Source organism: Camellia sinensis, chromosome 6 (assembly GCF_055761805.1).
Source record: "Camellia sinensis isolate YWXY chromosome 6, ASM5576180v1, whole genome shotgun sequence".
In the NCBI taxonomy this organism is placed as follows: Eukaryota; Viridiplantae; Streptophyta; class Magnoliopsida; order Ericales; family Theaceae; genus Camellia; species Camellia sinensis.
In genome coordinates, this window is record NC_138966.1 from 76,620,157 (window position 1) to 76,692,245 (window position 72,089).

Consider the following 72,089-nt stretch of genomic DNA (forward strand, 5'->3'; position numbering starts at 1 on the left):
TGGCCAAAGGAATATGTGTGACTGGATTTAAGGATGTGAGCGATATGCTTTGACCTTTAGAAGTCCAGTTCGGACTCAGGTGTGATAAGAGGATGCACTTTCCTTATAGGCACACGAATGGTGGTTTGTTTGGGACCATGAGTGGTAGGGTTTGATTTGGGAAATCTGGTATGAGTTCGAGGAATGTGTGGAATGGTGTGGAAAACTCCTTATCGAAGTAAACAGTGATAGGTAGAACGTCTGTGCTTACTGTCGCATGTAGGAATTTGTTGAGTTGGTTAATCAGTGGGTTGATAGGGGAGTTTGGTTGTCAAGTGGTCACCTTAGGAATGGCAGGGCTTGAGTAGGAGGACTGTAAAGTTGTAGGTGCATTAGGGTGGTTTTGTGAGTGTGAAGTCTCGTGTATGTGGTTGTGTAGCTAGAGTGAAACTTGTCTTGAGTTGATGAGATTCCCTTGGGTTGAAGTAACGTGTGGTAGACTCATTGTTTTGACTTCTGCATTCTGCAATCGCATTACCAATGCTATGTTATGGAGGAATAGCATTACAGAATTATGAATTTTCTTGTGTTTTACTTGTATTGGTAATACGATTGTTGTTCCTATTAATTATTATTACAAAAATGTTGTGTATACGTTGTTGCATCACTGTAAGAGTGATGAGCGTTGTTGGGTGACGGTAGAGGTTCACTAGGTATTATGTGAAAAAGGAAGCGGAAATAAAATTTTTCTTGTGTTATGATCGCGAATGGCGTTGATAAACGTATATGTCATGGATTTGTCCTAAATTCCAGTGAGGGATTTCACCAAATAATTGTTGCAGCATAATTGTAGAGGATTATGTGTCCAAATTGGCACTTCCGTGGAAAAAAAAAAAAAAAAATTGAAAGAGAAAAAAATGTATTTCTAACTTTGGATGGTATGAGCTTGAACTCTTTTTGAGAAATGTTCTAAATACAAAAGATTGATTTTCAAATAATTAAGAAAAGAGAAATTTTCTTTTAACAAGAAGTTATGTTGTTAATTGTTTGAAATGAATGGGTTGGATAGCAACCTTATTTGAATTGTTAGTCACAGGTTTGTGTGGTTGATTGGATGAGTGTTTTGGGGTTGTTGGGGCTTGTTATGCCGGAGTGTTGTTTTAATCATGTTCTATTGTAAGTTTTTCTCTTTGGTGAGAGTCAACCAAATGTTCGATTGCGAGGACTTTCTTTCATATTCGAGCATTGAATACTCGATGGGGTTGTGCATGTTATTGGTAGTGGGGCATGGTGAACAATCTTTGGGTGAAAGTTGTTGTTATTGTCCCTTGTCTTATCAGCTCTAATGAGTTATGTGAGTCGATGAGATGTTTTTCTTTTTCTTTTTCTTAAGTTGTTGTTCAGAAGTCCTTGGGGCCCCGAAATGTTGGACCGGATTCGGCAATTTCTTTCAAGTCTGGACCTAATTTTAGTTTGTGGTCATCCTTATGTTGGTGGTTGAGCCGTCTTGTTAGCTTTTTCTTTAATTTTGGGGATGAAATTTTTCAAGGAGGGTAGACTATGACAATTCATTTTTTCGGACCACTCGAGCGATCATTTGGTCGCTTGAGTGGTGATCTTCAACTCCCGATAGTTGGCTATTTTGCAGGCAAGATCACTCGAGCGGTGGAGTTGTCGGTCAAGCGTAGAATTCATGCTCCCAGTATTTTCACTGTATCTTCGCAAAACTTCTAGGACTTCTCTTTCTTCATTCGAGCGGTGGAATGATCGCTCGAGCGGCCACTTCGAATTTGTGCCGTTCGGGATCAGCCAGTATAAAAGTCACTTTTTGCTCATTTTCTCTCATTCTTCTCTCTTTTCTCTTCCTCCCCTCTTCATGTCTGAAAACCCTAGCCACAAAACCTTTGATTTCACCTTATTATATCAAGGATCCATCTTAGATCATGCAAGATTAGTGAAGAAGGAGTGAGGATCTTCCTCTTGACCGATTGGATTGCAATTTTGTCGGAGTTCGTGCTTGGGTCTTCGTTGTTTGCTTACCTTCTTGAGGCAAGGAGTTCTCTTAACTCTAATCTTTTAAGATTTAGTTCGATTATGTTGTATTGTGGGAAGTTTGCGTTGATTTGAGTTTGAAATCTTTGATTTAAAAGATGTTTATATTCAAAAAAGTGGGGTTTTCACTCAACCTTTGAAATATTTAGAATGCTTTGGTACTTTGATGGTTAATGCTTGACGATTTGAGAATTTAACAAAGAAATGAGGAAAACCCCCGATTTTATTGAAAACCCTAGAATTGAGATTTTTAAATTAAAAGAGGATTTGAGTTAACCAGTACCTTGTGATGATATTATTAGTGATTTAAATAAGTTGAATTGTGTGAATACTAGGAATGTTGAAAGGATGTAGGGTAATGTTTTGCATGGGTTGATGGTTGGTAAAGAGTAGGACCCGGAGTCTTGAAAATGAGAATAGTTCATTAGATTTCATGTGTTGAACTCTAGTGCAATTAAAAAGGAATTTCGGGACAAAGAGGAAGGCTGAAAACTCATGCATTGCATTGCATTTCTATGGGGTTGGATTAAATATTGGATCATTCTAAGGTGTGTGTATGGTTTCGGAGTGTGTTGTGTGTGCGTGTGTTGCGGTGCCCAATTGCCCTTTCATGCTTAGTGGCCGGTAAATGTGGGGGAAATGTGAAATGATTGATGGGTGTCCAAGTGCTCCGTGTCCAATTGTCCAATTGCCCAATTGCCCTTTCATGCTTCGTGGCCTGAAAATGTAGAGATGTTTTTAAAATGAAACAGATGTCCAATTGCCCCTCTATGCTTGATGGCCTGTAAATGTGGAGGTTATCAAAAAAAAAAAAAAAAAAAAAGTAAGAGGTGCTCACTTGCCCTACTGTGCTTGGTGGCTAGTAAATGTTAGGAGGAGGGGGGGGGGGGGAATTTGAGGTGTCTTGCTTGGAGTTGATTTCAAAATGAAAGTTCTTGGTTATGATGGTGGGTAATGAGTTGAGTCACTTGGGTTATAAATTATATATTTCAGAATTTGGTTTCTAAACAAAGTTAAGTCATAAACATGGCATGGCATTGCATGAGCATAATTATATTGCATATTCATTCATGTTGTTAAGTTTGCTTCCTACTAGGCATAAAAGCTCACTCCCATTTTATGGGCCGGATGTCCTCAAACTCCAGGTAATGAAGGTGACCCAGGACATCGTTGATAAGTGAATGGAATTCAACGCGGCGCACTGAAGCTTCTTTGATGTTGTTTGCCTACAACTATCGAGCTTACTTTTCAAGTTAGGATTTTGTTTGTTGAAATCAAGACCCTTAGTCTTGAAAGGTGTAAGGTCTTATGGAAATTTGGATGTATTTAATTCTTCTTATATGTATTTATGTGCCTTGTAAATCATTATAAAGAACCTGAAGAGGAACCTATGAGAATGTGACAGACTCCAGTTTATAAAGTTATTTACTTTTATTTATTGTTCACATGTATAACCCAAAAATTGGGGAATTAATATTGCATTATTTGATTAGTAAGGAATGATGTGGTATAAATCGGGGTATTACACTGCCATCTGTTCTATATGCCTGGTTGATGGAATTGGTAGTATGTATTACTCTCGGTTATTTATTTTTTAATATATGTGTTATCGATTTCGTGTCGTGCTTGTCTATTTGCCCTTGGGCCTATGGCCAGAGAAGATAGTAGATGTATTGTTGCGTAGATGCATTTAGTGTATTGAGATGTGAGGTTGGGTTATGACTTGCATATGGGGTTGTGTTTTCAAAACAGATGTTTGAGTGAGATTATTTTATGTTAACATGAAAGGTTTTATCAAAAGAAGAATGGGGTTGGAAATGCTTTTGGCAGCAAAACAAGAATTTAAAAGAGAAGAAATGATTTTTATACTATGTTGTATCAAGAGGAACTTTTTGGGAAAACCATATTTATATGAGTATTCTTTTAGATATTAACTATCACATTACTCGTATGGTCTATTGTGGTGCATGCATGATCATTTCTAACTATATGTTGTGATTGGTTAGGATCTTTGGAATCTCTACTAGGCTTAGTGCTCATCCCACATATTCACAAATTTTTCAAGTACATGGCTGGAAGATTGTTCGGGACTTAAAATCTTTTGTTATGTTTGGCCACGGAGCCTTTCTATTTGTTCGCCGAGTGCCATGTGATGTATAAGGGTAAATCCCTTTATTTCTATCTATTGTTATTCAATGTAAGCCTAAGGGCATTATACCATATTTTATTTATACATCATCATTATCGTGAGAGAATCTTATTATTCATTCTGAGTTCATATTCTTGAATGGAATGAATGATTTAAAAATGATAATAATATAAAGAATTTGGTAATGGATTCCAGCAATAAAAGTCGGCGCGTTACATATTTTACACGTATTTTTAGTCTTTCATTGTAGACTCTCTCACCAACTTAATCTCATTCATTTATATATTATATGGATTCACCATGACCATTTAATTTAAAATAATGATTTTCTAAACTCAATGCAACAACACATGCAATTCTAACGGATTTGCATCTCATGAATTCAACAATTCAATATACATCACATGAGTTTCAATTCATCCTATACTGATGATTTCTACAATGATATCATTTTCCACCTATTGCCAATAATAAATCTTTACAATATTATGCAAAAAATTCACAATTTAAAGGTATTCAATTGAAACAAATTAGGTATGGTGATCGATCGCCCCAACTTTGCGACAGGATATCATTTTCCACCTATTGCCAATAATAAATCTTTACAATATTATGCAAAAAATTCACAATTTAAAGGTATTCAATTGAAACAAATTAGGTATGGTGATCGATCGCCCCAACTTTGCGACCCATCATTCTGCGTAGAAAGTTTGGTTTTAACTCCCGGACATTATTTATTGTTTTAGCAACATTATGCACATGTGATAATGATACATATAAGCAAATGTATGTACAAGACTAAAAAGGGTGATGCCTAACATCAAACAAATAAGAGTAATTAGGTCGAATAAAGACCCGAAGTGTTACAAAAATGGGCAATAACACATGGATAGATAGGTGGACAAATAAATGACACCTGGACCGATAGGTAATGTGAATAGATAGACAAATAGATAGGATGATATGGTCTTCTCAAATTATTGCATACTTTTGAACTTACAAAAATACTAGACCTTGGGGCTATGGTCCCAAAAAATATTAAAATTAGACTTTAGGAAAAAAAAATCAACTTTTATTATAAAAAATAAAAAAACCACCAAAATGTTTGTCATCAGCTAAAAATTCAACTATCACATCAAATATATATTTTTTTCATTAATCAAAAGTAGTTTTATAGTAATTTAACAAACTCATTTTAGGGTTTTTAATCTTTAAAAAAGCCAAAAATCAATTAAAAAAGACAAACTTAAACAAAGAGAAAAGTGGGTTTGGTAAATTTGGAGAAAATGAAAGCAGTCGAGTGTCATGTTATGGTTGCAAGTTATGATATTTGTGGTGTTAATTATCACAAATTAATTTCATAACTAAATCTTTTTAAGTTAAAAAATAAAAAATAAAAAATTATGACCAAACCCCATATAAGGTATGGCAAAAGACTTTTTTAAATCATAACAAAAATATTATCATAATTATCATCTCCATAAGTCAGAATCAAATTATAACTCATATCACAATAACTAATAATCAATAATTCTGAACGTAATAATTGGAGCATAGAACACATATCTTTTTATATATCATAGAATTTCTATAGTTTTAAATTTATTTATTTATTTATTTATTTATGATAGCATTAGCAGCAACATGCGGGTCACGTGGAAATTATAAAATCACCTACACAGTAAGAGACAGAGAATCAAAATCTGTAATAATTGAGTAGCCGGCCATTAATCAAGATCTGTGTCATTATATTTTATTTTTATTTTAAAAAATGTTATATTTATTTTTTGAGCTTAAACAAATGTTATAAAAATCTAAAATAAAATAATGTATAGGCCGTGTTTGGGTAACATTTTTAAAAATTTTAGGGCTCTTTTGGGAACACTAGTAAAAAACCAGCTTTTTAGTTTTTCAGCTTTTTTAGCCAAAAAAATAAGTTTTTTTTATCCAAAACAATCCAACTTTTTGCCAAAAAAGTCACTAAAAAAGTCGAAAAGTCAACTTTTTACCAATTTTTCAAAACACCACTTAATCCAAAACTCCTTTAATTTTTGTTTTTATTTCCAAAAAGTTGTAATTAGTTTAGTAAAAAAAAAAAAAAAAAAAGAAAGAAAGAAAGAAAAAAAGAAATGGAATAAATAAATAAAAGGAAATGGAATAATTAGTTTATTTATTCCATTTCTTCTTTTTTTTTTTTTTTTTTTTGAACCACCCCCATTGCACATCACTACTATTGACCACTATTGCAAATGGCCTCTTTTGCCAACCACCTCCCTCGACCATAAGCCACACCTTCTACCGCTGCCAACTACCTTCTTGTGATAATCACCTTTGCCAACTGATCACAATCTCTAACCGTAGACAACCACTTTTGATCACTTCTAGCCACCACCAATTACCTCTCACCGATGACAACTACCTTTAGTAACCAACTCTCCCATCTGTTAACCATCTCTGACCATCGACAATTACATCTTTCACTTGTTTTCAAAATACAATTTTAAAATACTTGTATACTGAGGATGAGTTATATGACACCAATTATATTATTGAAGTGAATTATATATATATATATATATTTTCCTGAAGTTTCATCATTGTATGGCACATATGTTACTAAAATAAATAAATAAATAATTGCATGTGAAAAGTCCATACTTATGAGGTCATACATGTTATTTGGTCTAAGATTTAATCTTTTCCAGTTATAAGGGCACCTATTGTCATTGCAGTAAAATTGGCCAAAAAACGTCATTGGGTGACGAAGGAGGTGGTTGGTGGCAATGAGGTGGAGAAATATGTGACATTTGGACAGATAGATATCATCTTTTGGACAAATAAGTTATATTTGAATAGATAGACAGATAGGTAAGCTTTTGGACAAATAGATGTGTTTTTGAATAGGTAATGTCTTGTTGGACAAATAGATGTGTTTTTGAAAATTTACGCTTGGGGCTATTGGCCTAATAATTTAAGAAGTAAACATCTGACCTAAATACCATATTTTATTTCTAGATCCACTGGGATCATTTTTTGAACAAGCAAGTGAGCATAGACAGTTGAAATATACGAGCCTACCCATTTATTGATCACTTTCTCATAGAAAAATAACAAACATTGCACCCTTAAAAAATGGTGTTTATATAAAAATAGTTGTATCAATAGATAAGACCATGTCTCGTATTGGAATTTTGGCAACTTGAAGGTGATCACACTTTCAGGCGTTGGCACATCCATTTGGGTTAGGTAAAAGATTGATCATAGAGGTTGATTAGAAATCCATCTTTCGAACATAGCACAACATTCAGCAGGTTTTTCCTCTGGAGCTATATGTCCTCCTCCCTGTTAACACACATAGAGTTCAGACACATACAAAAACAAAAAGGTGGGGGAGAGGGGGAGGGGGTTAATTTCACTTTCTTTTATCCTTTTAACTATTGCCATTTTTCTTTTTTAATTATATCTTAAATTATTAATTTTATTTATATGGTTATTGAAGTATTGACCACAAATTCATCCAAAACCTGAAGTTGCTTGATAAAATGACAACTTTATTATTTATATTATATTTTCAACATGCCCTCTTACATGTGTCCGAACTTTAATTCTTTATAATATGCCAAATATGTGCAAACATTTTTTAATTATTAGGTAAGTGGTGAGGTTCAAAGACATAAAATATTGTCTGCTCATATACCATATTGAAGTGTTAACTACAAACTCATCTAAAAGCTCAAGTTGTTAGAGAGAGGGGTAATTTTATTATTTATATTATATTTTCGACATTAGTCTATTGAGTGTTTTATTTATTTATATTTCAGTTCATATGATCCAATTCAAGATAAAATGTACAAAGTGGTGGAATTCTAACCTATTACGTCCATACAAAAGGTAGTTTTATAGTCCGCACAATCTAAATCATACAATCAACCATTTGTCTTCTCACTCACAATTATACTAGACAACTTACAACTTATAACCAAATAACCCATATTCTTCTCCATTCCTTATTTCAAAATAATGAGCAAGAAAAATTAGTGTCACAGTTGTGTGGTTTAAATTGTTTAAATTTTAAAATGACATTTTTGCCCTTCAAATTAGTCTTGGTGGTTATATTTATTCTTCATTTGGCTAGCTTAAAAGCTAACTTATTGGTTAAATGGGATTTTTTTTTTTTTTTTTCTCTAAAAACTCTTATCTCATCTGACTAATTCATGTTTTGCAAAAAAGGTGACCTTTAACTACTCAAAAGCTTGTAACAAAACCGTAAACGTTAAGAATATGTCAAATAAATTAGTTTTTTTAATATTAAATTTTTTTGTTGATTTATTTTTACCCAATAAATTAGTTTTTAAACTAATTTTCAATAGATAATCATCTCCAAATAGACTAAGTCTACCCTCAAATTAGAGACTCTCCGAACGAATTAGACAAAATTGATACAAATAGAATAAAGGACAATAATTTAAGAGATAAAAGTGAAAATGACCTAAAAAAAATACGAAGAATGTAAACAGAAAATAAAGAAATAAAAAACAAAAGAATAAAAGAATGTACTTCACCTTTTGTACTATGATCATTTTTTTCTTCAAAAAATAAAAAAGAAAAAGAAAAATGATGCAAAAAACTTGTTTGGCTACTTGTTTTTCTAAAATATTTTTCCAACATCTCTGTTTTTTGGAAATACTTTTCTCAATTTTAATAATAACTCTTTTCGCACAAAAGTAAAAAGGAAAGTGTTTTCATTTTTTTATTTTCATTTAAAAAAACGTGAAAACCAAAAATAAAAAATTCGAAACGATACCAAACACATTTGAAAAACAACAATGCTAGAGGGCCACAATTTTTGTGGCCACAATGGCTCAAAACTGTCAAAACGACGTCGTTTTGGGTGCAAAACATGCCAAAACGACGTCATTTTAGCAGTTTTGAGCCATTGTGGCCACAAAAATTGTGGCCCTCAAACATTTTCCTTTGACAAATATGCAAAACAAGTGAAGTGGAGAAATATCATACCTTAACCGTAGCAAATGTCATCCGATTGGAGTAAGTCCTTGTATAACTACACATTGTCAATGAAAAATAAATAAATAAATAAAACAACATTTGCAGTAAGCTTTCATCTAAGAAAAATGAATATGAAAAACTAAGGTGAACCTACCCGGCAACTTGACCTTGGACCCACCATGAATGCCAGTCATCAACAATGGAATAGTTGAGAGCTCTAATCCATTCTTGGGTTCCCAAGAATGGAACTATCATGTCGTGGTCACCACTGTTTCAGCCATCATTACACCAACAACTTCTTTATTATTATTATTATTATTATTATTATTATTATTGTTATTTCTATTAGGTTATATTACAAATATACCCCTTAAAATTTGTTGAAAGTACAGATTACAAATCTACCCCTTCAGGTTATGTCTGGTTAAGTCTCACTTTAATATCTAAACAGTTTATTATGTAAATTTTTTGCATATCGACTCATCATAAAATAAAATAAAAATTAAAAAATTAAATAAAATCGATCTAATAGTGATTATTATATATAATTTTATCAGATTTAACTTCAAAATATAAAAGTATGTTCTTTTCACCATGAATCTTAGTTGTTTAATCGTGTTTCAAGAAAATATAATGAAATCATGTAACAATAATTTATTAATTTCTTTTTCCTTTTTTTTCTTTTTTAGTTTTGTTTATTTATTTATTTATTTATTTATTTTTGGGTGTGTGTAGATGATCAATACTTATGAGACCTATAAAAATGAAGAGTTAGACTTCTCTCCATGGAGAAGCCAACTCATTTTTTCTTCTTTATGCTTTTTATTTTTGAGAGCCTTTTTTTGTCCCCACAAATCAGTCTCTTTACCCTTACCATTTCCTAAATTTTATTTATTACCATTTTATCTATAATTAAATTACCATTTAAAAATTGAAACCTTAAAATGATACAAATATTGCATCATTGCTAAACCCTCTCCCTTTGTTATCCCATTTTCAATGACCTCTTCTCTACCCTACTCGCCACCTGCTCTTTCCCACCTTACCACCATTTGCATCGCTAGGAACGCCTGCCTCTTCTTCTCTTTCCTTCCTTACCATTCCTCCTTTTTTCCTCCTTATCTTCCTACTTGAAATATCTTTCATCTCCACTGCCCTACCTCTTCATTCCCTTACAATCTACGTGAGACCCCCCATCCCTTTCTTGCTCTCCTCACAACCCCCACCACCTCCTCTCACCACCTAAAATCCTAGTTCTCGTCATTGTTGTACCCTTCGAAACCCTAAATTGAGAGATCAAGGCTCATCTTCTCATACATATGAGAGTGAGAAGTATGAGAGATAATAGAGAGTAAAGAGAAAGTAAAGAAGAGAATGGATGTAGAGAGATGAAGTGAGGTTAACATTGGACCTACACTTATCCCTAATTTTTTATTACAATATTATTTCCATTCCTAGTCTTTCAAACCCTAACCCTAACTCTACACCACCCACTACCACCATCTTAGGCTGCCACACCTAGACCCTACTGACCCTCTCTCATTGCTCCCTACCGCCTTTAACACCAACCTCACCCTCTTCAGTCCTTCTTTACTATTTATCACCCTTTTCTAGCCTAGCCCTACCCTTCTCCTCTCACTTCCCTATGCAACCCTTTTGATAGAGAAAGAATAACTGTGCGAGAGTGCATTCAAGAGAGAGAAAGTGAGTAGGAGAATAAGAAGAAAAGAAAGAAAATAGGGGGTATCGAGGGAGGATAAATAGGGGTTGATGTACTAATAGAGAAAGAAGAAGTGCTAAGGAAGGGCATAAGATGGTGCAAATGGGGTTGGGAGCTAGTGATGGTGGGTAGAGATGGGCTAAAGGGTAACGACAAGGTGAGGGATGGGCTACTTGAGGCAGAGGTAGAGGTAGAGGTGGGGGCTAGGGTTGCAATTTCATATGTTAGGAATGAAGATAAAATTAAGATTAAGGTTGGTGTTCAAAGTATGGTTGGAGAGGGTGGGTGAGGATGGGCATTAAGGTGGCAGAGGTGTAGGGGATGGGCTACTTGAAATAAAGGTTAACATAAGGGCTAGGATTAGAATTTCATATGTTAGGGATGATGATAGAATTGAGATTAAGCATGAAGTTCAAAGTAAATAATAATAAAAATAATAATAATATCAAAAATCAAAATTGTGGTAGTGTTGAAAGAAGATAGGGGTCCAAAAAAACATGAGTACTTTTAGCAACATTATTTTTAAATAGGTACAATAAGGCGAAATATTGTGTAACTAAAACCACCATTATTTATTTCACTTAAATTTTTATTGTAATGAAAGAAACATAGTGATCTCACCTGTATATGAGAGATTTGTAACCTTTAGTGCTGAGGTTCACATGATATTGGAAACTGTCCGAGATTAATTGAGTGTAAGGCAATCCATAGTCGCATCTTATCCATTCCCCTATGCTTCCCTATTTTAAGAAATACAATTCATTTTCATGATATTTTTCTTATAAATAGTTTTAAATATCTATAGAAATGTATCTTGTTTCCCTCCTGGTATTGATACATTTCGACAAATCAATGAGAAAGAAAAAAAAATACATGTATATTGGTCAATTCACAATAGTAGCAATTTGTACCTGATACCATTGGTTCACAGTATTGATACGACAAGTTATGCTACTATAAAACACATTTATTTCACGGTTAATGATTTAAAAAAAATTGACAACCCATCTCTCAATTTTGATACATTTCACTTGATCTTCTCGATACTAATTCTTCTCTGAATACAACTATTTAAACATTTCACTCTAAAGAAACAATGTAAGATGTACCTTTTGGATATGGAGTGCTTCTCGGACTCTATCATCGTTAAGCCACAAATGGGAAAGTTTGTATACATGAGTCTGCAATCAAGGAAGACAAGTGAAATAGTCATAAGATAGAATCTCATTCTCAAACCGTACTTATGGGATAATTGAGATAAAATACAGTTTCAAATGATATATCAAAGTTTGGGAACCTTGCCAATTGAATAGCTCAGTTAAAGGTTTTCCATCAGGGTTTTCACCCCTCCTGCTCGTCACCTACTTGTGGAATACTTTATCATTTTTTACACATCTATCCAACCAATGTTGGATCTTTCTAAAATATATCTAATCGTTAATAGTAATGTCAAAACTTTGGCAATCTACTAGAGCTTTTGCCAAATTGGCATAAATAATCGCAATGCTAAAATTTTGAAACTTCAATGGCAGCCTCGTTAGATCACCCAGTTAATTCAAATAGTTTCTACAATGTTTTCAACTTCAAAAAGATTTGATGGACATAACTATGTAGTTGCCAAACTTCTCTTTTGTAACGCCCCGAAATAATTACAACAGGAGCATCCACAATATTAATAAATAACAATACCATGTTGAACACAATAACCTTTTTGTTTCATATAGTCCCGTCGTACAAAAGGTAGCACATGCAGTTATATATTCACAAGTCCTAATCCTGAATTTATAGTATGTGTTACAAGCTAAAGATATGAAATAAGATTTAAAGCAAATAAGAAATTCCCTAAATGGATTTAAATCCAATACAATTAAAGCTATTGGCTTGCAAAAAATAAATACAACCACATGCAAAAACAAGCCTTCAACTCTATGCCTTCCTAAGCTATTGCCTTGGCGGAGGCATATCATCAATACCTGAAAATGGTTTTCTCTACATAGGGTGAGCCAAAGCCCAGTAGAGATACTATAACACAGTTTATGAACCTTAACAAAGATATAAGGTGAATGCATATGCAATGCTCGTGCCAAAACATTTTCATTTCTTTTTCTAAAATCGTCCAATGCCAAGTTTATATCTCAATTCATGATATCATTTCCTTTACAATAGAAAACAGGGCAATGAATACAACACTGTGAATCTCTAGGACGTTTCTGCGAGTAGGTTACAAGCACTACAAATTTGTCATTTTTACCAGTATTAACAGGAAGGCTCGACACCTTACCGTGTGGGTTTTTAGACCTTCACCAAGGACACTCCGGCCAACATAATACCACAACTACACTCCTATCCAGATTCACTAAGATATTCACCTCTTTTTGCTCAAAACAACAACATTTTCAATGTGTTAAATATGAAACAATGCTCAATGCAATGGTTGAGAAAATAGTTTCAATTCTTCTAATTCTCATGCAATTTCTACAATAATCATAGCTATCCTCCCACTAATAGCCCAAAACAGATATCTCTAAACAGATAAATAATTTCCATAAAGATAAACTTTTCGAAAATCTCAAGATGGAAGTGATAATACATATCCAACTTCACCATCCTTATCAACATCAATCCAATTCCACATTTCCAACATCAATTCCATTTATCCTTACAAAATCAACATTTGAAATCTTTAGGGCAAAACCCACTTTTCTTTATAAATCAATCCCCATGATAAAACGCACTATTTTATCATAACTCATCCTTATTTACAATCCCATAACCATTTCCAAGAATCCATTTGAAAACCCCACTTTTGATTTTTAACTCAAAACCCCAGAAAATTCCCAAATCACAATATTGTTTTAGAAATAGCAAATAACTAAAAATCATAAGAAAGTGTGGAGAATCCCTAACTCAAGCTTAGAAGAAAAAAGAAGGAATGGAGAAACTTCAACAACGCCAAAACCCAACTTTGCTTCGATCAAAAGGAAGCTTTCAGAGTGTTCTACCTTTTTATCAAAGGGACATGGGTGAAAAAATCAATGGATCTAGGTGCATTTGTAGAGAGAAAGTGAGTTTTTGAGAGAGAGGGTCTCAACTTAGGATTTTTAGAAAGTTTACAGAGAGAGAGAGAGATGAAAAAGTGAGCCAAAAATGTGACTTTACGAACTGATATACACGCAGACTACTCGAGTGCAAGAAGTGTCACTCGAGCGACCAGAGACAATAAGTGAGACCACTCGAGTACAAGAATGGTCACTCGAGCACGCAATGCACCCTCCCAGTAGTTCAAACCTTTAAAATTTTTCTCAAGCGTAAGAAATGTCGCTCATATATCAAACTCTTAGTAGTTTTGTAGACTATAAAAGAACGATCGAGAGTAAGAAGCGTCGCTCGAGAGAACGAGCAAAATTCTAGGCAACATAGTTTTGAAAAGAGTAACTCCTAGCCTGTTCCAAACATGGTAATGATACTCCAACTCAATGAGGAATAAGGGAAATAAGACACGGACAACCATATAAGACAATGAAACCCAAATTTATATGACAATGAAATACAAATCCAGAACATCAAATGGGTCAAGTCTAAACTAGAATCGCTATAATCTCCTTCCCTTAAGGAATTTCGTCCTCGAAATTTTAAATCTACAACAAAACCATGTTTAAACCAATTACGACAATGATAGTAAATCAAATTCATCACCATGACCCATCCATCGGTCATTCATTTTCATACCAATGGTAAACAATTTCTCAATAGTGAATATACAATTCACATTTCCAAAACATATACAATGTTTATACTACATTAACATAACAAAACATTCAATAAATGTTGAAACATCAACAAATAGGTCCAGATACTTCCCACGGATTTCCAACTCATGCTCCCAAGTTGTTTCCTCAATCTTGTTATGTCTCCACAACATCTTTACAAAAGAAACTATCTCATCATGCAAGACTTGGTCTCGAGTATCTAAAACTCTAACCAGTCTCTTCTCATATGAGATATCCTCATATACCTTAAGCTTGGTCCAATCCAACATGTGTGATGGATCTGACTCATACTTCCGAAGCATAAAGATATGAAACACGTCATGAACCCCAGAAAACTGTGGCGGCGAGGCGATATGCTACCTCCTCAATCCGCTATAGTATCTCAAAAGGCCCAATAAATCTAGGAGACAACTTCCCACTCTTCCCAAACCTCATCTAGGTGATATTTCCCAAAAGACATAATCTCTTACCTCAGATAATAACAGTCTCCTCCTATGGTCGACATAAATCTTCTGACGACTCTAAGCTGAAACTAACCTCTTACGAATAAGTGTAACCTTCACGGTCATTTCCCAGACTAACTCTGGACCCAACATAAGTGCGTCACCCACCTCGGTACAACACACGAGATCTACATGGTCGGCCATACAGGGCCACAAAAGGTGCCATGCCAATGCTCACTTGAAAGCTGTTGTTATAAGCAAACTCCACTAAAGGAAAGTGCTTCTCCCATGACACTTTAAAGTCAAGAACGTAACCCCAAAGCATATCCTCCAGGATTAGAATGGTATGCTTTGACTGCCCATCAATCTTAGAATGATAAACGGTGCTAAAAGTCAACCTAGTGCCCAAGGCATTCTGTAGGCTCCACTACAACCGAGCTGTGAAACACGGATTTCTGTCCAAAACAATAGTCACAAGAACCCCGTGAAGTCGAACAATGTCCATAACATAAAGGTCAGCTAGAAAATCTATTGAGCCACTCGTGCGCATAGGTACAAAGTACACTGACTTAGTTAACTAATCAACTATCACCCAAATGGCATCATTACCCGGTTGAGTCCTCGAAAGACCCACAATAAAATCCATCGTGACATGCCCTCACTTCTACTAGGCTATAGGCAAAGGTTTCAACAAACCCGCTGGCCTCTTATGCTCGGTATTCACATGTTGACAAGTATGGCACCTTGATACAAACACAACTACGTCCTTCTTCATCTCCGTCTACCAAAACTAGCGACTAAGGTCATGAAACATCTTTGCGCCTCTCAGATGCACCGTAAGGCGCGAATGGTGGAACTCTAGGTGTACGTCCTCTCTGCAAGACTCTAGCATGAAAAGGCGATTAAGGTATCTAATACTCGAGTCAGAAAACACATTCAAGCCTTTTTCTACTTTCCCACTAGAGATCTTCTCCGGAGGGATCCTACGTCATGATTACCCCTATATGCTTCTATAAGTCGGCTCACAAGTGTAGGTTATGCAACTACAGTAAACAAAATTGCCGACTCAATGGACTCACCAAGATGCAAGTCGAACTCGCCAATAGTGCCCAACATCTCCTATTCCCGAATGACAATACTAGCTACACTGCTAAAGGGCTTCCTACTCAAAGCATCAACCACTATGTTGGCTTTCCGAGAATGGTAATGCAATTCAAAATCGTAATCCTCTATAAACTCCATCCACCTTCTCTGCCTCAGATTCAAATCCTTCTGTGAAAATAGATACTTCAAACTCTTGTGATTGGAGAATACCTCAAACCTCTCACTATACAAATAATGTCTCCAAATCTTTAAGACAAAGATGACTGCTGCTAGCACTAGATCATGAGTTTGATAGTTTCTCTTTGTGTGTGTTTAACTGACGTGAGCCATAGGCTACTACCTTCTCCTTTTGCATCAAGACACATCCCAAAACCTTCCCGAGACACATCACAATACACTGAATAGCCCGAACCCCTCTCTAGAACAATCAACACTAGAGCAGCAGTAAGTCTAAACTTAAGTTCTTGGCATGACTTTTCACAAGTTTCACTTCATACAAACTTAATTCCTTTCCTCGTCAGTCTAGTCAAAGGTGAGTCTAACCTAGAGAAATCCTTAACAAAACAATAGTAATACCTGGCTAACCATAAAAAACTTTGAATCTCAAAGGCATTCTTAGGTTGTTCCCAATCTTTTATTGCTTCTATTTTGAAAGAATCTACAGTCACCCCATCCCCGGATACCACATGACCTAAGAATTTCACTTCTTTCAACTAGAATTCACACTTCTAGAACTTAGCATACAACCTGTGGGCTCTAAGTAACTCAAGCACAATCCGCAAGTGTTCCTCATGCTTCTCCTCAGAGAGTGAGTAAATCAAAATGTCATCAACAAAGACAACCACAAAATGATCTAGGAACTCACAAAAGATCCAGTTCATCAAATCCATAAACAAGGGTGGTGCATTGGTCAATCCAAAATGCATCACCAGGAACTCATAATGGTCATACCGCGTACGTAATGTCATTTTCTGGATATCCTCCTTCTTCACTCTCAATTGGTGATAACCCGATCTCAAGTCTATCTTAGAAAAGCAACAAGACCCCTTTAACTGGTCATACAAATTATTTGTACGAGGCATTGGGTACTTGTTCTTAACAGTTACCCGGTTCAACTTCCGATAATCTATACAAAGTCACAATGTGTCATCCTTCTTCTTGGCAAAGAGAGCCAGTGCTCCACAAGGCAAAGTACTAGGGAATATAAAGCCTTTATCTAGTAATTCTTGGAGTTGAATCTTCAACTCATTGAACTCGGCGGGCGCAAATCTATACGGTGCCATGTAAATTGGTGTTGTGCCAGACACTCAATCCCACAGTGAGACCCTCAGGAAGGACGTTTGGGTATTCACAAACTACCTACGGTAACTCAACTAGGGTTATATCACTCTCAATACCCAAGAATGTAGCAAGAAGGAGACTAAGCTTGCCCCGACCACGCGGATCACACACTGGAAACAAGGCTCTATCAACTCTGTCCCCTAAGAAATAAAAACAATCACCACTCAAGATACATACAGTAACCCTCTAATGGTAACAATCTATAACAGCCCAATAGGATGACAACCAATCCATACCTAATATAATATCAAAACTTGACATATCAATCAACACAAATGCAAAAGAAAGTCGGCGATCGACAACCTCTATTTCACAACCCCGGCACGCCTGGCCCAACACAACCTCACCACCGACTGGTGACTCTACCCTGAGTGGAGATACTAACCTAGCCACTTCTAAGCCAAATGTCAATGCAAATGCAGACAAGATAAAAAAAATGGGATGCACCTGTATTAATCAATACATTGGCAATAGAAGTACACAACAAGAAGTTGCCTCTCACTACCAAAGGCACTGGCACTAAATTTGGCGTGGTAACAGTATACACACGCCCTGTAGCTCTCTACTCTACTTGCTCACCCCTCGAAGCATAAGTCTACTGCATAGATTAAGTTGAAGAGGCCCCTTAATTGGCCCTTGAGGCTTTGCTGACTATGCAGGCTGATGGCTCTAGGTCTGCCTCTGGCCAGATGTACCAGAGGTGCCACTCGACTGAGGACAAAACGTCAACACATGCCTTAACTGCCCACACTAATAACAGGTAGGCAGCTACCCTCTTCCCTGATTCTGGCTTTGAGAACGAACCGCAGACGGTGTAGACTATTGCCCTCATCCCTTTTGTGGGCAAATTACCGACTTGTGACCTAGCTGGCCACACTTAACTCGAACTTGGTACTGGAAAAATGGACCTAGACTGTGCTTCCTGGGACTACTGTGGGTTGGAACCCCTCTGTCTCTTTCTGTCTCGAGTCTCTCCTTGAACCTTCTGACTCCTCCACCTCGAACCTCTCATCATCTCCTCCTCGGTCTAAATCGCGGTCTCTAAGTGAGCTACCGCCTCCACAAGATGACTGTAATCCCTAATTATAGATGCGGCCACCTTGAAAAGGAGTCAGGTCCTTAACCTCTTCTCAAACTCCAAGCAATAGCGTTCCTCCGTCGCCACAAGCTCTAGTGCAAACCTTGATAAACTAGTGAAGGTAGCCTCAAACTCGGCCACCAGTGTGTTCAACTTTTTGAGCTTCAAGAACTACTCCCTTAACTTCTCCCTCATAGCGGGAGGCAAAAACTTGTGTTGGAAGGCTTTGACAAAGGCCTCCCAAGTCACCCTAATGCGCCCCCATACAAACTTCCACCAATGACCCGCATCTCCCTTCAACTGGAAATATGTCAAAGTCACCCTCAACCCATAGTCATCGATGCCAAGCATCTCGAATGTCTTCACCATTTACTTCAACCACTCATCTGTCTTCAATGGCTCCTTCAGATCCTTTAAAAACTCATCTGGATTAGACCGGAAGAAGTCCCTCTTCAAGAAAGATGGCCTTGTCCCTGTTACTTGTGCCTGGACTTGATTCTCAGCTCTAAGAATGTCCATGGATTCCCACAAGATTCTGGCCATTTCACGGGCCAAAGCATTCATGACCTACTAACTAACTGGTTCGACCACACTTGTTTGACCAACCCCTTCCTCCGGCACCAAAATTTCTTTCGGTAAAGGCACCTCCTACCATCTAGGCCTGCCATGCCTACTACCACCACGTCCACATCCTGACATCCTAATGAAGGTAACAGCAGAGATTAGCACATTTACAAATGTGTCGAAACTAACTCACTCGTGTCCTAAAGCAATGGACAATAATTAATTCACTCCACATAAGCACGTAGTCACATATAATGATCGTCCTGTGACATTGCCAAAGTTCCAGTTAGAAATAGTAGTGATCAAATGCTCTTCTAACTGGACTTCTAGAAACTTGTAGATCCAATCAACATCTTAGAAATAAAATTCCATATCCATTTACCCACATAAACATTTTATCACATAGCATACCATACATACAAATATCTCTATCAAGCGAGATAAACCCATTGTGGTAAGAATCATTTCCCATGTACCCAAAGTAATCAAACTCGTACACTCTGATACCAAGTTGTAATGCTTCGAAATAATTACACTAGGACCATCCACAATATTAATAAATAACAATACCATACTGAAGACAATAACCTTTACATTTCATATAGTCCCGTGGTACAAAAAGTAGCACATGCAATTATATATTCATAAGTCCTAGCCCTGAATCTATAGCCTGTGTTACAAATTAAAGATATGAAATAAGATTTAAAACAAATAAGAAATGCCCTGAAGGCTTACAACTTTCCAAGACAATTCCTGGTTACAGCAAAACAGATTTAAACCCAATACAATTAAAGTCCTTGGCTTGCATAAAATAAATACAATAACACGCAAAATGAAGCCTTAAGCTCAAAGACCTCCCATGCTATTGCCTTGGCGAAGGCATATCATTAATACCTGAATATGGTTTTTCCCACATAGGGTGATCCAAAGTCCAATAGAGATACTACAACACAATTTATAAATCTTAACAATATTATAAGGTGAATGCATATGCAATGCCCGTGCCAAACATTTTTATTTCTCTTTTCCAAAACCGTGTAATGCCAAGTTTATATCTCAATTCATTATATCATTTCCTTTATAATAGAAAATAGGGCAATGAATACAACATTGTGAATCTCTGGGACGTGTCTGCAAGTAGGCTACAAGCACTACCGATTTGTCATTTTCATCAGTATTAACTGGAAGGCCTGACACCTAACCATCGGGTTTTTGGACTTTCACAAAGGACATTTCAGCCAACATAATACCACAACTACACTCATACCCAGATTCACCAAGGTATTCACACATTTTTCTCAAAACAACAACATTTTCAAATATGTTAAATATGTAACAATGCACAATACAATGGATGAGAAAATAGTTTCAATTCTCCTAATTCTTATGCAATTTCTACAATAATCATAGCTATCCGCCACCGATAGCCCGAAATAGATATCTCTAAACAGATAAATAATTTCCATAAAGATAAACTTTCCAAAAATCTCAAGATGGGAGTGATGATATATATCCAACTCCGCCATCCTCATCAACGTCATTCCAATTCCACATTTCCAATATCAATTCCATTTATCCTTACAAAATCAACATTTGAAATCTTTATGGCAAAACCCACTTTTCTTTATAAATCAATCCCCAGGATAAAGCGCACTATTTTATCATAACTCATCCTCATTTACAATACCATAACCATTTCCAAGAATCCATTTGAAAACCTATCTTTTGATTTTTAACTTAATACCCTAGATTTGTCCAAAAATCCCCAAATCACAATATTGTTTTAGAAATAGCAAATAACTAAAAATCATAAGAAAATATGGAGAATATCTACCTCAAGCTTAGAAGACAAGAGAAGGAATGGAGAAACTTCAATAATGCTGAAACCCAACTTTGCTCCAATCAAAAGGAAGCTCTCGGAGTGTTCTACATTTTTGTCAAAGGGACACGGATGAAAATATCAATGGATCTATGTGTATTTGTAGAGAGAATGTGAGTTTTAGAGAGAGAGGGTCTTAACTTAGGGTTTTTAGAAAGTTTAGAGAAAGAAAGAAAGATGAAAAGGTGGCCCAAAAATGTGACTTCGAGCGACCAGACACAATAAGTGAGACCGCTCAAGCGCAAGAATGGTCGCTCGAGCACGCAATGCACCCTCCCAGTAGTTCAAACCTGCAAAATTTCACTCAAGTGAAATAAATGTCACTCAAGCGCAGATATCAAACTTTCAGTAGTTTTGCATACTGTAAAAGACCGCTTGAGCATAAGAAGCGTCGCTCGAGCAAACAAGCAAAATTCTAGCAGTATAGTTTTGAAAAGACTAACTCCAAACCTGTTCCAAACACGACAATGATAATCTGATAGCCAAACTCAATTAGGAATAAGGAAAAAATAAGACATGAACAACCATATAAGACAATGAAACCCAGATCCCGAACATCAAATGGGTCAAGTCTAAACTAGAATCACTATATTTTTAGTGCATTAGGTTGTCTAATTTCTATTGTGAGAGGCTTGTGGTTCCAACAACATCCATAAGGCCAGTTGTGGGACCCACAGGCCTCTCGCATCTGTGCAATGGACAAAACTTTTTTTTTTTTTTTTCCGTTTCTTTGAAGATCTTCAATTTGACCTGATTAGTCTCACTAAGATGTTTGGCATTCACTTGAAAAAGTTATAATTTTTTTCTAAACCTTTTTTGTGGAATAATCTAAAAATTAAAATATATAAAAAAAATCAAAATTCAAAAACGTCAATGAAGACCCCAGAAAAAAAAAGAAGGCCAACTATTTTTACTTCTTTTTTTTTATTGAATTTTTTTTCAAATTTATTTATTTATTTACTTTTTGGTTCATCTAATCGTGTAGATTCTAAAATTTAAAGATTTTTATTTTTATTTTTATTTTTTATAAATTCACTAAAGATGAGAAAAGTAAAAAAAAAAAAAAAAAGTTGGTAAAAAGCCAATGCCAAATGAAATGACCTGGAACCTAACTAAACTTCAAAGAACATTTCCATAACTAAGATTTGAAAATCTCTCTCTCTCTAACAAATCTCTCTCTAAAAACCTCCCTCCCCGGCCTCTGTTTGGGCTGGCCGGCCGCCGCCTTTGGCTATGGCGGTCGGCTGGCCTAGCTCGCTTTCGGCGTTTGCCTGTTTGTTTTTTCTTTAAATAAACTTGAATCCCTCATTTTCCCCACCTAGGCGTGTTTTATGTTGCTGCGGGGGTCGTCCAGGTTTTCTCCAGGGGCCGTTGGGTTTGCGATTCAACCTTGTTACTGCTGATGCATCAGGGGCCGTTCAGGACTTTCATTCGAGCGCTTTCTGGCGAGTAGGAGCTTGAGGGGTGCTCTCTGGTTCAGTTTGGTGGAGAAGTATTGAAGCTCTGTTTGGGCAGAAACATGAGTGTCGTAGGCGATCCAGTTCTGTTCGGTTGTCACTCAAGCGTTCCTTCTCGCGTGAGAGTTTGAGGGGTGAACTTCCATTTGTATGGAGGTGTCCCAGCGGGTGGTCGGTGTTCGGTGGGTGTGTGGATCCGCGGTGTGAGATAGAAGATCTGTCCAAAGATTTTCTATCAGCCTCGGCAGTTAGGATGTTATCCGGGAGTGGAGCTGCAGCAGCATAGGTGTGGGCTGCAGCAGAGGCGCCGTTACTGCTGATGCATCAGGGGCCGTTCACGACTTTCATTCGAGCGCTTTCTGGCGAGTAGGAGCTTGAGGGGTGCTCTCTGGTTCAGTTTGGTGGAGAAGTATTGAAGCTCTGTTTGGGCAGAAACATGAGTGTCGTAGGCGATCCAGTTCTGTCCAGTTGTCACTCAAGCATTCCTTCTCGCGTGAGAGTTTGAGGGGTGAACTTCCATTTATATGGAGGTGTCCCAGCGGGTGGTCGGTGTTCGGTGGGTGTGTGGATCCGCGGTGTGAGATAGAAGATCTGTCCAAAGATTTTCTATCAGCCTCAGCCGTTAGGACGTTATCCGGGAGTGGAGCTGCAGCAGCATAGGCGTGGGCTGCAGCAGAGGCTTAGGCGTGGTTTTGGGTGTGAGTAGTTCGGGTGTGAGCAAGAAGAAGACCTGGTGGGCGATGATCAGTGGGTGTTGTTCTGTCTTCAGTAGGGGAGTTGCCGCAGCATCGAGTCTCCTGGTGGTGGCTATGGAGTATTCTCGATGGTGTGGGCATTGGGAGGTGGGAGTTGCAGCAGCTAGGGGTGACGTGGGCAGCAGCTCAGGAGTGGTTGTAACAGTAGAGGCGTGGGTTGTTGGTGCAGCAGAGGCATGAGGGCTTTGGGAGTTGTAGCAACAGAGGAGTGGGCCTTGGCAGAGGGGTGGTTTGTTGATTAGATGTTGTTTTGGTGTGGTTCGTGCTGCTTTGGGTGTTTTGGTTTAGTTTATTTTTTAGTTTGGTTTGGGTGTTTTGGTGGGTTGATTATGTGTGGTTTCATGTATTTTAATTTTCTAGTTAAGTTCTTCTTAACTTTTTTGTTTAAAAAATTGAGAGGCATAGGGGTTGGTTGTATGGATGCGTATAGCAGTATTAGGGGTATTTTTATACTTCCGAACCTCTTTCGATACATGTCATCTTCCTGTACCTTTAATTTCATGCTGTTAAATGAAATTTTTCTTTGCTGATAAAAAAAATGAAACGACCTAGCTCCTTCATTACAAAATGTGTAAAATTGATAACACATCTTCTAATGTTTAAAAGTCATAAAACAAAAACTATTTAAGTATAATTCAGCATTGGTATAAAATTTTAAATCTAAAAAAGAAGATAGCTTATACAAATCCGATTGAATATCAAAATTTGATCCATTAGTTTTTCGTAATGCATAGCATATTACCACTATTTTTTATTTTTTTTATTGTAATTGATATACCATGCTAAGTCTATATTGGGACCAAATTAATGGAATTAGGAAGGCTTACAGAACTCGAATCACAGGGTGATGGTTGACGAACAACAGGCTCTATGTTTTTCTCATTGACAGATCTTCTATCACTAAACAATTCTTGTGGCTTTGGAGAAGCAAAACCACATGATGGTTCCAGAATTTGATTACGGTAAAGTCCATCAATACACTGCAAATGCAAATAATGAATTTTTATTAGCTTAGTATCTAAGTAAGGCACAAAATAAGATAATGGAAAGGTTTGTAGAACAGACTATAACATATATATATATATATATATCATTTTAGAAAAGTTAGGGAACAAGAAAATTTTTTCATTAAAAATGATCATGAAAGATTTATGATCTTTGGATTACCTTGATTAGTGTGTGGTGCTTTATTCTAAGTGTAATCCAAAGGTCACAAAGCTTTCATGATTATTTTCATGAAAGGTTTTTCATAACACCTAGCATTGCTGATATCATTTTATTTACCTGAGAGTAAGCTTGATAATCCTGCAAACACCGTGCATTGCTGGGATCTATATTGAAATACTCTCCTTGACAACTTCTCTGCAATGACTGAAAAAAGAATAAAAAGAAATAAGGAACAAGATTGCTTTTAGGAGGTCATGGATTCAAATATGTTCTCTCTCCTTATCTTTGCCATTGGGGAATCAATCTATTTTGTCTATTTTTCTCTACGAATGAAATAGTCGCACGTGATTAGGAAGAGTTCGACTATATTAGTTTTTGTGACAATTCATTGCAATAAATTAAGGTTTTAGAGACAAAACTTCAGGATTTTAGGGATGAAATATTTTTTTTACCAAAAGTATCATTATTATATTTTTTTTTTCCTTAAAAGTGCATTTATTAGCGACAATTTAATTTTTTTTTTTTTGACTTTTTGGGACAACATTTTAACGACTATTCTTGCGAATACATGAATTGGTCACCAAGTGTTTTTTGCAACAAAATTTTCCCTTTTGGAGATAAAAATAAAAATAAATAAAATAAATTTCATTCCTAAAACTCTTATTTGTTGTAGTATGAGGTCACATGTGATTGGGGGGTATTTTTTACCATATAAGTTTTTGGGACAGTTGTGATTTATTATCATAGCTAATGAAATAACATTATGCATGATATTTGAGTGGATTTTGGAAAGAGAGGAACGGGATTCATTTCAAAGTAGTAAAGCACCTTGTAGAGTTCATCTGAAACAAGTCCCATTCCATGTGCAAATGGGATTGCATAATTTCTATCATCTGGAGTTGTTAATGGGTTGCCAAGTAAGTATCCCTGAAACCATTTCAGAACCACAACAAAAACACTTTGTAAATTTGTAAAGCATTAAAAACAAACTTTGAAAGGATAAATTACACGACTGGTCCCTCTAGTTTGAATGAAATTTCATTTTGGTCCTTGTAATTTTAAGGGTTTTTTAGAAAGAGACCCCCTAAACTATTGAAAAGTCCCACTTTGACACCCTAAACTATAAAATCACACAAATGGATCCCTCCTATATTGTGCAATATCACTTTACCCCTAAATTATAAAAGTGCACAAATGGATTCCTCAAATTATTGGTGTGTTTTACTCTGACCCCTTTCGTTAGGGGGTCCAATTTGTATGTTTTTATAGTTTAGAGGGTTCATTTGTACACTTTTATAGTGTAGAGGGACAAAGTGATATTTCTCAACAATTTAGAGGGTCCATTTGCATCCTTTTATAGCTTAGGGGCTCAAATAAGTTAGGGGTCTTTATTGAAATAACCCTAGTTTTAATTTGAACAATTTGGTCCTTATACTATTAATTTTGTTGCAATGTGGTCCCGTGGTCATGCGTTGTTAATATTTTGAATGGAAAAAATCATGTACAAAACTTAAAACAAACAATAAAGACCACCAATGTAATGAATATATTACACTGATAGTCCTTGTAGTTTGTTTTGAATTTCACATTGGTCTCTCTAGTTTTTGTTTGCACAAAAATTGTCTAAGCAAGGAGGTTTGGGATGTGGGCTTGCCAAGACAAAGTATTGCTTATATGAAAATGGATCTGACTTCTTTTTAGGAGATTGTACAAGCCCCAAGGTAATAAAAGCCTCTTGGATCTTTACTCACCTCAATGAAGAAGACTTAAAATCTCCTAAAGGTTGTAAATTAGGAAGAAAAGTTGGTCAAAGGAAACAGAAACAAAAACAATAAACTGCCAACCTTAATGTACTAAAATGGATTGAACATACAAAAAGTGACAAAAACATGTTTAAATAAAAAAACAATTGACTTATAACGGATTGTAATCATAATTGAAATAAGAAAAATCAGCCATGAATGACAAAAGTAATCTAAAATGGCATGGATGTCAATGACATTGATGCCTAACAACTAAACTACGACACATGTGCCTTAAAAATGAACTACTGCTAAATTGACATTGATGTCGTTGAGTGTTTTATTTTATTTTATTTTATTTTATTTTATTTTTGTTTTGAGTTAGTGTCAATGCCTTGAACTTACTTGTGCTTGTAAATGGCCTTTTATAGCCATTGGGTCAACCTTCTAAACTATTTGGCCTTTTTTAACCAGGAACAAGCCAGACAGTGTAGGAGCTTGTTCCTGGCTTACTTGTGCTTATTTGGGCTTTTATAGCCGTTGGGTCAACCTAGCATCCATAGAGCCAACCTAGCATCCAGTTAACCAAATTTGTTGGAGGTATTGAAAGAAGAATATCTCTCAACTAATTCCTATAAAATAGGAAACCATCACCACCCTTATCAGATAAGCACTTAGATAAAATCACCCAGAACTTTCACTTTCATAGATCACAAGCGCCATGTGTCATCTCCTAATTTGGCTATTCCTCCTAGAAAATCACCTCAGGGGTAGCTTTATCAAACTTGCCAAATCTACTTAAATTACCATGAATATTCATTTGTTTGAATGCTAGCATCATCTGATTAGGCGGTCATTTTCGGGGCAAACAATATTTCCCTCAAATGTTTCCTCTATAATGTTCAATTAAGAGGAGACATTTGATTGATTTCCACTTCTGGAATCGTTTTTTAAGTGTGGAGATCTGAAAAGGGAGGTCCCAGTAGCTGTACACTTCTTCAGGCAACTTGCCTGATGTCTCGCTCACGATGTGTGGGATCAATCGGGGGTGCAATGTGAGATACGAGCGAATGGTCTAGATTTAGCATATCCGATAAAAATCCACTTATCAAACGTAAGTGCTAAATGTAAATCAAACATTAGACACGGATTTAGTTTGGGAGTATAGGTATGAGGGGGGAAATATCATTAATTGAGCACTCCCACTCACCCGATCAAAGATTCGCCTCTATTAGTTCTTGATATAAGAATTATTAACACAATATGATCGTATAACCCAATTATTAGTGCTATGTTTACTATGTGAAACACACAAGTATAGATCAGATCACCTACATTAGAATACTCTAATCGCTCGCGATTTGAAAAGGGTTTGGAAGTAGAAATCTCATAAAAATATGAGACAACTAACGTGGGAAGAGATAATAATCATTCCAACTTGGGAAATAAGGCATCCACGCAACGAACAATCATCAAGATATATCACATAAGTACGTAGCCTTATGGTAGTATGCTAGACATAATAAAGAGCAAACACATACAGGATGCAATAGAAAGGGGCAAGGCTCACTTAGTACCCCTCTGCAACATGTCATGAGTGTAAGGGCTTAGAAATCCATACATGATCCTAGATGCCATAATCCAGGGGATGATATGCAATGGAATAAAAAGGAGACTCACTGGGTACTCTAGCCGAGTGTGACATAAAACAAAATGGTTAGAAAAGATGCACGATCCTAGATACGATAATCTACAAAATGCAAACACACACATGGAATAAATCTTACGGGCCTAATCACAACTGAGATGACAAGCTAATCACCAAGGAAAGCATACCACATAACGATATTTACCAAAACATAATTATTTGGGCTCGGATACATGATCCTAATTTAATCATGTGAATACCATCATGACAACTCAATAATCAAAGCAAAATAAATAAACTTAAAACTAGAGAGAGAGAGAGAGAGAGAGCGTAGAGAGAAAAGAAACATGTTTCAACACATTTGATTATGAACTACCTGAATCCATGAAAAAGAGGTTTGAGAGGGTAGGTTCAATCTATCCTTGTGGAGGAAACTATGCTTGGGTTTTTCAAGATAATAATAATGATTAAAGCTTGGAAAATCAAGGCAATAACAGGCACCTTAGTGAGAGTGAGGAGCTTCTACCCCTCAGACATAGAAAATGGTAAAAATTACCCAAATCCATGAAAAAGAGTAGGGAGAGGGGAGAATCAACTCGTTCTCTCTAAAGAAAGTCGTGATTATGCTTTTATAACATCAAAATCAATGAAACGATAAAATAAACAAGGCTCCGACGAGGATAGAGAGACTCTTACGCTCTAACACATGAAAAATGGTATAAACTACCCAAATTCATGAAAAAGAGTGATGAGGGGGGAGATCCCATTTATTCTCATAGAGAAAACCTTACCTAGCTTTCTATAGCAACAAAAATCAATAAAGTAATAAAATGAAACAAACTCTAATGAGAATGGAGGGATTTTACCCCTCAAACACATGAATAAGGGTATAAACTACCCAAATCCCTAAAAATAGATAATGAGAGAGGAGAATTAGACCATTCTCATAGAGGAAACCATGCTCGGGCTTCTAACCCATAATAAAGCAAGAAAAACAAGTTGGACCTGGCCAAAGTCTCTATACAGGCCTAAATTACTACAAAAAATGGGTAGAGAAAGAGAGGATCCAACTAATCTATCAACAATAGCCCAACAACCATCTTAACATCTCAAGAAGATTTCAAAAAGAGAGGAAAAGGGATAGAAGATGAAATAAAATGGAAGTAAAGATTACGTCCAAAGCTAGCAGAGATAGGGCCTAAGTTGGTTACAAACACCAATCCAAGCTTCCTCAAGCTGATGAAGATCTCTAGCTCCAAATCTTTAAGCCAAATGATAAAGAAGAGACTCCAAGTGTATAGGTATCTTAGGTATGTGTAAAGTTCAATGTTCCTTAGATTTAAACCTAGAATCAACAAATTTTTTTAAAAAAAATTCACCAACCCCTCACCCCTCCAAAAATGAATGATTATATAGGCTTGGGATGCTTAGAATATGCCATTTGGGCCTCAAGGATCTGGATGGCATATTCCAAGATGCTAGGGGACACCTCATGAGAAATCTATTAGGCAATTGTTGGTGGACTTAGGCAAACAAAAATTTGTATGGCTAGCCTAAAGTGGTTCGTTGTGTTTTTCTCGAAAAAATGTGTCAAAGCAAAAAGGGTATTTAGAAAGAAGTACTCCAATCATGTTTATCCTTGCCAAAGTTGTCCGTCTTGTTTCTAAAAAATTGTCCGACCGATCACATCCCGCCCAGCCACACTTTTCCCATAATGTTTCCTCATCTTCTCACTCATTCCGGCTTTCTAAGCTCACCTTTCTGAAAAATAAATAAATACTTTTTAGAAAACATAACTTTGGAAATAGCCGAAACAATGAGAAGGTATCACTTACCTTACGAAAATCATTTTGAAAAATAGGTTTGAAGGTATGGAAAACTCTTAGGCCAAAATGTGTATAGGAATGTTCATCTCTCTTCATCTATGACTTGTGCTTGAACTGATCTTTGCTTTCATCATCGGAAGCTCTTCACGGAACGCCCAAGTCTTAAGGCTAGTAAAAATTGGGGTCTCTCCAATATGCTTTTATTAAGATCTCCAGAAATGACACTCAACAAGTACTTCTGCATCTTTACTAGACCTTTTGGATTAAGTCTTACAGATTTGTCAGTCATTTTGGATTACCTCTCGCAAATTTGACAAGACTTCATCATGATCTTCTGAATCCTTATCAAACCTTTTGAATTAGTTCTTGCAGACTTGATATGCCTTCATCAAGACATTCTCAACTACCTTCTGCAGGCCTAACAAGGCTTCATCAAACCCTTCTAAATTTTGAATGCCTCTTAAGTATACACCATGACCGTTGACCTCCTTATCCAAGCTTAGGCATTCACAAATCAATAGCTGAACTCTTTCGTTCTCGTTTCTCTCAACCAAGCTTGGGTGAGTTCCTTACAAAATAAGGTTGAAGTGGACATCTAATTCTTCTAAGTGAAACTCCAAACATACTCTAAGGAGGCCTGCTCAATGTGCTAGAACGTTTGAAATGTTGCTTAGACTTGAAACTTCTATTAGGCCTTTTTTGACATTCTAAAAAGCCAAAACTCTTGCGTGAAACGTCTACTAAACTGTAAGGCCTATTCATTGGGCTACAAAGCCTAAAGTACTTGTTAGGCTTGCAAAAGATATTGGGCCTTCTCAAACATTCTAAAAGGCCAAAACTTTGATTCGTGTCTTCAATATGAGACAACTTGTTATTTTTCTTCAAATAGCCAAATTTATTATAAGTTGAACTCTCTTACTTGATTTATACACTTTGCTTCCTTCAACACCTCCTTTGAGTTTTTTGATGAATCAATTTGAACGAATGGAGATGTTTGTTTGGCTTATGAAAATATTCGTGTGACTTGAGACTTCTTGCACTCACCTTCTTATTTTGTATAAGCCATGTGAATAGTATTCTCTTTTGAAGTGCCCTACAAACCCAATGTGGATGTAAGTTTTCATGTACAAAACCAAAAGTTGGCACATGCACGTAATGCTTTTGGCATTTTGGGAGTTGTCGAAAAGGTCTTCATCTGATAGAGGAAGAGAAAGAGGTTATTCATCACCTTCAATGATATCATGCTCCCTATGCAAAATATCCTCAAATTCTCCAACTTCATTTTGTCCCCCTTGTGCCCTTTCGTGAGAAACAAATTGTTGGATCTCCTGACTACTTTTTAGGCCTTTATTTTGGCTTACCTCAAGTTTGACTTTTGACTTGATTTCAAAGTTGACTCAAGGCTTGATCTCCTATCTACATCTTTTCTCCTCACTTTTGAAAATTGAGTTGTAATCAAAGATTATTATCTCTTTCTCTTACCAAGTTCATAAGATTATGGGTAGGTTTTTTTATTGTAGACTTGATCATTGGTGGGTTGTCTTTACCTCCTGACGGCCTATAAAGAAGATGCTCTCCTAACACTTGTCTTTACCGCTCTTTCCTTGGATTGGGTGATGAAATGATGAAGCCTGATAGAATCCCATGGGAGATGGGTATCCAATAGTTGGTGGGTCAAAAGAATTCACCTTTGGGGACACTTCTAGAGTACCAGATTGTGGAACAACAAACTAGCCATTAGTGGGGTCGTCTCTCCCTTTTGGCAACTTACAAGAAGGATGCCCCATCGTGTCCAAGTCTTGTCCTTTTGGAATAGGAGTTCTCGATGAAGATCCTTGATACATTCTAGGAGGATATGACAAGTTAGCAGCTAGTGCTTTAGGCAAATCTACTTTTGCAACAAGGAGTCTTTGTCCTTCCATACATTATAAGGGTGACTAATTAAACCTACTATTTTGGAGTTTTGAAATGCCCTCTTGCCCTCATTGTATGACTGAATTCATTAGGACTGACACTTCATGTAGAAGGCATTTAAGGAGATAGTTTATATCACGTTGAAAATATTGAGTTTCATCTCCAAATGATCAATTTCATCCATGAGCTAATGAATTTCATAGTTTAATCGCCTTTTTTGTTTGTACCCCCAATTGTAATTTTCCATAGAAGATATAAAATATACAGGAATAAGTTGACATTTTACATTGTCAATAAGATAAATCTCATTTTTTAAGTTGTCAATCTCATCTTCGCACCAATGCACTTCTTCTTTAAAACGCCAGATTGCTAATTCCAACTCAAGATAATGCATTGATATAATAACAAATTGGCATATTCAGCCCCTTAAATTCCTTTGGGGTTTCACTAGACATGCTAAAATATGTTTGCACAAAATTTGGCTAAGTAAGGAGATTTAGGATGCGAGCGTTCCATGGAAAAGTATTGCCTACGTGAAAATGGATATGTCTTGTTATTAAGAGATTGTGCAAGGGCCAATGGGATAAAAGCCTCCTAGTTCTTTACTCGCCTCGATGAAGAGGACTTAAAATCTCCTAAGGGTTATAAGATAGGAATAAAAGTTAGCAGAAGGAAATACAAACAAGAAACTGTCAACTTCAATGTACTCAAATGGATTGAACATACACAAAGTGACAAAAATAGTTTTAAGTAAAAAGCAATTAAGTTACAACAGTTTGTAATTACAATTGAAATATGAAAAATCATCCACAAACGACAAAACTAATCTACAATAACATGGATGTTAATGGCATTGATGTCCAACAACTAAACTATTGCACATGTACCTTAAAGATGAACTAAAGGTAAATGCTAAGGCTAAATTGACACTGATGTCGTTGAGTGTTTTGTTAATTTAAGTTGGTGTCGATGCATTGAACTTGAGCTTGCAAATAGCCACTGGGTTCCTCTTGCAAGTTACAAATGACCTCCTAAATTTTCTTAGCCACTTTGCTTAGTAGGATGCTAGGTTGGCTCTATGGCTGCCATGTGTCCTATTACCAAGTCCTGAGGCCCAAATATTTCAAACATGTGTTGAATTATTTCTTACATTTACTGAATTTGCAAATTTGTAGGAAGAATAGTTTCTACCACATTCTTCTTGTCTTTGGATCATGAATAACATATGTCATAACCACCAGACCAAATCCCAAGATTATGGCTCTATGGTGGTATGGAATAATGGTCAATAACCATATCCAAAAATATTAGGAACACATTCTGCTGGAGATATTGATAGAAGAATAACTCTTAACTAATTCCTGTAAAATAGGAAACCATCACCACCATTATCTGAAAAGCATTTTGATAAAATTACCAAGAACTTTCACTTTCATGGATCACCAGTGCCACGTGCCAGCTCCTAATTTGGCTATTTCTCCTAGAAAATCACCTTAGGAGTAGCTTTATCAAACTTGCCAAGTCTACCAAAATTACCATGAACATTCATTTATTTGAATGACTATCGCCAAGTGGCATCATCCAATTGAGCGGTCATTTTTGGTATAAACAGTTTTACACGGTCTTTTTTAGATACAAATTCTAATGGTATGTAACAGAGAGATCACATTGCAACAAAATTAAAAGTGTAGGGATTAAATTGTTCAAATTGAAACTACAGGGACTAAAATGACACTTCACTTAAATTACAAGGACTAATGGTGTAATTTACACTATAAAGAGCGACAAACCTTCAGATTGATAAGTGGTTCAATGCCAGCTTCGTTTCCTGCGTTGCAACATAGTTAGTACACTTGAAACATGAGCAAATAGAGTTTTCCTTCACTTTTTTACGATAATATTGTCCTTCCAGCCAAATGATTTTAGGAGAATGTTGCACTTGATTCGTCCATCCCTTCTTCAAATTGCTAGCCAGTCCTATTTTCCACTTTGAAATGCTTGCTATTTATTTATAACAAATTCAGCATATATTTATGTTAAATGAAGGTGTTTAGTGTGGATATGTATTTATGTGTCCAATTCATCTGATCACATATCCAAGGACAAGGGGACATGACAAAAAAGATCATATCTGTTAATTTACTTCTTTAATGTTTCAAAGTAAAAGAATGGAAACCGGGGTTACTGTTGTAAGCAAACCATATTAGTAGCCATTGTTACATCTGTGGTGACTTTTCCTAGGCTTATTTGGATAGTCCAAATCGTTTATATTGTAAGATCCGTCACGTAGATTATTTATGAAAAGAATCAGATTAGTTGGATATTTGTAGTCCCTCAACGAGATCACATTTTTGTTTGGAAAAAAATGAATGGTTAGCTTGATTTTGATAGTTTTTAACAATAATTAGAACTTGATCATAGGGTTATAGATATCTAATTAACCTAATTTTTTACATGGATAATATGTTTAACAAACCTTACAATATGAACAATTTGGATTATCAAAATAGGTTAGAAATAATGTTCCACAGAAGCTCACAACAGTTAGTACTATGACTACTGCAGTAACACTGAGTCCAAAATAATGTCAAATGCATATTTTGTTTCCTTATCCACGTATTCATATGTCAAGTATCTAACATGAATACTTCATATATAAGGAAAATGAAAAAATATATATATATAAGTGTTGGTACCGAAAATGACCTCCCTATCAAATGATACCGCATGGCGTTGATTATTCAAATAAGAGCATTGATAGAGACCCCCTCCAATCACCACCCCCACCACCCCCACACACATGTGGCGGGTGGTGACTAGAGGAGAAGGAAAAGAAAAAAAATAGAAAAGAAAAACTGGCCAATGAGAGGGAAAGAGGGTCAAAAGGGGTGGGAGGGAAAGGGGGTCTCAAACATTTTTGTTCAAATAAATGGATGTGCGTGGTAATTTTAATGAACTAATAGATTTGTAAAGTTTTATAAAGTTATCTCCAAGGTGTTTTTCCCAGAGTAACATCCAGATCAAGGGGTGATACACTGTGTGGGTGACCCATGAGAGTGAATGTGCTTGGTAATTTTATCAAGTATGCTTAAGTTATGATGGTTCCCTATTAATATTGTACGGGGAGGAAATAATTCTCCTCGTATAATCCTGTTGACCAAGTCCACGCTCCTCCGTACGACGTCGCTTTCTCACCTGAAAACACAAACGTGAGCTAGCCGGCGGGTGTGTGCCGGAAACCTCTCCGATGCCTAAGTCAGAAAATTTGACAAATAGACAAAGCTCTATGTTCTCAGAAAAAATTGTGTTCAATTACCTCCTCCAAGGTGGTGCTTGTGAGCTTTTATAGGTTTCGAGTGGCATAATCCTAGTAGGACTTTTATTTCTCCATGCAGAGTCCTCCTAGGATTCATACTCCTAAGGATAATGCTTATCCTCTTACACCCTCCCCCACTGCTTAAACCAAGTGGGATGGTTTCCACTTTGGCCGAACTACTATATGACCGAAATAAGCTTGGCTATGCAGAGCCACAGAGAAGGCCGAACTGTCCTTAGCTCGGTCTTCTCCTCCAACTCCTTATCTCGGCTTTCCCCTGTTCAACCATGGTGTGTTTAGATCAAACTTCCAAGTAGCAAGTTCTGACCGAGCTAACCAAATTATGACACGACCGGACTAAATATAAGGCCGGACTTACTTCAAATTGCCACCGGACCGGAGTTGCTTTACACATTCTTGAACCGGAGTAACCACACATCTCCTGGGCCGGAATAACTACACTTCTCCTGGACCGGAGTATCTATGCCTCTACTGGGCCGAAATAACATTACGGCTTCTTACCGATTCCTTCACACTTTGGGCCGCAGGGCCCAACTCACAGCTCGGCCCAATTCTTTCCAAAAAATTAACCTCTCAAATATGTTGAGATATTAACTCATTATCGCTAGAAAATCATGTACCTATTTTCAAAGAGATGTTTATTAACCATTCCTATTAACCACCATGGAACTATCATCTTGAAATATGGACATGTGGCACCCATTATGGGGTATTCACAGACTAGGCCGACTCGTCAAAACCGGCCCGATCTAACCCAATTCACTCACTTTTAAGTGGTCTCAATAGTATGGGCAGGTGAATGTGGATGGAGATTTTTCTAATCCACCTATGTTTGGGTAGATGGCGGGTGAGAGGCCACCGAACCTAGCTTGATCTGCCAACCTCCCTTAAGAAAATGATGTTATGTTTACATAATTTGCATGTTAAAAAAATGACATTTTATTTAGTAATAATATTAGCTACTTATGAAATATGAAAGTTTGGCCATTATTTAATTACAAAAAATGAAGAATAAAAAATTTTGGACTCAAATAAAGTCCAAAATAGTAAAAAAAATTACTATAAAATAGTTCAAATATATATGTAACTGCAAAACCCAAGCCACTAAATGGATTTGCATCCACCTGTCAATCCGCACGAATTGCTCAATCCACATTCACCAACTATGCAGACAAATATAGATTGATTTTTTCTAATCCACCTAAGTTCAAACGAATGGTGAATGGGAGGCACCCAGCCCAATCTGATCCGCGAGCACCCTTAGCACCCATCTATTTAAATTCAAGACCCACTACTACTTGATCCAACGACTAGGCGAAAACGGGGCAATCACCAACATTTCTTGAGGGATACATTAGAGATATTTGGGCAACATGGTTGTTGAGAGACACTTGGCACTCTAGGAGGTGTTCTAGAATACCACTAACCAAAAGTAGTTGAGGGATATATTAGGAGCTAGTTCGAAACGGCTAGAAGGTCAAACATATGAAGGTCGTTTCAAGATGGGAAAACCCGCAACCAATCATCCAATCAATTCAAAAAATATTTAGCAGTTATCTCTCAAGACTTAGTGACTTTTTAATATTAGATTACCAGTAACTTCATTAGCTTACTGTATTTTTCATTTCTATTTCAAAAGTTAGCTTAGTTTGTCCCAAATATTGTACTTTAATTTGTTTGGATATAATAAAATTCTTGTTGTGTCCTCTTCCAACTTCAAGCACTTAGGAGATTCTAAGTCCTATTCATTGACGGAACAAATAAACCAAGAGGATTTTTATCCCTGGACCTCACATATTGTCTTGAGAAGAAATTAGAAATATTCAACAGATCGGACTATACTTAGTCCTGGCACACCGCTCACAGGTTCCTGCAGCTTCCATTGTTCATTTACACCCATTTTTGGGGGGGGAAAAAAAAAAGAGAATTCTTAGTTTATCACTGATTAAAGAAGTTTATTTCATTTTTTATTAGTCCAACTTCGAGTGATTTTTTTTCTTTCTTTTTTTTCCCCCTAATTTAAAAGAGTTAATTACAAGACCAACAACCACCTGGGAAGGGGACCAATTTGGCACAGTAAGGTAATATGTGTCGAAATGGGATCAATGTATGGGACTCTTGGTCAAGCAAGAGACTTCTATCTAGCAGAGTATTTTCTAAAGAGGCAAGATATATGCAATTTTACTCTATTTTTAAAGAGATTAATTGTATAACTCAAACTAACATTGGACCAAGAATGCTAGAGACAAATTTTAAAATTGGACCAAGATAAAAACCTAATTTTCCTAAATTTTCACTGACTTGTCCATTAATTTCTTACCATTTGATATTAGTTGAACGATTATTGGAATCGTAATGCCAGTGTACGAGTCTCCACAAACGTAAATAGGGTTTGAGAAGAACTTTGAATGATCAATCAACCACTGCAAAAAAAAAAAAAAAATTTAAATAATTGATAAATGGTTACAAAAATAAAAATAAAAAAGTCTAGTATTGATAGCCCAAAAGAAGAGAAAAAAAAAAAAAAAATTTATGAAATTGTTTACAACTGTCTAATGCTATGAACAAATCTCCATTTACTACCAAAGCTACTGTTAAGAATTGTATCTTGTTGCTTTTGTTGGAGAGTCAACAAATTACCTTCTTGAGAAATTCATAGGCTTGGTCACATGATTGCAAATCAGTAGATTTAGAAGCAAGAGAGGTAGTTCCATAGGAGAATCCAGTACCAACAGGCAAATCTACAAAGAGTATGCTCGCCACCTGATATTTAACATCACTGTGATTAAATTTTATCATATGCGCTGATGCACATAATTGCTAGAGGAGATTGGCTTTTCTCCAGTCAATTGGATATGCAGTCCAATTTTTTGTGAGATGGTAGGTAAAATAATAATAACAATAACTTGGTGATCTAAACAAATTTTCGTGTTTTTCATGTGTAGATTAATAATAATAATAATAATAATAAATTTGTAGCCATATTATTTTGACTTTAAAAATAAATAATAGGGTAAATTATAAATATACCTGTTGAGGTATTCTTAAAATATTATGGTTGTGGAAATTACATTCCACCCTATCAAGTTTCTAATTATATAACAAATGATCCATTTTATTAATAAATCATCATGTCACTTAACATTTTTTAATGAAGTCATAAATATATTTCAATTAACAATTTAAGTAATTTTATTATTATATAGGAGAGCAGTTAGGAATTTCAATTTTTGTTAATTTTGTTCAATAAAAATGTGTGACAATGGGGTATTTGTAATTTTCATAACCAAGGGACGATTTAAATTTAAAAAAATCTCAAAAGATATATTGTAATTTTCTCAAAATAATAAATAGATGGAAAAGTAAACCTTCCATTTTTTAAAGATAAATATTATATGGTTGTGATCAATCAATCAATTAGATTTTTCTTCTTTTCTTCTTTTTCTCTTTTTTTTTGGGAGGGGGGGGGGGGGGGGGGGGGGTTATGTTCATAAAAACCACAGTATGAATATATCACCAAATTAGGACACATGGTGGATACTATTATCCCAACAACAATGTGTAGTCATAGATTGCTAGACTAGATGTTCGGTTTACTGAAGAGAAACTCATCCCTAATCCATATATGCACATGTAGTTACACAAATTCTTACAAAATAGGCCAATTGTTAAACAAACTATGGTTGTTGTCAAGGCAACATATAAAATTTTAATGCTCCAGATAGTTATAGATAGTACCTCTTAACATCATATAAAATTAGTATGACAATAATAGTCTCACCCTTCTTGTATTCTATTATCTACCTTCGTCCATGAGTTTGGATTCAAGACTAAAGTCGGCAAACTTCCATCATTCTGCTTGACCTTGAAATTTAGTGGACCTGCAAATTAGTTAAGCGATTTATATATTGTCAATACATCAACAGTTCAAATCAATTAGAAACAAGATATTGTATTAATTATTTTTGTTATCAAAATCGGACTGTAATGGGGTATTTTATTGTGTGAGGGTATTTTGATAATTTGACTCACTCACTCAGTCTCGCCCATCAAGATTGAAAGTTTCGCTCCATTATCCGCTCAAGTAAGGATTTCATACATGTTTTAAATCTCTTTCAAACAGTTTTTTCTCAACAAAAAAAAGAAGTTGGAATCAAATACAAAAACATGTTTTGGGAACACGTGCAAAATTGGCCCTGCTAAAGTGGGGCAATCGATTGCAATTTGGAGCAATTGATCTGACGTTGAGCAGTGGTTAGCATTCGATAAACAATCAATCAGCCATCAATTGCACTTTGTGCAGTAGCAAGCGATTACTGAGAGATCGATCAATAAATATAGTATAGCTTTGACTCTCTCGTGTACTCGTGTGATTGAGTGTACATGTGTTAATTAGGTTAATTGATTAAATTGAACAAAAATTAATCTTTTTTTTAATAGGATAACCTACTTATTCCCCTCTAGGCACATAATATTCAAATTCCAATATTTCAAAAAACTTAAAATATTTACATTTGCAATTCCCCTTTTACAATTCCATGTAAAAGGAGATGTGTCTTATATAATTTCCCTACGTAGTATTACCAATATATTTTTGTTCCTTTAAAAATAGGATTGGTCCAAACGTACGATAGCTTTGGCCCTCTGGAAAACCATCACTAACAAGACTTTCAAAAACAAAGTAGAAAGAATAATTTATCTCCAATTTTTTTTATGGTTTCATCCTAAAATACTTTAATTATGTTACGTTTAAATTTTTTTTTAATTTTCACATGATTCAATAAGACATAAGATAGACGTATACAGATATTTAAGAAAAGAAGATCCTTAGCTTATTATTCGTAACCAATGTAAAGGACTTGGTGAATTATGTGAGGATCTCGATGCATAATTCAATCACTATTATTCTGAAATAGGAAATAGAAGAATTTGATGAGAGAGAAAGTGAGCATGGAGAAGAAATAATTACCTATTTCATTAATGAAAGCAGAGAAGGCAGAGCAGCCCGGGCCTCCTGTCAACCAAAGAAGCAGAGGGTCCTCTTTGGGGTTGGACTCAGACTTAACAAAGTAGTAAAAAAGCTGTACATCCTCTGATTTATCCACACCTACATACCTGACACATACATGTATACACAATACATAACATAACATTAATCAACTATATATTCATGCACAGAGAAAGAAAGAAAAAGAATACTATATATGAATGAAATATACTCTTGACCCACTCACCCGGTTTCGAGTTCAAAGGGAAGGGGTCCTTCAAATCCTGGGAGAGACTCAACCACAGAGTGACCGAGTACGAGCTTAGATGAACAAGCAATTATCAAAAGAGAAAGCATGAAAATCAAAAGCAAGCAAAGCAAGTGTGCCATTTTTTAAGCCATGTTTGTGTTCAATTGGGAAGCAATTAATAGGGATGTTTGAAATCACATAATACTTAAGTCATTATTCGTAATTAATTTGTGAATCGTACCAATAAAAAAGATATGTTATCGATATATTTATTTTACAAAAAATATATATTTATTTTTGTTTATGTCGATGTCTCAAACTTAAAGAGTTAGTATATGACAGCACGTAAACAAGAAAAAGGGACAGGAAGGAGTGGTTGTTTTGCCCACTTCTCTTTATTTTCTTTGGACTTTCTTTCTTCATTTCTTGCTGATGTGATGACAAATAAATTAAAGTATTCTAGTTTCTTGGTGATAATGACAAATAATTATATTTTAACCATAAAAAAATGACAAATTATTGTACACGTTAAATTTTTATTCGTACATAATTTTAGGATAAACCATCATGTATCATGTTGTTTACTTTATTTTCTTCAATATATATATATATATATATTTTAATTTAGAGTATGAAATAATAATATTTTTATTATTTTAAATGTAATCCAATTGTTACCTGCCACCTATGTTTTGACGAAAAAGGGGCACCTGATATTAACACGTTGCTGACTCAGCCTCGGCTCAAGAACAATTTTTAGAATGGATCTAGCTCTTTTCCGGTCTAGAAATATTGGAAGATTAAAAAAAACATAAAATTAAAAAATTAATAAAAAATACACTAAACTCTGAATCTGATAGTGATATATATATGATCATGACATTTAGTTGACATTTTACTTTCCAAATGGTTAATTGCTAATGCTGAATAATAAAAATGATTTGGGATTTAAAGTTTTTTAGGTATTTACAAGCAAAGTACACGATTCCATGAATAAAAATTAAGTCTATATATATTCATAATTAAATTTAAATTATAAAAAATGATGGGGTGAGATTTGTTTCCAATTTATATAGTAAACTGATTGCTCTATTCTAAGTCTTAAGACTTGACATGTATAAGCCCATAAAGGCCATGAATCACCTATGGCCCATCACTTGAAACCCAGTGCATAACCCAGCTGACGAGGCCCAGGACAGCTGGGGTCCAACATGGCATAAAGAGCCAATGACATTCAGACACACGGCAAGAGAATGACGAACCACATCAGCAGACAAAGATCTGCAAAGTTATTGCCACTGCACATCACCATTAATGCAGCCCATCACAGCATTTATTACGACAACACCTCTCCGTCGGAACAGGACCCCCTTATCCTGAGCAAGGTAAGCTAGAGCATAGGCTTTCGGCAATGAGAGCAGGTCGGAAGGGACAGCGAAATGATTGCCAAAGGATATAAGCGAACGTTGTAAACAAGCAAAAGGTTAAGCTTTCTATCTCTAATCTTCTCCCATATACTATACTTCTCTTCCTAACTTGATCGTCGGAGGGTTCACTGGGGGACTACCCCGTTCCCCGTTGAACTTGTTTGCAGGGTATCCGGTGGGCTCGATCATTTGAGCTTGGGCTTGAGGAGCTTGGACCAGTTCGCTCCATTCACCGGGGATAAACTGTATCAACAGTTGGCGCCGTCTGTGGGAACGCTTTGCTCCTCGCGCCAGTTGTGTTCACTGTCGCCGGAGGCCCCGTTCCAACAACCTTTTTCTCCTACCCGTCAAAGTGCATGGTCACGACTAGATCCATGGTTTCTCACAATAAAGCCGCCGACCATCAAGCCGACCCCCCCAATCCAAACAACCCACCACAGTATTTTATCGAGCTTACCAACAGCATTAACCGCATGGCCGAGCAAAACCAGGCCTTGATAAATGCTTTACTCCAAAGGAACCTTCCAATGCCTCCTCCTCCACCTCCAGATATTCCCCTCAACCAAGAAAGAGCCCCGAGCCATATTGCTCCACAACTCCATCCACCCAACTTGGAAGGTTTGCAACCTCCCTACCCACATATAAATCCACCACCACCCCCACACCCACACCCGTCGGTCGTAGCACCAGCCCCTGAAAGGGAGGCTAGCAGCGTCCAGCCTCCATTGACTGACCATGGTGACCACGTTCCCCTCTGGGACATTGAGCTTTACGCAATGAAGCTCCAACTCCAAGGGGTACACCATGGCAAATTCACCATTTGTTGCCTCCATCCGGGACAAACCCTTGCCCGCCAAGTTCAAGATGCCCACCATTGACTCCTTTGACGGTACGACGGACCCAGTCGACTATCTAGAGACTTACCGTACCCTCATGATCCTCCATGTCTTCCCCGACGAGATCATGTGTCGGGCTTTCCCCATGACACTGAAGGGGTCAGCTCGACTGTGGTTCAGTCAGTTACCAGCGGACTCTGTCTCCACTTTCCAGCATCTCAGTGACTCCTTCCTCAGCCATTTCATTGGAGCCTAGCGCCAACGCCGCCCTGCAACCCAACTCCTCAATATCCGTCAGACCGAGAGGGAGTCGCTACGCAGCTTCGTTACCCGCTTCAACACCGAAGCCTTACAAGTAGCGGAGAATGACGATAAGGTCATCCTCACGGCTTTCATGGCCGGGCTACGATCGTCCGATTTCCTTTTCTCCCTCTCCAAAAACCCCCCGACCTCCCTGGCAGCCCTATTATCCAAGGCCCAGAAGTATATGAATGCCGAAGATTCACTAGCCGCTTGGCAGGATCCAATATCCAAAAACCCGACCCCCAGAGAAAAGAAAAAAGACTCGGAACCCAGAAACATCCAATATAACAGCCAAACACCCCAATATACTGACCGACCTCCTCACGCTGAAAGGTCGACACCAGCCCGACCTCCCGGTCGGTTCAAGCAGTACACGCCCCTTAATCCTCCCATGGAACAAGTCCTCCACCAGATCCAACGGGATTACCCCCTCAAATGGCCCATGCCCTTACGAACCCCTTCCAACCGAAAAGACCAGTCCAAATATTGTTGTTTCCACCAGGATCATGGCCACAACACTAATGACTGCATCAACCTCAAGGATCAGGTCGAGACCCTCATTCGCCAAGGGCATCTCAGCCGGTTCACGGACACCCGCCCGCAACAGAGGCAAAGAACCGAGCTCCTTAGAAACAACCACCGGCGTACCCCACCCCGGCAGCCAGCCCAACCTAACCAAGGCCATGACTGCCCCCCACAATAGCCTCAGCCCCCAGGTAATCCCCCTCCGCCAGTTGGTGAAATCTGAGTCATTTCTGGTGGCCTTGCTTGTGGCGGACCATCCCGCTCCGCTCAGAGGGCAGAGCTCAAGAAGATAAGGCAAGGCTCGGACAGAGCAATGGACACGGTAGACCGACCTTCCAAACAGCCCAAGCAGTGGACAGAACCCATCACATTCACGGACGCCGACTGTACTAGCATCCGTTATCCTCATGATGACCCTCTCGTCATTTCTGCCCTTCTCTCCAACTATAAGGTCAGACGGGTCCTCATCGACAACGGCAGTTCTTCATACATCATATTCCTCAACTGCTTCCGCCAGCTCAAAATTGGAGAGAAAAGCATGTCCCCCCTCCAAACCCCTTTGGTCGGTTTCATTGGAGACCGGGTAACCTCCATCGGTTCCATCGACCTCCCCATCACCATCGGCGAATACCCACGGCAGACTACCAAGTTGCTCATTTTCCTTGTGGTCGACTGTCCCTCTGCCTACAACATCATCCTTGGTCGCACCGCCCTCAACGCCTTTCAAGCTGTCACTTCAACCTACTACCTCGCCATAAAATTTCCCACCGACCAAGGGGTCGGGACAGTACGGGGGGAGCAGACCATAGCTAGGGAATGTTATGTCGCCTCACTCAAGGAGGTCAAGCTGAAGGAGGCCATGATCATTGAAGGACTTGATGCCCGAGATGAGGACGAGTTGGTCAGAGGCGAACCGGTGGAGGACCTCGTTGAGATTCCCATCGATCCCACCAACCTAATGAAAACTGCTAAGATCGGCAGCCAGCTATCCCCCCAAGCTAAGGCCGACCTTACTGCCCTTCTGATCGAGCACAATGATGTATTCGCCTGGACTTACTCAGATATGCCAGGCATCAACCTTTCTTTCATAACTCATCGCCTCAGCATTGAACCTCATTTTTGACTTTACTGCTAGAAGCAGCGCGTCTTTCATCCAGAGCGCAATACTCTTATAGCCGCAGAGGTTGACAAACTCCTTGAGGCCCAATTCATCAAAAATGTCGACTACACTAAATGGTTGTCAAACGTGGTCCTCATCCGCAAGAACAATGGCAAATGGCGACTCTGTGTCGATTACTCTGACCTAAACCGAGCTTGCCACAAAGACAGCTATCCTCTGCCCCACATAGATCTGCTGGTCGATGCCACGGCCGGTCATCAAATGCTCAGCTTCATGGATGCTTTCTCTGGCTACAACCAAATCCTGATGCACCCGTCCGATCAGGAACATATATCCTTCATCACCGACCGAGGCACCTACCATTACCAAGTAATGCCATTCGGATTGAAGAACGCTGGGGCCACCTACCAATGGTTGGTCAATACCATCTTCCATCACCAAATAGGTCGGAATATGGAAGTATACGTCGACGACATGTTGGTCAAGAGCAAACTCTCCACTGATCACCTGATCGACCTGCGGGAGACCTTCGCCACGCTACGCAAGTACCAAATGAAGCTCAACCTAGAGAAATGCGCCTTCGGCGTAGGATCTGGGAAGTTTCTGGGTTTTATGGTCAGTCAGCGGGGCATTGAAGCTAACCCTGAAAAGATCAAGGCCTTGATTGAAATGCAGTCTCCCAGGACGGTCAAGAAGGTTCAAAGACTCACTGGCCGAGTTGCAGCCCTCAACCGTTTCATTTCCCGCGCAACAGATAAGTGCCTACCGTTCTTCAAAGTTCTTCGGCAAACTTTTGAATGGACAATTGAATCTGAAGAGGCTTTTCAGCAGCTAAAGCAGTGCATGGCCAATCCACCCCTCCTTTCACAAGCGATTACGGGCGAGTCCCTCTTCCTCTATTTAGCCGTCTCAAGCACCGCAGTCAGTGCAGCTCTTATCAGGGAAGACGACTCTGTCCAACGACCGGTCTACTACATCAGTCGGGCTCTCAGGGGAGCAGAGCAGAATTACCCCCTGTTAGAAAAATTATCCTTGGCCTTGGTCACCGCCTCTAGACGACTCCGTCCTTACTTCCAAGCCCATTCCATAGTGGTCCTCACCGACCAACCCTTGAAGAAGGTCACGCAGCAACCATAACTTTCCGGCAAACTTATGCAGTGGTCAGTGGAACTCAGCCAGTTTGACATCTCTTACCGGCCTCGAACAACAATTAAGGGACAGGCTATCACCGACTTCATCTTGGAATTCACTAATCCTACCCCAACCACTGCCTCTCCACCCCTGCCAACTCCCATCGAGCTAGAAGACCCTCACTCTTGGACTCTCAACATCGACAGATCATCCCGCAGGCAAAGTAGTGGGGCTGGCCTCATTCTCACCAGCCCTGAGGGTGGTTATTTCAAATGTGCGCTCCGCTTCTTGTTTGAGGCCAGTAACAATGAGGCCGAATATGAGGCACTGATAGCGGGCCTTTGCCTAGCCAAGGACATTGGTGTCAGCCACATCTGAGTGCTCAGCGACTCTCAGCTCATCGTCGGACAGATCACGGGCGAATTCGACGCCAAGGAGGGCACAATGTAGACTTACAGGGATCTTGCACTTCCCCTTGTTCGCCTTTTCAATACCTTCCACATCAAGCACATTCCTCGGGCGGAGAACTCTAAGGCAGATGAGATGGCCCAGTTGGCTTCCGCAGACCAGTCCGCCCTCAGCGGTGGTGTCCGCCTCGAATACCTATCCCACCCCGCCATTTCTCCCGACTAGCATGAAGTACAATTCCTCCAAAATGAACCCATCCCTTGGGCGTCGGACATCTTTCGATTTCTGACAGCGGGGGAACTTCTAGATGACCACCAGCAAGCCGCCAAAGTCAGGGCACGATCGTCCAATTACATCCTTGTCGACGGCATCTTGTACAAACGTGGTTTCTCACGTCCCTATCTGCGGTGCCTCAATCTGACTCAAGCAACTTATGTGATGCAAGAAATTCATGAGGGGATCTGCGGCAATCACTCGGGCAGCAAGTCCCTGGCCCACAAGATACTCCGTACTGGCTATTTCTGGCCCACTCTTAATCATGATGCGACCGATTTCGTGCTCAAATGTGATAAGTGTCAACATTTTGCCAACATCCCCCATGCACCCCCTACAGAGTTGATCACACTTTGCAGCCCTTATCCGTTCGCCAAATGGGGGATCGACTTGGTCGGTCCACTCCCTATTGGCCAAGGCCAGACCAAGTTCGCGATCGTCACCATTGATTACTTCACCAAGTGGGTAGAGGCAGAACCCCTTGCCGCCATCACCGAGCGGAACACAACCAAGTTCATCTGGCAGTCGATCATTTGCAGGTTTGGCATTCCTCAGGCCATCATCTCCGACAACGGTAAACAATTTGACAACGCCAAGTACAGGAAGTTCTGTGCCGACCTCCAGATTCAACCTTGTTTCTCATCCCCTGGCCATCCCCAGGCCAATGGCCAAGTTGAGATCACCAACCGCTCTCTCCTGAAGATCATCAAAACTAAGCTAGAAGCTGCTAAGGGACTTTGGGCTGAGGAGTTACCGAATGTACTCTGGGCTTATCGAACTACAGCTCGGACTCCCACTAGGGAAACCCCTTTCCGCTTAACATACGGCGCTGAGGCGGTTATCCCAGTAGAAGTCGGTTTGCCTACTCCCAGGGTTTCACATCTGGATCCAGCACTAACCGAAGGACTCCGTCGGGCTGACCTCGACCTAATTGAAGAACTCAGAGAGACCACCACTGTCCGACTGGCCTCATACCAACAAAAAATGAGAACACACTACAACCGCAAGGTCCGACCGAGGGAGTTCACTGTAGGGGATCTTGTCTTGAGAAAAGCAACTCTTGCTACCAAAAATCCGACTGAGGGTAAATTGGCAGCCAAGTGGAAGGGACCTTACATTGTGAAAGCCCGACCCCGACCAGGCACTTACCGACTTCAGGACATGGAAGGTCGAGACCTCCCCCACCCATGGAACGTCGAACACCTTAAACGTTACTTTCAATAAGCTCCTATTTTTGTATTGCTCAGTTATTGTATTTTCTTTTCGGGAAATTCACACATTCTTGATATTCCCCCATGCAATGTAACTTCTTGATTATATATCTCAGTTATCTATATGTTGTCTCAGTAACATTCTTATTTGCAGCATTAAAAGCCTCAACCATACTAAGCACTAAAAGCCTCAGCAAGACTGAGCACTAAAAGCCTCAGCCAGACAGAGCACTTAAAAGCCTCTGCCAAACTGAGCACTAAAAGCCTCAGCCAGACTGAGTACTAAAAGCCTCAGCCAGACAGAGCACTTAAAGCCTCAGCCAGACTGAGCACTTAAAGCCTCATCCAGACTGAGCATGAGCTACCTCGGGCAGTCCAACCGTTAACACCCTCTGTCGGACCGAACGCTAAAAGCTCCATCCAGACTGAGCGTGAAGCACTCCTCCAGACCTAACATGTAGGGCTCGGTCAAAACCACCCATGCAAAACTTCATACTTGTGGAATTAACTAACACACTTAGTCACAATTCCAGGTCCAAGTCTTCACACCACTCTTTGCTTAGTCAAATTCCAAAGACGTTCTTATCATTTTATTACATTTAACTTTCTCAGGCCTATCATTTTATTACATTTTAAATTTCACCCTGCATTGTGGAGTTCTTAAATTTCACTATCATTTCATTACATTTAACTTTCTCAAGCCTATCATTTTATTACATTTTAAATCTCACTCTGCATTGTGGAATTCTTAACTTCACTCTGCATTGAGTCCTTATTACAAGCTTCAGTTTCACTCTTATTAACATAGAGTTCTACACACACTTCGCCTACGCCTCATTCATCTCATATCCACAAGCAGAAACAATCAAATGACAAATGACAAGCACAACTGAAATTTTATTCATTAGCAATTCATGTACAAAAAGTTCATTACAGCACTTCAAAAAAAAAAAAAAAAAAAACAAAGTATCTCTTTCTCCTTCCTCTTCAGTTACTCCTCCTCACTGGAGAGGAGGTCTTCTTCTTCAATGCCCTCATCCAGGGGGGTTTGGGCCACATTGTCTTCGCCAATCGTTACGCTACTAAGGCCTAAGTCTGGGAACAGCTCTTCTGCTCTACGTTTGAACATCTTTCAGCCACTGTCCCAGTAGTCAGCCATTTCGTGCTTATAAAAGTCTGACTGCTGGAAGCTCTCAATAACTTCTGCGTCAGTTCTGCGTCCAGCAGTCGTCCTCGATGGGCCCGCCCCTCCAGATTCCTGCCCAGCCAGGCTACTCGCGACCGCGGCATCAACTGCCACCTGAAATTTGGCAAACCCTTTGAATTGCTCCACTGCTGCGACGCACAGATCGAGATAAGCCGCCCTTTCAGAGACTGCCTTTGCCCTCTCTTCGCCCAGCTCTTTCTGCAGGGTCGCCCTTTCCGACGCCGCCTTTGCTTTCTCCACCTCCAATTCCTCCTTCAAGCTCTCCTTCTCCGCCGTCGCCTGCACTCTCTCTGCTTCTAACTCCCTCTGAAGCCTCCCTTTCTCCTCCACCGCCTTGGCGCGCTCTCCCTCCAGTTCCCTCTGGAGATCGCCAACTTTGCCATCAGCCTCATCTTTTTACCTCACCAGCTCTTCATTACTACTTATAGCCTCTTCATGTCGCTCGACCGCGACGGCGCAGGCTCTTTGGGCCTCGTCCAACTTCTTCTGCTCGCCAGCAAGTTGGAACTCGAGCGACACAACCTGGCGGCATGTGTCCTCCAGCTCCGCCTTAACCGCTGGCAGCTCGGTGTGGGCACTCACCCAACTTGCACTCTTCTTCTTTAACTTTGCCAGCTGAGCCTTGGCCTCATCTGCCTTAAGTTTGGCAGCCCCCGCCTTCCTCAGCAGGGCCCCTGCTAAGGTGGTTACCTCCATTTGAGCGGAGTATAACCCCCTTAGCAGTTCAGCCTCGTTAAATCTAGAGGCCGAGCGCAGGGCTGCCTCTTCTACAATCCCTACAAGACGGTCTGCCTCTACCCTGGCTGGGCCTTCTTCTCCCTCCAGCCGCCCCGCCACCGCACGAGCATGGTAGATCGCCGTCATCGCACCGATTCCTCCTTCTTGAGGTGCAAGCCCCCCCTGGGGCTGTTCCTCCCTCCTTGGCCCAGGGCCAGCAGCCTCGTCCTCCACTTGCCTTTCAGGGGCGGCCTTTGCAACCCCGGCGGCGATCGCCGCCACCACTGCCACCACCTCCATGCCCTCTGAGGCAACATCCACCACTTCTGGGCCACCCACCTTTCCTGGGGCCCCCTCAACTTCTCCCTCTTCAGCCCCCCCAGCCGCACTGGTTTCCTTCACACTCGTCTCCCTCCTCTTCTTCTGGGCAGACACTTCCTCAGTCCGACTCACTCTCTTCTTCTTCTTCCCCACGCCCAACGCCTCCATCTCCTTCAAGGACCACTCCTTCAAAGGGTCTGTTGGGGGCGGCCGCGGCACAAAATTGCCCAAGTTTTTCTCTCCCAAGGGTTTGGGGCGAGGTTGAATCCTCTCCCTTACAACCGATTTTGGTGGTCGATCGGCCCGGGACTCTTTGAATTGTTGGGCTTTAGCAAGAATGGCCTGATCCTCTGCCTCCTCAGCCCTTCTTCTCGTCTCCAACTCCGCTCGGTCGAGGTCCCCACTACTTGGCTTTGGCCCCAACCCCGCCTCAAACAATGTCGATTGCTGAACAAGCTCGTTCCATTTGGCCTTTTCTCTCTCCCTCCACTCCTTCACCCTCTTCACCCTCCCCTCCGCAGCTGCCCCCAGTTTCAGTTCCACAGACCTGATGGGTACTTTCCAAATGGTGCGCGCTCCAAGCCCCCCATTGGCAGACACGTAGAACCATCGCGGTCGCCATCCCTTGATCGACGACGGCAGACCCGCCACCAACCCCTTCCCCACTGCTGCCTGCAAAGTGACCCACGTCTCTTGCTGCCCCGAAGCCTTTTAACACTCAAAGAATTCATCTACTGTCATGGCCTCCCCTCCATTTGCCTTCGGCCATGCACTTGCACAAGCCAGTAGGATCTTCCATGCGTTGGGCATTAGTTGCCCCGGTGCTACCTCTAGACGGTTAAGCACATCCACCACCACTTGCGGTAGTGGCAACCTCAGTCCACCCTTCAGAGCTTCCTCATAAAGGGAAAACTCTCCTGGCCTGGCGTCAGATGGCCTTTCCGTTGATGTCGGCAGCAATAACTCCACTTCCCTAGGGATCTAGTATTTTTCGCGGATAGCCTCCAACTCCGCCTCAGTAATCGTGGATTTGTCAGCCTTCGTGTGCCAATGATCTGGTTCCGTCTGGCTGATTGGCTTTGGAGCTGCTATCATGGTGGAACCGTGGGATCGTACCACCGACTCCCCCACCCTCTCTGTCCTATACTGCGCCGCTAGCTCCACAGCATCATCATCTCCAAGCGGGTCCACCCTGACAATCACATTCCCTTCTTGGGCCATTTCTGTGGTTTGTTTGCGAATCGCTTCGGCGGCTGGAACAAAGAAATCGAAAAAGTGTTGCAGAGGTGTATTGTGAGCAACAAAGGAATCCACACTTGGAATATTTTGATTTTTCGTAAACAGGTAGGTGAATCGAATAATGCCAAAAGCCCACGGTTTGCCCGTATTCCAAGGATCCCAATTAATTTCCGCCAGTTTGAAAACGTTTCAAAATCATCCACCAAAACTGTCTCCTCAACACCCATAATGACTTACCGTTTCATTTCTGATCCAACGCCTAATCTCCCCCCCTACGGGATGTTGCCACGTGTACGTCCACGATCCACTGTCCCCTCCCCTTACCCTGCCTTTTCCACTTCAACTCACCACGTGACCCGCCGCGTCTTGAGCCCCACGCCCCTCCACCTCACCCTTCACGGTCGGCCCTCCTCACGGTCTACCCTCCCTCTCGGTCAAATGCCGCGGTCGGCCCTCCCGCTCGGCCAAACGCCGCGGTCGGCCCTCCCCGTGGTCCGCCCTCCCGCTCGGCCAAATGGCGCGGTCGGCCCTCCCAGTCGGCCAACACCACGGTCGACTCTCCTCATGGTCAGCCCTCCCGCTCGGCTAAACGCCGCGGTCGCCCCTCCTCGTGGTCAACCCTCCCACTCGGCCAACACCGCGGTCAGCCCTCCCTGCTCGGCCAAACGCCGCGGTCAGCCCTCCTCGCGGTCGACCCTCCTTGTGGTCGGCCCTCCCGCTCGGCCAACCACTGCGGTCGGCCCCCCCTCGATCACCCCTTCCGGTCGACCTCCATCCTGCCAATCCCTAACACACTCATCTATGTCACTAATATTCCCTTCGTTGGACTGAAGCTGCACTCCGGAATGGGGGACTATTGACATGTATAAGCCCATAAAGGCCATGAATCACCTATGGCCCATCACTTGAAGCCCAATGCATAACCCAGGTAACGAGGTCCAGGACAGCTGGAGTCCAACATGGCATAAAGAGCCAATGACATTCAGACACACGGCAAGAGAAGGACGAACCACATCAGCAGACAAAGATTTGCAAAGTTATTGCCACTGCACATCACCATTAATGCATCCCATCACAGCATTTATTACGACAACACCTCTCCGCCGGAACAGGACCCCCTTACCCTGAGCAAGGTAAGCTAGAGCATAGGCTTTCGACAATGAGAGCAGGTCGGAAGGGACAGCGAAATGATTGCCAAAGGATATAAGCGAACGTTGTAGACAAGAAAAAGGTTAAGCTTTCTATCTCTAATCTTCTCCCATATACTCTACTTCTCTTCCTAACTTGATCGTCGGAGGGTTCATTGGGGGACTACCCCGTTTCCCGTTGAACTTGTTTGCAGGGTATCCGGTGGGCTCGATCATTTGGGCTTGGGCTTCAGGAGTTTAGACCAGTTCGCTCCATTCACCGGGGATAAAATGTATCAACAAGACTCATCCTGGATCTATCTAATTTTGATGATTTGATAGGTTGATTTCTGAATTAAGCATGAAAAAAAAATTTAAGTGTTGCCTTTTGTATTTTTTTCTTTTCAAAAATAAATATATTGAAATTATGTGAATATAATTATTCAACCAGTTTAATGTTTCTATGATTAATCAAACCATAGAAACCTAGAAGACTAATGGGCAGATCATCAACGTAGGGTTGTAGTGGGTCCATGGCTCGATACTAGGAGAAACTTCTTCTTCGACATTTATGTCAGCACAAGAAAGTTGATCTCCAGTGAAAATGATAAGAATGATCCAGACTATCACTTGGGGGTGACCCCACTACCCCCTATTAGGCTTCGGCGCAGGTTGGTTGTGGTCACAGAACCTCCAATCCGTCGTCCGTCCGTCAGATTGGCGGATTGAAAAAAATCAATCTGCATCCGTCCATCAATCCGACTGATGTGGATTGAGCGGATTGGCGGTTTGGCGGATGGATGCGAATCAGTTTGGTGGTTTAAAATTTTATAAATTTTCAACATAATTCAACTTGTACACTTCCTCAAAAAATAAAAAGTATTACAGTCAATGGCTTAAAAAAATATTACAATCACTGCATGCCTCATCCAAAGCAAGAAAGTTTGAAACTTTAGAATATCACAATCACTGCATGCCTCATCCATATATTACAATCACAGCATGCCTCATCCACATAAAGTATCACAATCTGTGGTTCTTAAAATATAAAAACAATTCAAACCACCAAAACCATGAACAGAGCAGTAGTAGATATTGTACGTCTCTATATTGTTACATCTATATTTGTTTTTGAAAACAAAAACCAACTAGCATATATCATATTTTCTATTTATTATTTTTAGAGATAGATTTAAAAACCAAAAAATATAGATAAAATAATACGTTTATTTTTTTTTCAATTCAAAAAATATATTCGAGTTGAAAACTTTTTTTCAACAAAATATTTAAAACTCTTTTTTAATTGAAAACATAAACAGAATATTTAAATAAACTGAAAACACAAAGTCTTATAAATTACTAGGGGTGCTTGCGATTTGGCAGTTCGGTTGAGGCCAAAGGAATCTCAAATCCGCCATCCGTCCGCTAGATTGGCAGATTGGAGAAAATCAATCCGCAACCGTCCGCTCATCATCATGCATCCGTCCAAAATACGGCGGTTCAGTTCGGTTAGGTTTGGTCGGTTTTGGCGGATCGGTATATCCGCTGCTCACCCCTACACGGCGGGTCTAACTCCAGATTCATCTCGATAATTTAAATTGTTCAATGTATAAAACTTGTCAAGTATATTATTTCTACAAAAAAATCACATTAATCGGATATCAATAACTACTTGATCAGTTTGCATTTGTGTTTGCAATTATTTTAAAAATCATAATTGTCGTTGAAACAAATGCAATCTGCGATTAATGAAATTGATGAATGGTTCTGTGTGCTTCCAAACAATTTCATTAATTATGTCCTTATTTCCACGAAAAAGTCACCAAGCAATTTCATTAATCTGCGATTTGTTTGGTTGTATGTTTTGAAAATAGTTTTATAGTTTTGTAATTGGAGTTTTATAGTTTGGGATGATTTGTAGATTTTTTTTTTTTTTTTTTTTTTGTAATTGAATAGATGAGTGTGAGAGAAATAGTGATTGAATGATGTGTAGTTAACAAATGCAATTTGCGATTCACTTTTTTATGAAAATAAGGATATGATTAATGAAATTGTTTGATGAGAAAAATAAATTATTGTTTTGATGAAGTTTGTTTTCTAATTTATCCCCCTAATACTAGATCACTACCAGACCACCTCCAACACTTGAAAATTTGCCAGAACAATGGTCGAAAATGTCGCCGGAGGTGGCGACTAGTGGTGGTGGTGGTGATATGGACAGATGGACAGATTACATGGACAGATAAGTGACATATGGATAAAATGTGGAGTTTTTGTCACCGGCATGGTATATACACATTGTACTTATATCTTTGTTAAATCTCATATATTATGTTAGATTGTTTCTACTGGGCTTTAGCTCACCCTACTTTGGGAAACCATTTTCAGGTACCGGTGACATGCCTCCTCCAATGACGTAGCTTTGGAGGACCTTGGAGCCGAAGGCTCCTTTTATGTTATTTTGTATTTAATGTTCGTTCAAGCCTAGGACTTTATATGTATAGAGCATATGACTCTCTTTTATTGTAACCAAGCATTGACTTGGAAAGATGTAAGCCCGTAGGGCATTTATTTTATTGATCATTCACTAGTATTACATGCTATAGATTCAGGATGTACATTTATGAATGTATATTACATGTGTTATATTTTGAAATACGAACTCTAATGAATGAAAGTATTTTATTTCTGTTATTCTCCCATTTATGAGTTGGATTTATTATATTATTTTTAGGGGCGTAACAACTTGGTATCAGAGCGTACCGGATTTGAATACTTTGGGTACGTGGGGAGTGGTTAGTACCACAATGGGTTTGTCTTGCTCGGTTGAGACGCTAGTATGTATTGTATGCTTATGTGATAACATGCTTATATGATTATATGGGTATGGGATTTAGTTCCTAAGATATTGATTGGGTCTACGGATTTCTGGAAGTCCTATTAGAAGAGCACTTGATTACTGCTGTTTCTAATTAGAACTCTAGCAATGTCGCGGGAGGGTCATTATCCAAGAAAGAAATTCGTATGTATTTATGTGATTACGTGCTTGTATGGAGTGATTTACTATTGTTCATTTCATTACGACATGAGTGAGTTAGCTTTGGCACATTTGTAAACGTGTTAATCTCTTTCGTTACCTTTATTAGGAAGTCAGGATGTGGACGTGGTGGTGGTAGGCGTGGTAGGCCTAGAAGGCATGAGATGCCTCTACCGGATGATATTCCAACACAGGAAGAGGGGGTCGGTCAGGCCAATGTGGCTGAACCAGTTGGTCAACAGGCCATAGGCGCCTTAGCCCATGAAATGGCCGGAGCTTTGCAGGAATCCATGGATATTCTCAGGGCTGATAATCAAATCCAGGCCCAAGTAGCTAAGGTAGGACCGTCTTTCTTGAAGAAAGAGTTTTTTCGGTCGAGTCTGGACGAGTTTTTGGGTGATCCCAAGGAGCCACTGAAGGCAGATGAGTGGTTAGAGCAGATGGTGAAGCCGTTTGAGATGCTCGGCATCGAACATGGGGGTTTGAGAGTGACGTTGGCATCCTTCCAGCTGAAGGGAGACGCGGGTCAATGGTGGAAGTATGCGCAAGGGCGCATTAGAGGGACTTGGGAGACTTTTTTCGACGCCTTCTAGGACAAGTTTTTGCCTCCACTGTTAGGGAGAAGTTGAGAGGGCAGTACTCTAAGTTGGTGCAATTGAATACACCAGCGGCTGAGTTTGAGGCCATGTTTACTAGTTTGTCGAGGTTTGCACCGGAACTCGTGGCGATTAAGGAGCGCCATTGTCTGGAGTTCAAGAAGCGGTTGAGGACCGGGCTCGTGTTTAGAGTGGTCAGATCCATGATTAGAGACTGTGGGCACCTTATGGAGGGCACAGCCCATCTTGAGAGATTTTGCATGGGCACCTTATGCAGACGGAGGAGGAAAGGATAATGGGCTCCAGGAGGAGTTAGGATAATCATGGGGACAGTAAGAAGCAGAGGGATTCTAACCCTCAGTTGTCCCAAGGAACTCAGCCGAGGTCCACTTTTCTGGTGCCAAGTTCGGGTTATAGGAGGGGTGTTCAGGGAGATTTTGCTTGTTTCAAATGTGGTCAGTTGGGCCACAAGTCTCCAGCTTGCTTGTAGAGAGGTAGAGGGCAGCGAGCAGCATCATCTTCAGCTCGTTCTCGGGGCCAAAGTCAGGGGAAAGGCCAGTCGCTCACTTGTTATTAGTGTGGGCAGGCAGGGCACAGTTGTGTGGCACATTTGGTGCGTCTAGTTTGAGGTAGACACAGAGCCATCAGCCTGCACAGTCAGCACAGGCCTCGAGGGTTAATTAAGGAGACTCTTTGGCTCAGTCAGTGCCCTAGGCATATGCTTCGAGAGGTGAGCAGGTTGAGCAAGGACCTACCGGGCGTGTGTATGCTATTATCGCACCAGATCCTGTACCGGCTCCTTTTATAGTGAGAGGTACCTTCTTTTTTTGTAATTCAGTTGCTAATGTATTGATTGATACAAGTGCATCTCATTCTTTTATCTCGTCTGCATTTGCATCGGTTTTAGGGTTGGAGTTGGCACAATTAGCATCTTTTATTTGTGTAGAATCACTTATTAGTGGTGAGTTATTTTGAAACAGGGGTGTCGGAATTGTGACATCAAGGTTTCCGGTCGCCAATTACTTTTTACATTTGTATTGCTTGATATGTCTAGTTTTGGTGTCATCTTGGGTATGGATTGGTTATCGTCATACCGAACAGTTATAGATTCCTATCGTCAGAGGGTTACTATGTGTACCTTGAGCGATGATTGGTTTTACTTCTTGGGGGACCGGATAGATAGAGTCTTATCACCGGTATATGATCCGCGTGGGCGGAGTAAACTTAGTTACCTTCTCGCTAGCTTCTTGAGTGGTGAGGGTGATGAAATATAGGTAGAGTTGCCAAAGGTAGGTTGTGAATACCTGGATGTCTTTCCCGACGAACTCATTAGTTTACCACCTCGCCGAGAGATTGAGTTCTCTATTGATTTAGTGCCTGTCACGGCACCGATTTCTATGGCACTGTATCGGTTTGCACCCACGGAGTTGAGTGAGTTGAAGATTCAACTCCAAGAATTGTTAGATAAGGGTTTTATCTGCCCTAGTACTTCACCTTGGGGAGCGCTGGCTCTTTTTACTAAGAAGAAAGATAGAGCGTTGCAACTTTGTATTGATTACTGGAAGTTGAATGGGGTAACTATTAATGCCTTGTATAGATGATCTATTTGATCAGTTGAAGGGATCTTGTTGCTTTTGTAAGATAGACCTGAGATCGGGTTATCACCAGTTGAGAGTAAGGGAGGAGGACATCCTGAACATGACATTCCGTACGCAGTATGGCCATTATGAATTTCTAGTGATGCCTTTTGGGCTGACCAATGCACCGGCTGTATTTTATGGATTTGATGAACCGGATCTTCCGGGAGTTTCTAGAACATTTTTTAGTCGTCTTCGTGGACGACATCTTGATTTACTCACCCTCTAAAGATGAGCACGAGGAACACTTGCGAGTGGTGCTTGAATTGCTCAAAGCTCACAAGCTGTATGCTAAGTTTGGGAAGTGTGAGTTTTAGCTAAAGGAGGTCAAGTTCTTAGACCATGTGGTATCCAGGAAAGAGGTGACTGTAGATCCATCTAAGTTAGAGGCAGTGCAAGATTGGGCACAACCTAATAATGCTTTTGAGATCTGTAGTTTCCTGGGGTTGATAGGGTATTATCGGAGATTTGTGAAGGATTTCTCTAGATTAGCTTCACCGTTAACTAGACTGGTGAGGAAAGGAGTTAAGTTTGTGTGGAATGAGACCTGTGATAAATCATTTCAAGAGCTTAAGGTTAGACTTACCACTGCTCCAGTCTTGATTATTTCAGAGAGGGGTCTGGGCTACTCAATTTATTGTGATGCTTCACGAGAAGGTCTGGGTTGCATTTTGATGCAAGAGGGAAAGGTGGTAGCCTATGTCTTTCGACAGTTGAAAACACACGAGTGGAACTACTTTACTCATGACCTAGAGTTAGCGGCAGTGATCTTTGCCTTGAAAATTTGAAAGCACTATCTGTATGGTGAAAGGTTTTTGGTGTTTTTTGATCACAAGAGTCTAAAATACCTATTTACACAGAAAGACTTGAATTTGAGACAGAGGAGGTAGATAGAGTTCATAGAGGATTATGATTTTGAGTTGCATTATCACCCAAGAAAGGCAAATATTGTAGCCAATGCCTTGAGTAGAAAATTTATTAGCAGCGTGGCTTGTATTGCCTTCCAGAAATGGGAGATATTGGGTACACTTGGGGAGTTTGACTTTCATCTTGGCGAGTCCGTTGAATCTGCGGCCTTGTTTTCGATAGTGACCCAACCTACACTTGTGAACCAAGTGTTAGATGTGTAGAAGAGTGACCTTGAAGTAGAAACCCTCCGGGAGAAGATCTCCAGTGGGAAAGTGGAGAGGTGCTTGAATGTGTATCCCGACCAGAGTGTGAGATACTGTGATCATTTGTTCATGCTGGAGTCTTGTCGAGAGGAAGTACTCCGAGAGTTTCACCATTCACGCCTTGCGGTGCATCCGGGAGGCACAAAGATGTATCAAGACCTTAGTCGCCAGTTTTAGTGGAGGGGTATGAAAAAAGATGTGGCGATGTTTGTATCGAGGTGCGTTACTTGTCAGCGAATAAAGGCTAAACATCAGAGGCTAGCGGGTTTGTTGCAATCCTTGCCTATACCCGAATAGAAGTGGGAGCATGTTATGATGGATTTCGTTGTGGGTCTTCCTAGGACTCAAGGGGGCAGTGATGCCATTTGGGTGGTAGTTGACCAAGTGACCAAATCGACGCACTTTATACCTATGCGTATGAGTGACTCAGTAGATTTCCTTGACAACTTGTATATTCAGAACATAGTAAGGATACACGGGGTCCCAGTAACGATTGTATCATATGTAGATCCTCATTTTACAACTCGGTTGTGGCAGAGCTTACAGGGTGCCTTGGGCACTAGGCTGGCCTTTAGCACAACATATCATCCTTAGACTGACGGGCAGTCAGAGCGTACCATTCAGATTTTAGAGAATATGCCTCGGGGCTGTGTCCTCGATTTTAAGAGTTTGTGGGAGAGGCATTTGCCCTTGGTAGAGTTTGCTTATAATAATAGCTTCCAGTCAAGTATTGGCATGGCACCGTTTGAGGCCTTGTATGGTCGATCGTATAGGTCTCCAATGTGCTGGGCCGAGGTGGGTGATGCACCTATGTTGGGCCCAGAGTTGGTCTGGGAAATGACAAAGAAGGTTGCGCTTATCCGTATGAGGTTGATTACGGCCCAGAGTCGTCATAAAAGTTATGTCGACCGTAGGAGGAGACTTTTGTCTTTTAAGGTGGGGGATCATGTGTTCTTAAAAATATCACCTAGGAAGGGTTTGATGAGATTCGGAAAGAGTGAGAAGTTGTCACCTCGATTCATCGGGCCTTTTGAGATCCTTGAACGGATCAGAGAGGTAGCTTACCGTTTGGCGTTGCCACTATAACTTTCTGAAGCCCATGATGTGTTTCATATTAGCATGCTTCAGAAGTATGAACTAGATCCATCGCATGTATTGGATTGGACCGACTTAGAAGTAGACAAAGATGTCTCGTATGAGGAGAGACCGGTGGGAGTCTTGGATACCCAGGACCAAGTCTTGCGAGGCAAGACAATTCCTTTAGTGAACGTATTTTGGAAACATCACGAGGTCGAGGAAGCGACTTAGGAGTGTGAATTGAAAGTCCGAGAGAAATATCCGGACTTGTTTGTTGGTGCCTGAACATGTATTGAGATTTTGATTATGTTAATGAAATGTAATAAGATTGTATATGTTCCAAATTGTGAAACATTGTATATGTTATGGGAGTTTGGAAATATGAATTAAATACAAACATTGTATAGTTTTTTAAGAATATGGAATATTATGTGCGTTGTACCACTTTTGAGAGCATTGTATATATATTGAGTAAAGATTAGAAAAAGAACTTGGGTTTGATTTAAAAAACATTGTAAATGTTTTGAGAATTGTAATTGGCATGCCTGACACCAAGACTTGTGTATCGAGTTGGTAAGAATGGATGACCGGTGAATGAGCCATGATATGGAATTGGCTATACTAATATTGTTGTGAATGGTTTAATAACGATCATGAGCTTGATTTGACATTTCGGGGACGAAATTCTTGAAGGTTATAGCGATCCTGGTTTTGATCCGACACTTGTGGTAGTCCAGACTTGGGTTTATGGTTTATGAATATTGTTCATTGTATTTTCCTCTTTATTCCTCCTTAAATTTGGTTATTTGGACGTGTAGAGTGTGTTTGGAACAGGTTGGTTGCTTTGTTTTCAAACCTTGTGTTGCCCAGAATTTTGGTCCTCCGCTCAAACGGCCCTTCTTGCGCTCGAGTGGGGTTTGCAAACTCTCAGTACTTTGCACGCCTGCAAAAGTGTTGGAGGGTTGTTTCCCATGCACGAGCGGTGTTTCCTATGCGCGAGCGGGTGGGCGCTCAAGTGGCCTTTCTTGCACTCGAGCAGTTTGTCTGTTGTCTGCAAAAGTACTAGAGGTGTGTATTCTGCGATTCTTGCGCTCGAGCGGAACAACTTCTTGTGTCTGACGCTCGAGCGTCAACTCTTGCGTTCGAGCAAATTGTGCGTATATTAGATTGGGAAAATGAGTTTTTACATCACTTTTTCAAATCTTTCCATCCTAAAACCAAAAGTTGAGACCCTCTCTCTCTCTAAAACACACACACACTCTCTCTACATTTTCACCTAGTTCTAGTGGTTTCTCTACCCATTCACCTTTGTTAAAAAGTTAGAGCATCTCAAGATCTACACTAATCCGAATAGAGTTGGGTTTGGACATTTTTGAAGTTCCACCCTTGCTTGGCTCATCTTCTCTCTTTGAGGTAGGGATTTTTTACACTTTGTTATGTTTTTTAACTTAGTTATTTGTGGTTGTGTAACAATGGTGGGTTTTGGGAGTATTATGGACAAACCTAGGGTTTGAGATATAAAATCAAAAGAAGGGTTTTGAGTAATGTGAAATAGATGGTCATGGGGTTAATTGTAAGGTTGTATTGTGGCCAAATGCTTGATTTGGGCCACTTGGGTTGCTATTTGAAAAAGGGGGGAGTTTTGCCCTAAATGGTTCGAATATTTATTTTGCATAAATATATGAAATTGGTGTTGCAAACATGAAATTGGATGGATATTGGTAGAAATAGTGGAATTAGATATGTATTATCTCATACCTATGGAAATTTGAATAAGTTATCTATCTTGAGATTGAATATCTGTTTAGAAATTACTGTATTGGACTATCGGTGAAGGATAGTCATGATTGTTGTAGAAATTGCATGAGGATTACGTGAATTAAAACTAATCTATTGTTGGTTTCATTGAATATGACTATGGTTTATATACATTGTATATATATGATTGTTTGGGAGGACAAAAGGGATGTACTCCATTGTGTGTGAGGAGATAGGAGATGGACTCCATTGAAATTAAGTTAGCTGGAGTGTCCAGGGTGAAAGTCCCAAAATCTTGTGTATACATTGGTGTCGATCCCGCAAACGAAATTTTCGTAAAATAACAGATTTGAAGTGTTTGTGTGGTAGTGTATTGAGTTGGAAAACCACTGAGTTGTAGTCTCAGCTGGGTTGTCTAAAAGATAATGAAATTGACTCATGAATTGAGAACACTGAATTGAAACAAAATTAATTGAGATATGAACCTTGGCGTCTTTCGATTATATAAAATGTGGAGATTTTGTCACTGGCATGGTATATACACATTGTACTTATATCTTTGTTAAATCTCATATATTGTGTTAGATTGTTTTTACTAGGCTTTAGCTCACCCTACTTTGGGAAACCATTTTCAAGTGCTGGTGACATGCCTCCTCCAAGGACGTAGCTTGGGAGGACCTTGGAGTCGAAGGCTCTTTTTATGTTATTTTGTATTTAATGTTCATTCAAGCCTAGGGCTTTATATATACAGAGCTTATGACTCTCATTTGTTATAACTAAGCATTGACTTGGAAAGACGTAAGCCCGTAGGGCATTTATTTTGTTGATCATTCATTGGTATTACGTGTTATAGATTTAGGATGTACATTTATGAATGTATATTGTATGTGTTATCTTTTGTAATACGAACTCTGATGAATGAAAGTATTTTATTTTTGTTATTCTCCAGTTTATGAGTTGGATTTATTATATTATTTTTGGGGCCGTTACAACCACCTTTAATTACCAACTCTCGCATCCGGTAACCAACTCTAACCGTAGACAATTACATCTTTGACTTATTTTCAAAACACAATTTTAAAATACTTGTGTACAAAGCACAAGTTATATGACACCAACAATATATCAGTGACATGACACTAACTATATTATTGAAGTGAATTATATATTTGTTTTCTAAAGTTTCATCATTGTATGGCATATTGGTTACTAAAAGAAAAATAAATAATTGCATGTGAAAAGTCCACACTCATGAGGTCATATGTTATTTGGTCTAAGATTTGATTTTTTTTGGTGATAATGGTACCCGTTGTAAAGTTGTCGTTCTAATAAAATTGGCCAAAAAAAGTCATTAGGCACTGAAGGTGGTGGTTGTGACAAGGAGGTGGACAAATAGGTAATGTTAGCCAAATAGGTAACATTTGGGCAGATAGGTGTCACGTTTTGAGCAAATAAGTTACATTTGAATAGATAGACAGTTGGATAAGTTTTTGGACAGATAGGTGTGCTTTTGAACAGGAAATGTTTTGCTGGCACAAAAAAAATTTACGCTTGCAGCTACTAGGCCAATAATTTTAGAAGTTTTTATTTCAAGATCCACTAGGATCGTTTTTCAAACAAGCTAGTGAGCAATCACTTTCTCATAGAAATATAACAAACAATGCATCCTTAAAAAACGGTGCTTATATAAAAATAGTTGTATCAATAGATACAACCATGTCTCATATTGGAATTTTGGGAGCTTGAAAGTGATCACACTTTTGGGTGTTGGCACATCCATTTGGGTAAGATAAAAGATTGATCATAGAGGTTGATTAGAAATTCAACTTTTGAACATAGCACAACATTCAATAGGCCCGTACTCTAGAGCTATATGTCATCCTCCCTGTTAACACACACAAAAGGGAGGGGGTTAATTTCTCTTTCTTTTATCCTTTTAACTATGTCATTTTTCTTTTTTAATTTTATTCTTAAATTATTAATTTCATCTATTTAGTTATTGAAGTGTTGACCACAAACTCATAAAACTCATACAATTTTATTATTTATATTATATTTTCAACACGCCCCCCCCTACGTGTGGCCGGGCTTTTATTCTTCATAAGGAGCAAAACACATGCAAACATTTTTAATTATCAAGTAGGTGGTGAGATTTGAACACATGATATATTGTCTGCTTGGATACTGTATTGAAGTGTTGACTACAAACTATCTAATTGCCCGAGTTGTTAGAGAGAAGGACAATTTTATTATTTATATTATATTTTCAACATTAGTCTATGGAGTGTTTTATTTATTTATATTTCAATTCATATGATCCAGTTCGAGATAAAATGTTCAAATTAATAGTGATGGAATTCTAACCTAATACGTCTGTACAAAAGGTACTTTTATAATCTGCACAAGCTAACTCATTTAATCAACCATTTGTCTTCTCACTCACATTATACGAGACAACTTACAACCTACAAGCAAATAACCCACATTCTTCTTCACTCCTTATTTTAAAATAACGAGCAAGAAAAATGAGTGTTTAATTGTATGATTTAAATTGTTTAAATTTTAAAATGATATTTTTGCCCATCAAATTGACCTTAGTGGTTACTAATTTATTCTTCATTTGGCTATGGCTAAAAAGCCAACTTATTGGTTAAAAAAGTTTATTTTACAAAAAAAAGTCTTATCTCATCTGACTAATTCACGTTTTTCGTAAAAGTGAACTTTAAGTAGTCAAAAGCCTATAGCAAAACCATAAACGTTAAGAATAATAAATTAGTTTTTTGTTGATTTATTTTATCCAATAAACTAGTTTTAAACTAATTTTCAATAGACAATCATCTCAAATTAGAAACTCTAGGAACTAGTTAGACAAAATTGATAGAAATAGAATAAAGGACGATAATTTAAGAGATAAAAGTGAAAATGACCTATAAAAAAAAAACGATGTAAACTAAAAATAAAGAAAGAACAAACAGAAGAGTAAAATAATGTACTTCACCTTTGGTACTATTTTCATTTTTTTCTTTGAAAATAAAAATAAAATAAAAAATAAAATAAAAATGATGTAAAAAACTTGTTTGGATACTAGTTTTTTTTTACATATATTTTGAACGCCTCCTTTTTTTCGAAATACTTTTCTCAATTTTTAAGAATAACTATTTTCATGAAAAAATAAAAAGGAGAAGTGTTTTCTAATTTTTATTTTTATTTTTTTTTTTGAAAACATGAAAAGAGAAAATAAAAAAATTTAAAACGATACCAAACACATTTGAAAAATATGCAAAACAAGTGAACCGGAGAAATATCATACGTTAGGGCATCTTCAACGGTTCACCAAAAATTTCATCAAATCTGAGTAAAAATATGACCAATTTCTCTATCTGATATCAACCACTCCAACGGTTACTACTGTAACTTTCATCAAAACACAGGATATCCGGGGGGACGATCGGCCAGTTGACCAGCAAAAGGAAAATGATTTTTTTTCCCTTCCATTTTTGTTTCCCTCAATTCCTTTGCCATTTCTTTTTCCCTCAATTAAATCTTTTCCATTTCTTTTTGCCTCCATTAATTATTTCCTTCAAAAAAATAGATATAAACAGATAAACCCATGTACCATATAAACCAAACAAACAAAGTTGTATCTGGAACCAACCATAGCATAATGACTAGCTCAACTTTTTATTTGTTCACTTCATTTTCCTCATCTTCTTCTTCTTCATCATTCTCTAATGATGAATCTGATGATGAAAAAATTGTGAAACTTCTGGGTGTTTATGAGATAAATAATGCTAGTATGATACAGATTTTGAGAGCAAGTGAGAGGTGGTTCTGTTGTAGGACATAAATACAAACGTCGCGATAGAAGGAAGGGTCATGATTGATTGTTTGCGAATTATTTTGCAGCAAATCCAGTTTATTCACCTTCAACATTTCGAAGACGTTTTAGAATGCATCATCCTCTATATCTGCGAATTTTGAATGCCATTGAAGCACACAATCCATATTTTGTTCAAAAAAAAGATGCAGCTCATATCCTCAAATTGTTTCCACTTCAAAAGATGACTTCAGCAATTAGAATACATGGAGTGGCAGCAGATACAGTTGATGATTATGTACGAATTGGGGCAATTGAAAGTTTGAAACACTTTTGCAATTCTATAATCGAAATCTTTGGACCCGAATATCTTAAATCTCCAACAATAACTGATATTGCTAGATTACTTGATATTGGGGAGGTTCGTGGGCTTTTGGGTATGTTGGGAAGTTTAGATTGCATGCATTGGAAGTGAAAAAATTGTCCAACGGCATGGCAAGGTCAATACGTAGGCCATGAGAGAAAGCCAATCATCATTCTTGAAGCAGTAGCTTCTTACGACTTGTGGATTGGGCATACATTTTTTGGAATGCCTAGATCACATAATGGCTTGAATGTCTTGGATCGGTCACCCATATTTTTTGATCTTGCCCAAGGTAAAGCTCTGCCTATCTAGTACACTATTAATGGACACACTTGTAATATGTGTTGTTACCTTGCTGATGGTATATACCCTCAATGGGCAGCACTGATTCAGACAATCTCTTCTCCTCAAGGAGCAAAGAAGCAACATTTTTCAATGATGCAAGAGTCCAAAAGGAAGGATATAGAGCGGCATTCGGAGTGCTCTAATCCCGATTTGCAATTGTAGGTGGTCTAATACGTTTTTGGGATCCCAAAATGCTTAGCAACATAATGCAGAGTTGCGTTTTATTGCATAATATGATTGTCGAAGATGAGAGAGATGAGCATGTTGATTTCGATTATGAAATTTCATCAAGCAACTCACCAGCACTAGTTTCGTGTAGTAGTAACAATGACTTTCAATCATTTATGTCCTGCCATTTAGGTATTAGAGATAAGAATGCATATCATGCCTTCCTCAATGGTTTGATAGAACATATGTGACATCTTCATGGTGAAAACTAACTTCACCACGTGGACGAGAACATGAACTTTTAGTTGGCTTTTTGATTGGAAGGTGATTCTGCAAAAAGAGGCTGCTAGTGTTGGTTGTTGCTCTTAAACTTCATTTACACACATCATTTTTTTTTTGTTAGTCAAATGCTATCAGTGTTTGTTGTTGGTGCTCTTCAACTAGTAGACATCCATTTTGGCTAGTATTATTGGTCCATTAACTTTGTCAATATCGAAAATAGTGTTAATTTTGAATGTATTGATGTGATAATTTACTAATGTTCTAAAGTGTGCATGTGAAATGTACTATTAATAAGGTGTTTTTTATGAACATATTTACTACATTAACAAAAAAAATAAAAATAAAAATAAAAATAAAACTACAAATATAGCCATTAAGGAATTGAAGTAATTCCAGTAACAAAATATTTCAATGGATTGCTTGTATAATTTTGGAATTATGCAACTGATGTTGGCTAATTATGCCATTAAAGCCATTCATTTACAAAATTTTTTAATTGATTATTTTTACATATTGTGAATATGATGACTGTATTATTTCAATGCACAAGTATTAATTGTGTTGATGAGTCCTTAAGATTGAATTTTAGATGATCATAGTTTGAATTAAAAGGATGACTATTGATATGGATGCCTAAAATATATAGCTTACTTTAGTGAATAACTAATTTACTTGTTCTATATCTACATTTAATATATTACAAATGACACATGATTCTTATATATATCTACCATTCGCGAAATCAATATGTTCGTCAGTGTAAGAAATTCCAAGAACATGTATCTTCCATGTCAGATTGCTTTTGGATGATATGCCTCAACCATACAAATTTGAGTATTTGGTGAATTTTTTATGTTTACTAATTCTTTGTATATTTTAATGGATGATTATGAACAACTAATTTGCTATATTTATTTTGCATGCAATGAAAAAACTTGTAGACTTCCATCTTCATGAATACCTCATGTACACACACAACCATCCAACTATTTCATTAAACAAATTGAACGACGTCATTATTTTCATTCCCCACCTACCTCATTTAAAGCTATTGAAAATGTACTAATCCATGCTTGGGTTCCCAAGAATAGAACTATCATGTCGTGATCACCACCGTTTCAACTATGATTACACCAACAACTTCTTCTTTTTTTATTTATTATTATTATTATTATTAATTTGTCATTATTATTTTTGTTATTGTTGTTGTTATTATGTGTGGAAACCAAATTCTCTACCGATAAAAGAAAAATTTGGATATGTCTGGTTAAGGGGCTGTTTGGCAACCTGAGATTTAGGCTATTATAGCCTCAATTCAAATTTCAGTCGAAAAGCGTGAACAGTTCACGCGTGATACAGCTACGTTACAAACCGGGAGTGGAATTACCATTTTGGCCCTTGACTATTTCAAAGGGTGTGGGTTATACACACACCTCAAACCCAAGTGCCCTATTCTCATCTCTTCCGTTCCGTCTCTCACACCGACTGTCCCAACACCAGTGCGCGACTGATCTCTCTCTAGCGGACCTATCTCTGGCGGACCTCTACCTTCCACAGAACATGACGGACAAAGAACAACGACAGGTAAATCACGTGAACCGATTATACATGTGTTTGTTACCTTTGTCGACTCGGTTTGAAACGTTTTCCATTCCGATCTACGACATCTTCCTCTGTTTTGGCCCAGAGTGATGGTATTTGGTTGGTATTTATGCCGATTTGGTGATGATCCGTCTTTCTCCGAATATAAATCGCCGACACCATTTTTTTTTTTCTGGCCTTACTTAAATGCCTTCCACAGAACCGCAAAGGTTTTTTTGTGAACATTTTTTTTTGTGTTGAGCTACCCAGGTTTTTTCCCCCGTGATTTCCGTAATTACCAGTCACAGTTGGAGTGATGTAATCGTTGCTTAGGTTTGGAATATTTTTTTTTTTTTTTTCAAAACAATTTTTTCCATAATTATCATTCACAACCCAGTTTTTCCCATTTTTTCCCCTGTTTTTCCTATCTGAATGATGTAATCCCCCTTGATTTCCATTATTATCATTCACAATCCACTGTGTTTTTCCCCTTTTGTTTTTGTCCATCTGTGTTTGTGCATCATATATGAGATGGACCAAAATTTTTGAAATTTTTCGTCAATCTGTGTTCATGAGATGGAGCAAAAAAATTTCCTGTGAAGCCTATCAATTAATCTGAATTAAGGGTACAACAACATGTTGGGAATCTTTAATGCTCTGTTCGTTATTTTAATCTGATTTCCTCATTTCGTCATTTCTGTTCATTAGTTTACCTATTTCATCATGGCTGTCTTATTATCAAAATGCCTAAACCTTATTATTATCTTCTTGTAAAATGCATACTGAATTTCCTGGTTATAGTTCACCACCATATTATCAAGATGTTAAAGTAGTTCACCACCATAGTTTTGAATTTGCAAAATGCCTAAACCTTATTATCTTCTTGTAATTTTGATGAAAGTAGATTAGACTTGTGAGATGAATTGTTAATTTAAGCACAAGAGCTACATGCTCGGGAAAATGCTGGTTATAGTTCCTTGTACATATTATTGTTGATTAACTAAGATGAATTGTTAATACAATGATAAATATTAAGAATGTTCAGTTAACGGTTTCCATTCAGTTATCAATCTCATTTTCAATACTAAGTTCACTTCTCTAAATTATGCGTAATGATTTTGTACTTCCACATGTGTTAGTTCTTCTACACTGCAATGCTCTAAACATGGTCACCTTTGCTAAATTTGCTCCAGCAAGTGGTAGGGTTACAGAATTGGGATAAGACTATTGAATTAAGTTGTTATACTAACTCAATTGTTCCATGGACTTTCTTATATACTGGCTGCCTTATTCATTAAAAACAAGAACAAAATACTAATAATAATCAGTGGAAATTTGGTCGTTCTGTCTTGTTTTGAGTGTTCTATTTTGGTGTTGCCCTTGTAGGCTGTAGGTATTCGTTTGGATGGGGGGAAAAATTTGTTATTACAATTGGTAAAGCGAAGACATGAAATTATTTTGTTTACTCAAAACCAAGACATGAAAAAATGTGTTATTAGAATTGGTAATGCCCCATTTCCATGGCCCAATTCATGTTGTTCGACTACATTTGTAGTTTCTAAATTATAATTTATAAATACATATATGGCAGTTGGTATCTATTGGTTGAGTGATTCATTTAAGAGTTTGGCGTTTCATATTCAAATAAGTGTGAAAATACTCTATTCTATTTTATAGCTCTTCAATGTAAATAACGACAACAACGGTGATATGTATTGGTTCAGTTGTTCATTTAAGAGTTAAAATGATAATGTCGGACCACGCCAAACTTTAGATGACGCATGTTTGTTGAGATAGAATCACATCAGATCAGTATTTATTTTCACTAAAGATGAACCTGTTTTACCTGTAAAGTGTATTCGTAAATTCTAAAAATCACTATTTTTACAAAATATTTGTTAGTAAGAAACAGCGGATGGCTTCGTCTATGTCCACTAGCACGTCAACAGGGCCACGACGAATGTGTGCTTGTGGCTATGGCCATTGTTTTGTTAAGATTTCCAGATCCCACAAAAATCCTGGTCGTGCATATTATGTTTGTCCTCGGCCTGTGGTGAGTTGTGTAAATTACGTTTTTTGAATCTCCATTTATTGGCAAAATTGAACTTCATTAGCTAACCACAGTTATGTTTGTTGCTCATCAGCAATGTGTAAATTGGATTGGTTGGTGTGATGAATCAGGGAGACCGAGCCCCGACCATGACTCATCCCCAACCGAAGTGATGCAGTTACGGGCTGACATCGTGCAAATTTTTAATACCTTACGTGTCATTAAAACGATTATTTCTGTGTTGTGCATAACGGTTATCATATTATTACTGCGCATGTAAAACGTTGTAACAACATCGCGTGTGTACGGTGGATGCTTGTCTAACTAGTAACTCAAGTAACAAAACTGGACTACTGTAATGCACCTTTCTATTTTTAGCTATGTCCTACGTTTCTCCTACATTCCAGTTTAATTTTGCATATCATATGTGCCTGTGATATGTTGTCTATTTTCCGTTTCTAATTTATTTGTGTAAAATGTGTACACTACCTTCTACTGTAATTAGTTCAATGGCGGCAACACGCTCCTCCCCTCGAACACCGTCCAAACATAAAGGTGTTGGACAGTTGCCTACTGAAGGGTTGCCTGATTACATTGATCTTTCACATAAAGCAACTTGATGGACACCAGTAAGGGTGTAACTGGGATTGGGTTTGACAGGTCAACCGAGTTGTTCACCGCGTTAGACGAATAGTGGGAAAATTTGAAATCGGTATGCATTGGAATATAGCATGTTGTACTGTATTGTTCAATTCATATTCGTAATTTTTTTGGTTGTTTGTTACTCTACAACTTTAATAATGGATTCTAATTGTTATTCTTCTCATTTGCAGACAAACAAGCTAGCTTACAAATTCAAGACAAAGCCATTGGAACATGAAGATTTGATGCGGGAAGTTTTCACAGGTGCAACCGCGACTGGGAAACATCATTGGACCCCCAGTGAGCCTGTAGTGGACATTGCTGACGGTGAATCCGATTCTGCTGACTCACCTAGGTTGCAGCCATTTACTGCGCCATATGAACCAGTTGTGGACTCACCACCACCCTCCCCCATTGTCCAAGTAGATGAAGCGGAGCAAGGGTCAAAGCGCAAGAAGGAGGCGAGTTCAAGTGGAAAGTCAAAGAAGCCGTCCACTAGCGCATCAGTGCTTGCAAACAGTTTCAACCATCTCTCCGAGGCTGTTCGTTCACAGAAGCACTGGGCTTATCGTACTACTCCAAGACGGTCCACTGGGGAAACGCCGTTCACTTTGTGCTTCGGAAATCAAGCAATCATCCCCTTGGAAATCGGCCTCCCAACCTTGAAATCAAAAGTTTTTGATATGGGCTGAAACGACAAGATGTTGGCCTTGGATTTAACTCTGATTGAAGAATGAAGAGACCGTACCCTTGTATCCATGGCACGGTACCAGCAGCAGCTCGCTAAGTCGTATAATCAACGCGTTCAGCTGTGTCGCTATGTTCCGGGAAAATTGGTCTTGAAAAAAGTGCTTCTAGTTGCCAGGAATCCGGCTGATGGAAAATTGGGTCCTAATTGGGACGGCCCCTATCAGATCGACTCAATCGCGGGAACAGGGACATATCGACTCAAAGACATGTCTGGAAAAAGCCTGCCACGTCCTTGGAATTCCTCACATTTGTGTAAATTCTATCATTGAACCCGACCTGCGGGGCAAGATATTTATTTTGAATGATTCACCATGTACGCATTTCGTTTCAGCAAGGCAAAGTCTCTCATTTCCTCACTGTGAAATTCAACTCGTTACGACTCTCAAGCCCCCATATTCGGAGCTGATTAAGCCTCTGGATTCGGAGCGCCCTTCGTGGATATCACGATTGGCCAAGATAAGTCTCTGAATTCGGAGCCCCATCGGCGCAAGATGCTTTTGGGCCGATTAAGCCTTCGGATTCAGAGCACCCTTCGTGGATATCACGATTGGCCAAGATAAGTCTCCAAATTTAGAGCCCCATCGGCGCAAGATGCTTTTGGGCCGATTAAGCCTTCGGATTCAGAGCGCCCTTCGTGGATATCACGATTGGCCAAGATAAGTCTCCGAATTTAGAGCCCCATCGGCGCAAGACGCTTTTGGGCCGATTAAGCCTCCGTATTCGGTGCGCCCTTCGTGGATATCATGATTGGCCAAGATAAGTCTCCGAATTCGGAGCCCCATCCGTGTAGGTCGCGTTT

General features: G+C 38.9%; 1 protein-coding gene across 2 annotated transcripts; it reads right to left on the reverse strand.

Annotated features, from left to right (window-relative positions):
* Window positions 1–7,239: 7,239 nt before the first annotated feature.
* On the reverse strand, window positions 7,240–40,597 carry LOC114263769 (serine carboxypeptidase-like 7). 2 transcript variants are annotated; one of them, XM_082874024.1, is made up of 14 exons: window positions 40,167–40,597; window positions 39,902–40,047; window positions 38,737–38,813; window positions 37,573–37,695; window positions 37,253–37,355; window positions 33,386–33,423; window positions 25,294–25,392; window positions 24,583–24,669; window positions 24,126–24,278; window positions 12,017–12,088; window positions 11,529–11,647; window positions 9,342–9,455; window positions 9,197–9,242; window positions 7,240–7,522 (listed from the first exon to the last, which is right to left on the reverse strand). In XM_082874024.1, exons 1-14 carry the CDS (start codon window positions 40,307–40,309, stop codon window positions 7,439–7,441), a joined length of 1,404 nt encoding a protein of 467 aa, XP_082730150.1. In that variant the 5' UTR covers window positions 40,310–40,597; the 3' UTR covers window positions 7,240–7,438. The 2 variants fall into 2 exon arrangements, with proteins under 2 accessions (XP_082730150.1, XP_082730151.1); XM_082874025.1 differs by lacking the exon at window positions 9,342–9,455 and having other exon boundaries at window positions 40,167–40,571.
* Between the last annotated feature and the right edge of the window lie 31,492 nt (window positions 40,598–72,089).

Coding starts and splice junctions, on each gene's coding strand:
- LOC114263769 (XM_082874024.1), bottom strand. CDS start 40,309: ATGGCACACTTGCTTTGCTTGCTTTTGATTTTCATGCTTTCTCTTTTG. Junction 37,356..37,572: donor CCTATGAATTTCTCAAGAAG/GTAATTTGTTGA, acceptor TTTTTTTTGCAG/TGGTTGATTGATCATTCAAA. Junction 33,424..37,252: donor CGTTCAACTAATATCAAATG/GTAAGAAATTAA, acceptor GTTGCAACGCAG/GAAACGAAGCTGGCATTGAA.